This window comes from Pinus tabuliformis, chromosome Q (assembly GCF_031772625.1).
Source record: "Pinus tabuliformis cultivar Carrire ecotype Pingquan chromosome Q, CPIR1, whole genome shotgun sequence".
In the NCBI taxonomy this organism is placed as follows: Eukaryota; Viridiplantae; Streptophyta; class Pinopsida; order Pinales; family Pinaceae; genus Pinus; species Pinus tabuliformis.
The window spans coordinates 1,348,273,923-1,348,346,011 of NC_142296.1; the positions used below are offsets into that span (position 1 = coordinate 1,348,273,923).

Here is a 72,089-nt window from a genome sequence, read left to right on the forward strand (position 1 = left end):
TGGTCTGTATTGCAGCTGGAACCAGATGGAGAATTCTAGTTGGAGCCTCATTATATATTGCAGAAAAAGGTACTCATGCTCCAGAATAGAGCAATATAGCAAGTTAAAGTGAAATAGAAGCACTTTGGGCCTGATGAAGCTACATGGGAGATGGAAGATCAGATGCGGTCGTGTATCCTTCCTTGTTTTCTGGTTGAGGCAAAGCAACTTGACATCGTGGTTTTGTATTTGCTTTATGGTGGTTTGGTATATGCTTTAAGATGGTATTTTCTTTATGGTGGTTTAGTATTTGCTTGTGATGGCTTTGTATATGTTTCATGGTGGTTTAATATTTGTTTTATGTTGGTTTAATATATGCTTTATGGTGATCGATATATGCTTTATGGTGATCGATATATGCTTTATGATGGTTGATATATGCTATATGATGTTTTGATATATATGCTTAGATATGATGTTAGTATATGTTTGATATATGATTTGGCATATGTTTTGGTATATATATTTTTATGATGTTGTTATATGTACACCCGTGTATGTATGTAAATAACGTAACGAGCTGTGTTATAAAGCTCCACTATGCGGTATGTTTTCATGTTATCATGATGTTATGTCTTGAGTAGATCTTTCATTGTAAATACTACATCGGGTTGCAATATAAAGCTCCATAAGCAGTGTGTATTCTTTCAACAGGTTGCTGAGGTATATGTGTGATTGAACACCGAGGATAGTATCCCCGAAGAGGGAGGGTTCTGTAACAACCCTGGTGAAAATTCCATGTAATAAAGTTAAAAACAATAACCACAGATGAATGGGGCACTTATTCCAAGTAGAATGTTGGGCAAGACATCCTAGGGGGTGTTCATTTGGTTGTTTATGGCTAAGGAAATTGGCAATGTATAAGGTATTAAAAGGCATTTTGGCACATTTATTTATGAAAATAATGGAAATTAGGAGAAAAAAGGAGGTTAAAGGTCACATGTTTCATGTGAGGAGGAAAATGAAGGAAAATAATGGAAAATGAAGAAAATAGAGGCCTCATTCATAAAAAGGCTTATGAGGATTAGTTGGTAACCTTTTGTTAGTTCAGTGTTGGAGCTCTCTCTCATTATTCTCTCTCTCATACTCTTGGACACTTAGAGTTTTCTTGGAGCACTCTTGGAGGGTGTGGGATACTTGGATTCTTTGAGAAAGAAGGCAATGGAAAGAGAAAGAAAGCGCAAGAAGGCATCGAAATAAACAAATACATCAGGTTTTCTTGCAGGTACCGAGTTGCATGTATGGTTTCTTCTCTAGTTTTGGCATGCATGGCATATGCATGTGGTTTGTTGGTTTTGATATGTTATTAGGCATGGAGGATGACTGAGATTGACAGTGGATTGCCTAGCCTTGACATTTCTTGGATAACCATGGTGGTTGTGGGTTTATTTCCTTGTTCTGTGTTTGATTGGTTCTCATGTTTCCTTAGATTGGGTTGAGTTACTAGTCCCATTGCCTTGGTTGGGAAAATGGTTTGGAGCCCTGTAACAATTTGGGTTGAGTTACTAAGTCCTGTAGCCTGGTTCGAACAAACACTCTAGAGACCTTGGTGGGCTGAGTTACTAGTCTCGTAGCCTGGGTTGGACAAACACTCTGGAGCCTTTGATGGGCTAAGTTACTATTCTTGTAGCCTTGGTTGGACAAACATTCTGGAGCCTAGTAAAAGTTGTGGGTTGAGTTACTAGTCCCATAGCCACGTTGGAAAAATGCTTTGAAGCCATGTATGGCTGTGATAGAGACCAATCTGATGATGGTTTTGGTGATGTTCGAACATGAGGTGGAATCACTGTTTGATGGGTCGATTTGGATGGCCTTTGGAATTTTTGAATGATTTTTGATTGATGTGTTCTATGAGATCCCACATTCATGCTTGGAATATGGCATGTGAGTGAATGGTTGAAGAGAGATTTGGCTCAGTCATTCTACGGTCGAGTGGAATGTGGTAGTCCCATCTCCAATTGGTTCATTGAATTCATTAATGAGAAATCCATTCCCTTGATTTTCATGTGTAAAGGTACTGATGTATTTATGGATTTGATGGTTGATATGTTTATTGTATTTCTGTTCCTATTATGCTGGTTATATGCACATTTTATGACAACATCTATGTATGGCTCTCAACATGTTTTTACTTGTATGTGAATGGATAATGTGTCTATGACCTAATAGATGATAATGAAAAAAATGGTATGAGGGAACAATGGTTCATAGCAATTCTCAGATAAGTATGAGATCCTTACACTTAACTATGTTATTTACACCTATAGATTACATGTCGATGATATATTTGATGAAATGCCTATAATGGCTAATTGGGATCCAGTCAAGGTCTTGAACAAGTATTTTCTTTAGTACTTTCATTTCCATGTTAATTTACTAATTTGAAGAGATGGATCAGTTCTGGGCAGTGTCGTGGGATTTGGGCTTGAAAAAGTGGCTCAAATCTCGGAGTTGCTGACACAACACTAACAATTTTGGTCCACAGCCACTGACACAACACTAACAATTTTGGTCTATGTCACTGGCAGGTAGGCCTATGAGAGTGACTTTAGGTTTTTGGTCCCTCCCTTGCCCATAGCATGAGAGAAACTATGGCCCAAGATACCTAAAGCAATAATGGGACCCAGGGACAGGCTGTCTGAGTGGTTGACTTGTCCTCTGAGGGTTCTGTTGATAATGTTGGATGTTTGTATGGTGTGTTTCTGTTGGTTCCACTTGAAGTTGAATCATATCATAGTGGCCTCTCGTCGCATGTTTACCTGAGCTGGCTGGTGGCTTGGATAGATGTGGGAGGTGGATGTTACATCTAGCTACGGGAAAAACCTCTTTTCTTGAGAGGAAAACCCACAATAATTCTTCTTTTCTTATAGAATATTTAAAAGATGAATTCCAAGACTTAAGACCCAAAACAAAGACCCCTCCAAGGTCAAGTAAACCTCTCCTTTGATGAACCTTCTCTTGTTTAAAATCCAACCCAAGTCAAACTTTCTTCACAATTGCTACAACTTCTCCTTCGACCTCAATTTCAGACCTGCAACTTATGACTGCAATTTTCGACCTAATTTTAGAAACACGTGCGAAGAAACCCTAGATGACATGTGGTTGGAATATGGTAAAATATGTCTTCTTTATCCTTCGTTTGGGGATCTCCTTACTCCTTAGAAATTCAACCTTCAAATTGATTCTTCTTGACACTTGATTTCGACTCCTTTTATGACTGTAATTTTTGCAACAAAAGATTCCATAGACCCTTCACACATGTGGGATAATGGAGCCTAAAACATATCCCAAAACTTCAATTTCACTTCTCCTTTTTTTCTCCTCTTTTCGTTAGCTATTATGCTTCTTTTCTTGGTGATTGAACTAGTTTCTTGCTTGATCAAATCTATGCCCCATGTTGTAATTCTCAGAGGCAGTTCCTGGCTGTGTGGGAAGTAGTGCCCAAGACATCTTCAAATTGATGAAATGTTTTTAAAATTAGTGTACGGAAGGACAAGCCATGAGGGCTTGCAACGAAAACTTCTAATTTTGAAACTCTAGATTTCCAAAACAAAATGGCCAAAGAAACTCTGAGAGCTGCAGGACCTTGAACTAAAGGAGTGATTTGAAGAAAATAAATATGATAGATTTCATACCTAGGAAATTAAGAATATGCATAGAACTACTATAGAAACAATATTGAAAGGTTAAGAATATGTGGATGAATTTACATCATGCTAGAGTTCCATTTAAGGCTTCATTAAATTAGGTTTGCAGGTACTATCTGTCGAGAAAACAACATTAGTAAATATGTTAAATAAAAGAGGCTAGCAACTTCATTACACTGATAGAGGAAAAACATTAAATGAATGAATGGAGACAAGAGAAAGTAAACATGATTGCAACTACCCAAAGGTGGAATCAAAACTGTTGTGTATTCTATAATTTCAGAGAGAATTTCTAATTACAATGCTAGCCATGAGTATCAGACTCCCAACCTCTAAACCCTCTAAAAATATTTCCCCTATATTTTTATTCTCATTCCTAAGACCCAACTGACTAATTGTTTAATTAGTTATAAAAAATAACTTTTGGAACAATTGTTAAAATTCTCTCTCTTGAAAAAGTTCTAAAATAATAGAAGGACAATAATAAATTTTTAATAATATACATTATATAAATAATATTTCTATTATTATTATTATTATTATTATTATTATTTTACAATACTCATGCAACATGCGACTTGGGGCCTTTGATTTGGCTCTTGTAAGATTAAAAATTTAATTGCAAATAGAAGAGAGTGGGACCAAAGCTTAAGCGCTGCTGGAAACAATGATGGATATGGATGATATGTGGGCCCAACTATTGTCATGCATATGTTATTTTTCAAAACTGGAAACTACTTGTGGGAGCACCTCTTGGTGGTTTCTGGAATAGAGGAAGCTGTCATCGGAACAAACTCCGATCATAGATCTATTGGATGATGGTTTTGAAAAAATGCTCTCCAACATCATAAAAGTCATTAAATTCCATTGGGGCACGTGCCGTCAGTCACCATCAGATTTAGGCTTGAGCATTTTGGACCGTTGATGGTGTAAATACTTGCGGAGATATATCTTCTTCTTTTGTTGTCTGACGCTCCATTATGAAAACTAATTTGGAAATATTCGCATTTCCTTCTTCGCGCAACAATTATATCCATATATAGCTTGGAGCATAAACAATGGAGTCACAACAACGAATGTTAATGGTAGCACATATGACATTTATCTACAAACTTGGTCCTTTCCCTCTTCATATTGCTCTATGCCATCCATGAAGTACTCCATCAATTTTCACCAGAGAGTAATTTTAGATATTGAGGGATTTCTCTTCTCAAACCCATTGCATACTAGACATTCATGGTGGAATCAATGTGATTGGTCTTGTTGTAGGTGCATATGCAGTGCATGAACTCCGTGTAGTAGGTGAATCCCATAGTGTGGGCTCTAAAGAGAGTGATCATTTCTGCCCAAGTTAGGTCTTTAGAGCCAAAGAGAGTTGTAAGAATGTCTACATTCATGGAGGGCAGTGAAAATTTCCCTGCTACTCTCCATGCCTTGGAGATCTGCCCATCTTTCCACCCCTTCTTAACGGGATAGTAAGGCCCACCTATAAGTGATATAAGATCTCTAGTTTCCATGGATAGTATATCCACGTAGGGAACAATGCTCAAACATTTGGCTTCAATAACAGTGTTTTCTCGAGCAATGGAATCAAAACCATCGCCAACCAATGACAAATTTATTTCTATATATTTTTCTACCTTGTTATCTGGGTGGAGCTGATGAGCACTGAAGCATCGCAACCCTAAAAAAAAACAAATGTGAAAGAATATGCACAATGTTCCTGTAGCAGTGGTGGGATAGGCGACTTGTTTTCGTATCATTTCCGCTCGAATGATGTTCTCCACTCATGGACATTTTTTTTGGTAGTTGATCTAATTCAAAATACTATATTGATGTGCTAAGATCCTCCTTAGATTAGAAACAAAATGCTTTTATTGTGCTTAAGGATTCATGAATTTTTGCAAGTGAAATGATGAGTTTTTATGTTAATTTTATGAGAAATTTGACATTAATAAGAGACTGAACAACAACATAAACATGTATAGAAAAACATCAAAAACAAATTACAACATGAAAATGATAAAGAAGTTCACCCCTCCTAGGCTACGTCTCCTCGGTCCAGTTTCCAATGGCTTGGGGTAACATATATATGGGACTTTGCACTGTGCGATCTGCGATTGCGATTATCGTGTCGCAACCTGGTACGTTGGAGGCTGATTTCTGTAATACTTCCCTTCTGTGATGTGTGATTGCGATTATCGCATCACACTCTGACTTGTTCTAGGGCCGATTCTTTAACACCGACCCGCTTGCGATATGCATTTTGTGAAATGCGGGGCCAATGGTGGCTTGCCACTTGGTTCTTCCCCATTCGCTGAAGAGTCCTGCTACATCATCTTCTCCTGCCATCTGTCCATGCCAAACCTGAACTTTGACTTGCTCTAACTTCTTCATATGATCTTGGATTTGAGTGCCATTCACACCGTTGTAATCAGGATGACGAGCAATTCAGTCTGAAGCTAAGTTTAATGAGATTCTGCCACTTTGAGTTTTGAGCATAATTTTGAGCACCTGATCACTCCTCTCCACTAGAAGCCTTTTAGACCCCCAAAGGTCACTTTAAATCGTCCAGAAGGTGAGGGTATAGTTCCCTCACCTTTTCAACCTCTATCCGTTTGGATTTTAAAGGATTTGTACCCTTGAGCCCCACTCGAAGATAATCGATACTTCCCCTTTTTGATGTCCTTGTTATTTTGTCACGTATAGTGTCTTACTCAAGCTCATCAAGGAATTTTGGAGAAAAGTCTCCAATAGATGGAATTTGAATATTCTCTCCTTGATATTCAATCAAAGGAGGCTCATACAACCTTAAATTCTCAACATTAACAACAACATAAATTTTCATATATGAAGGCAAATCCAACCTGAAGGCATTGTTACCAATCTTTTCTAAAAGTCTGAATGGACCATATCTAATTTTTTTTAGCTTTTTACCTTCTTCTTGGAGCCTCTCTTTGTTAATGTGAAGCCAAAATTCATCACCAACTTGGAACTTGTGATCTTGACGATGCTTGTTGTGCCTTGCTTTGTACTTGCCTTCGCTTTTCTCAAGCTATTCTTGAACTTTTTGGTGTACTAATTGGATTTGTTCAATGAACTTTCTTGCTTTGTCTATGCCGCTATGACCTTCAATAGCAACATCTTTGCCAAAAATAAAATCCAAAGGAGATTTAGGCAAGTATTCCAAGCATGCCTAAAATGGAGAAGTTTGAGTTTAAGAGTGATTGGCTCAGTTGTAAGCATGATGAATATAGTGTAAGATGTTCATCCCACAACTTAGGATGCTTGCTGCAATACCCATGAAGAAGATGTATTACTGTTATGTTCACCACTTATGTTTGACCATCTGTTTGTGGATGAAAATCTGTACTCTTTTTCAATTTGTTTTTCATGAATCCCCACAAGCTTAACCAAAAATTACGAACAAAGAGAGAATCTCGATCACTAACAATGGATGTGGGCAATCCAAACATTCTAAAAGAATATCTGAGAAATTTGTTCAATTGTAAATTTCTTTTTATGTGGCATCAAAATACACGTTTTGCTGAACCTATCCACAACTACATACAAATAATCATGACCTCTTTTTGACAATGGAATACCTCCTACAAAATCCATATAAACACTCTCCCATGGTCATGAGGGAACCAGAAGTGGTGTGTACAATCCTAGCTTCCTATTGCTAGGCTTACTGATTGCACATAATGAAAATCCTTTAATAAAATGACACACACTTTCAAGCATATGAGGCTAATAACAATACCTCTGTAGACGTGCCACTATCTTACTTACACCAAAATGACCAACAATAAGAGAAGTATGTGCCTCTCTTACGATGTTAAGTATTTCTCCCTATGGAATACAAAGCTTGCTAAGATGGTACAACAAGTTATCATGCAAATGATAATCCAATTCCTCTACTTGGTTACCTTGACTCAAGCTTGCATAAACATTTTGAAAGTCATTATCTAATGCATATTTCTCAATATAACTTTCATGTAAAACATAATTATGATTGAGTAAAGTAGCTGCACTAAAAATAGGCCTAGAAAGAATATCAACAACTTTATTGTAGATGCCTCTCTTATACCTGATTACCAAGTGGAATTGTTGAAGAAAACCTATCCATCGGAAGTGCCTTGATTGCTACAATGTTGATTGTGATTGCAAGTATTGCAATGGTTGATGATCAGTGTGAATGACTGTTTCCTTACCCATCAAGTAGTGTTTCCATTTTTTCACACTTTGCACCAATGCATACAATTCCTTGTCATATGTAGGATAGTTAATCACTGCACCATTAAAAGTTTCCGAATGGAAACCAATAGGCTTACCATGTTGCATGAGGACTGCACCCATGGCATAGTTGCTAGCATCAGTTTGAATCTCAAATGACTATCTCAAGTATGGATGTGCAAGTACTGACATTGTACTGATATTTTCCTTCAATGCATCAAAGGCCTTTTGTTTTTTGCCTCCCCACTAAAAAACCTTTTCACACTTGTCAACGCATGCAAAGGAGCGACTATAAGAGAAAAATTAACAATGAATTTCCTCCAATATTGGGTTGCTCCCAAAAAAATTCTTACCTCAGTAACTGTCTTGGGCCTTGGCCAATTCACAATGACATCAACCTTGGAGGGATCTATTTTCAACTCACCTCCTCCAACAATATGACCCAAGTAAACTAAAGAAGTTTTTCCAAACTCGCACTTTGACATATTAAGATACAATTGTTCTTTTTCAAGACATCAAGTACTTTTATGACATGCATGACATGTTCATCACGACAAACTCATCAAGAAATGGCCTCAACACATCATTCATCACACGCATGAATGTAGCAGGAGCATTACATAAACCAAATGACATAACTAGCCATTCAAACAAACCTTGTTTTGTTTTGAATGTTGTCTTCCAAATGTCTCCTTCAACTATTCTAATTTGATGGTAGCCACTTCTTAAGTCCAGCTTAGTAAAATAATTTGCATCTTTCAATTGATCAAGTAAATCATCTATTCTAGGCAGTGGGTAATGATTCTTTACCGTAATTTTGTTCAATGCACAAAATTCCACACACATGCACCATGTTCCATCCTTCTTTGGCACCAAGACAATAGGTGAACCACATGACAAGGAAGATGGTCTGATGATCCCTTTATTCAACAACTATTGGATTTTCTTCTTAATTTATGTGCTTTCCATCACTGACATCCTGTACATGCCAATGTTAGGAACATCAAAATATTGTTGCAACTATATCTCATGTTGGATTCGTCCCTTGGGAGGTTATCCCTTTGGTTCCTGAAACATATCATCATATTGGTTAACTATGCTAACCAATTCAGATTTCAAATTTGAATCAAAACCTTTAAAAGCTTCATTATCAACATCATTCTTGGGTTTGATCATTAGAAGCACAAAATTCTTGCTCGAATTCACTATTCTTTTCATCTGCCCTGCATTAACAAGTGAAAGATTTATTTTCCTTCTATGAGCTCTCACAATATATTCTACTCCATCTTTGAATAAGTGATATTTGTTTTCATGTCTATTGGAAGATAGCTTTTCTGTCATAAAGGTATGGGCTGCCCAGAACTATGCCACAAATATATAATGACACAAGATCAAGCTCCACTTCATCTATGAAATTTGCAGTAATGACGAATTCCAGTTTACACTTTCTAGTAACCTGTAATTGCGCATTGTCACACACCCATCCAAGTGGATATGGTTTATGATGTGGAACAGTTTCCAAGTTTAAACTTTTGACAATGTTTTTAGAGATAACATTGTCTTGAGAGCCACTATCAAAAAGCATATCAATCTTGTTGTGTTTTGAGATCACCCTTATGTGAAAAAGTTATATTCTCCTCTTTTCATTTGGATTTTCATTTTGTGAGTTTGAGGAACTAGTGCTAGCAATGGATTCTTTTCCTTTTAACTCCATGGATGTTATTTTAGTTTCATCACCCGAATCGGATCCCAAATCCTATTGAGTGGTTGCAGTTGTCTTTTTTTTCCCTTGTTGTTGTTTCTCTTTAGTCTCATTTCAGATGAATCTTCCAACCATGAGCTTGATCATGACCCTCTCTGGAACAATGTTTGCATGCAACTTTCTCTCCTTCTTTTTTGATAGACACATTTTCCTTTGCCTTCCCTTTGAAAGCCTTTTCCTTTCCTTTACTCTTAAATGGGTTTTTACTACCTTATTTTGGGGTGTTTTTCCCTCTTGCCTCAAGATGAGTAGCTTGCACACACACATCATCTAGATTATTGGGATTAAACATTACAATAGTATGCCTAAGGTAACTGTGTAAACCCCCTATGTATTTCAGCAATGTGTCCTGTGATTTCAAATCTACACCTAACATCAAAGACCTTTTTATGAATTCTTGGGTGTAAGCTTGCACATTTTGACCTTTAAGCTATCTAAAGTTCTGCAAATTCATGATGGCTTTTTCCATATAAGCTAGAGGGTAGAATTTTCTTTTGATTGCAACAATGAAATAATTCCAAGAAATTGAGATATTACTGTGTTTTTTAATCTCCTCTTGGGTCTTTGGTTCCCACCATACCAGTGCTGCACCCTCCATTCTCAAGGAAGCTAACTGAATCTTTATGTCATCCTCTTGAAGGTTTTGAATCCTGCAATAGACCTCCAACTAATGAATCCAATTATCAAGCTTCTCTGCATTCACTTCACCATTATACATGAACAACTCAAATTTAACATCAAGTTTTAAAAAAGGTGATTTACCAGTTCCTTTTGAAGTATGATGATGAGTATGAGTAAGGGTTGTGTTAGTGGAAGAGGGTGAAGATGATTGTGAAGAAGAATATGAAGAATATGGTGGAGAGGGTGGAGGTTTGTCTCCATTTCCATTACCTCCTCTTGAAGAGCCTTCTCCTTTGGGAGGTTTGGAACTTTCCCCTTTCAACCTAGTATTCCTCTCTTCATAGAGGACCTTTACCATCTCTGTCATATCAAAGAAAGCCTTTTTGAAGGTCTTCTCATCTTCTGTCATGTTTGTAGGTTCTCCTTCATGAGACATGATCTATGGAGTCTCAACTGCAACTCGAGGCTGAACTGGTGTTGGAGATTGTGTCAACATTTTTCTCCTTCCCCTTGACCCAACTTCAGGGCTTCCAACCAGCTTCCCTTATCCTCTTTTGAGTTTTAACATTTCAAGCATGACATAAACTTGCAAACAATTAAATCCTTCTTTTAAAAATAAAATTTAGTGCTCTGATACCAAAATGATTTGATTTAGAATATTAGATTTCTCTGCTAATATCCTCCTCAGATTAGAAACAAAATGCTTTCATTGTGCTTAAGGATTCATGAATTTTTGCAAGTGAAATGATGAGCTTTTATGTTAATTTTATGAGAAATTTAACATAAAAGAGACTGAACAAAAACATAAACATGTACAGAACAACATCAAAAACACACTACAACAGGAACATGATAAAGAGTTCACCCCTCCTGGGCTACTTCTCCTGGGTCCAGCTTCCAACGACTTGGGCCTCTCTATTATCCTCAAAAGTGTAAAAATATTTGTTTACAATGCTCAAATGCTTCTGAAACCTACTCCAATGAGTTCTAAATATCCAAAAAGGGCTATCTAGCCTCTTTTTGCATCCAATTTGGTTAAAAATTGAAGAAGTTATGACCTCTCCTAGTTTTCCAAATATTCGCTCCACAAATTGCACCATTTCCGGCATGATCCTACAATTTCGCTCCAAAAAGCACTATATGGGCAAAAATTTCACCGTGCGACGACCATAAACTATCGTCGCCAACAGGTCCATCACAATTGGTAGGAACTGGCAGGTATTATGGCTTGTGAATGCAACATGGGCAATATGTGATTGCGATAAAATTCAAATTCGAAGGAACTACCAACTGAAACCCATAATCTTATCGCATCCAGGATCCATCACAGATCGCAATCAGCAGAGTCAAGGGGTAACCTATATATGGGACTCTGCATTGTGTGATCTGTGATTGCAATTATCACATCGCAACCCAGTATGCTGGGGGCCGATTCTTTAACACCGAACCGCCTACGATATACGATTTGTGAAATGCGGGGCCAATGGAGGCCTGCCACTTGGCACTTCCCCATTCGCTGAAGAGTCCTGCCATGTCATCTTCTCCCGCCATTTGTCCAAGTCTAACCTAAACTTTGACTTGCTCTAACTTCTTCGTATGAGCTCAGATTCGAGTCTCGTTCACACTGTTGGAATTAGGATGACGAACACTTTGATCTAAAGCTAAGTTTATCGAGATTCTGCCACTTTGATTTTTAAGCCTAATTTTGAGCACCTGATCAGTAGTAGTCCATCGATAGATGCTCACACCCAATTCTCAAGGATTCGTATAATAAGAACAAAACAACCACTACAACTCATTCATAGTTCACACTTGAGATGCTGATCTTTACAATCTTCGCTCCTCCTCCATCCAATGGAAAAATTCAATGCAAGGATTGATGGGAGGTCATTTTTTATTGTCGAGGAGTGGGAATAGGGAAAAGTATGGGGATATCGAGATTGGTGGGATAGATAGGGTCTCTGTGATCTCGCAATAGAGTATGTTGTGATATCATGAATATAATCCCCGTTATTTTCACCGTGAACATGATCAATTTCGACATCAATGGATTGAGACCATGGACCCTTAATTTTGGTGACTAGAGAAGGTGAGCCTTATGCACCCTACCTTGCTTCTTAGTCGAAATTTAAATTTTGACTGAAAAAATATTGGGCTACAACATCTGGCTCCACCTGGGGACAATGCTTTGATTTCAAAGTGCTAAGAACCGTAGACTAGTGGCCCCTAGTTGGGCATGGATTCAAACCAAAACTTCTTCCTAAAAATTGAAATCTCTTGATAGATTTATTTCCTAAATTGTTACTCTTTAATGAAAAACTATAAACCAAAATTAAAACTACTGGAATTTGCAAACTGAAAAAAAAAATGCTTAGTTACTGAGCTTATAAATTTACATTTTCCCAGCTGCTCAGGTATACACAAATTTCCAGAGCAACCATGTGAGAAACAATGTAAAAGAAAATATTTATTTTGTGTGGCTCACCAATGAAACCTAGAATAAACTTGTCCTGGGCCATAAAAACTTTTTCATAAAAGAATATCTATAGTTGGAAACTACCAATATGCCAAAATCTGCACTTTTTAAAGACTCAGAAAAGTAAGAATCCATTATGTCTACCACTGGATCTTCAAAGTAGATTTTTTTTTGTATTGGCTTTTGCACAAACTCCACTATTGAGGTCTGAATATCAGAAAATTGATTTTTATTTTCCGCTGACAACTGTTCAGGATGAGTAGAATAATCCAAAGCTTGTTCCCCATATTGCTGGTGCTTTTCATGCAATGTTAATTCTTGAAAAAATTATTTTCCTTCCTGCAACAACACTTGAGAAACTGTACTAGATCCTCCTTTGTTCACAAAATTACTAAAGTCGTGAAGACTATAATGATCTTCTAGTATTTCAAAGTGTTATTCATTTTTTGCAACAAGTTGTTGATTAAAATTCTCAGAATGCTTGAATTCTTGTGTTTCAACAACATGGGCATCCTTTGTCACCTTTTGAAAACCCCTCCTTATCTCTAAACCTGCATTTTCCTGCAAAGCATTTCCATTGTTTTCTTGGCAGACCCTCTTGTCTTCAACAATACTTTTTCTTTCAATATGATAAGAAAGATTTCCACAAGCCCATAAATTATCTTCAATTTCTTGTGCATAAAGAAACATTTGCTCTAGAGTGCAATGCTTCTCTCCTTGAGATGAAAAGCCAAGTCAATAGGATAAGCCATTTTATAGTACACTTGGCAGCAACTTCAAGAGGTCGAATTTCTTTTGGCATGCTGAAATAAACCTCCTATTAAATTCAGTGACTGATTCACTGCTCTCCCTTTGCATAGTATGTAATTCTAAGAGATATTTGTCATATGAATTGTACTCTCCCCAATATCTAAGAAAGGTATATTGAAAAACTTGCCACGGAATAATTGAACTTGTCTCCAAATACTGGAACCATTGCTGAGCTTCCCGCTTTAATGAATGACAAAACAACCTCAAAGCCACATCTTCATAAATAATTTCAAATTTGTCCAAAAAGTACTCAAATTCTAAGACATGTTGTTCAACTATAACATCACTATTATCTCCATAGAAATTTGGCAAAAACTTGAAACTTTTTAAAGGATAATCATGAAGGATTGTGGGTAGCTTTAGGGGTTTAAATATTTCCCTGGTTTTGAGATGAAAAATGGTGAGTTTCTTGTGAGGCAAAGCGATGGCTGCCAAATATGATGAATACTATTCTTTATGTTCAAATTGTGACTGGTTATCTTCAGGAATTGTAATACAAACCTCATTTTTCTCCTCTTATTCATGGGATGAAATCATGCCAAGATCAATGATACATGAAGAATATAGGTTTTATTTTTTCAATAAAGAATGTAATTTTTATGTCTTATAATATTTTGAAAATATAAAGCAGGAAACAATCTTTTTGATGTGTAGGGGAAAGTAGACTACATAGTTGATAATAAAAAATAAGATTTCCTTGAAAAGATCAAACTCTGATACCTGTTTTTTCCACGTTGCTTCCTCATTTTCTTGTCAACAAAAATTTATTATCCAATGAAGCCTTCGCCATTGGAGTTTCCAGGTGAATAATAAGCAATCAATTTTTATATCCAAATCTTGTTCACCATCAAGAAATAGATCTTAATACCCAAGGAAAAGTAACTTTGTGTCTTCGTTCCCTGACAATGACGCCAAAAGATGTTGTAATTCTTGGAGACAGTTCTTGGCTGTGGGGGAAGCAATGCTTGAAACATCTTCAGATTGATGAAATGTTTTTAAAATTAGTGGCCGGAAGGATAGGCCATGAAGGCTTGCAACAAAAAATTCTAACTAAAACTCTTGCTTTTCCAAAACAGAATGGCGAGAGGAACATTGAGAGCTGCAGAATATTGAACTAAAGGAGTGATTTGAAGAAAAGAAAGAAGACAGAGTTCATACTCGGGAAATTAAGAATTTGAATACAAATACTGTAGAAAGAATACTAAAAGGTTAAGAAGATGTGGATGAATTTACAACATGGTGGAGCACCCTTTAAGGCTTCTTTAAATGAGGTTTGTAGGTAATCTATGCTGAGAAAACATCATTAGTAAATTTGCTAAATAAAAGAGGCCAACAACTTCATTACACTCATGCTGATAGAGGAAAAGAATTAAATGAAAGAATGAAAACAAGTGAAAGTAAACATGGCTGCAACTACCCAATGCTGGAATCAAAACTTTTGTGTATTCTATAATTTCAAAGAAAATTTCTAATTACAATGCTAGATAGGGGTACTGGACTCCCAACCTCCAAACCCTCTCAAAATATTTCCCCGATATTTTTATTGTCATTCCTAAGACCCAACTGACTAGCTGTATAATCAATTATAAAAACTAACTTCTAGAACAATTGTAAACTGATCTCTCTTGAAAAAGTTCTAAAATAATAGAAGGACAATAATAAATTTTAAAATATATATATATATATATATATATATATATATATATAGAATTAAACCCTCTTTTTACAGTACTCATGCAACATGTATCTTGGGACCAAAGCTTAAGAATTGCCAGAGACCATGATGAATATGGATGATATGTGGGCCCAACTGTTGTCACACATTTTCCTTTGTCAAAACCAGAAACTACTCGCAAGAGCACCTCTTGGTGGTTTTTGGAATAGAGGAAGGTGTCTCGGAACAAACTCTGACCGTAGATATGTTGGATGATGGTTTTGAAAAACTGCTCTCCGACATCACACAAGTTCTTAAATTCCACTGGGAATGTGTCATCGGTCACCATCATATGTGGGTGTAAGCTTTGTCGACCGTTGATGGTGTAAATACTCGCAGAGGTATATCCTCTTCTTTTGTTAACAGACACTCCATTATGAGGACTAATTTGAAAATATTTACATTTCCTTCACCACGCAACAATTATATCCATAGAAAACTTGGAGCGTAAACAATGGAGTCGCAACAAGGAATTTTAATGGTAGCACATGTGACATTTATAAACAAACTTGGTCCTCTCCCTCTTCATATTTCTCTACGCCATCCATGAAGTGCTCCACCAATTTTCACCGAAGAGTAATTTTAAATATCGAGGGCTTGCTCTTCTAAAACCCATTGCATACTGGACATTCATGGTGTAATTGATGTGAGTGGTATTTGATGGGCCTCGAAAATGCCCATGTTTTCATCATGCAATAACACCATTCATACCTTAAAACCCTAGGTCTTTAACCCGTTCCATACCCTAATTCCATCATTTATCGCCAAATCACATCCTATGCCTCGTGGTTGATTATCATTGGTTTTATTATATTTTCTATGATTAAAGATGATTATTCCATGATTTACTAATGACGGTTTCGCTAAAGCTCATTTTCACAGGGTTCCATCACCAAGTTTCTTCACGAGCCAGTAGAGTACGAAAATGGTCAATTTGGGGCCTTTGACACTTTCAGCATGCTTCCAGAGAAATCAAGAGAGGTTATTGTCAAAAATGATGTTTTAATACCTTTCCATAACCTGGATTGCACCCAGGTCACTCATGTGGGTCTCTAGAAGGAAATTCATAAATTTGCCCAAATCTGCAATAATTTTCAAACTTCCAACTTCTGCCTCTATTTCCGTACATATGAAGGCGAATGAAGAAAATATGGAACATGGGTTTTGGTCCCAGTATAGCCAATTTACTAAATCTAAAACATTTTTCTAAAATTCCTTACGGTTTGGGAGATATGAAGAGTTCTTTGAGGCCAATTTATATAAAATGTCCAGATTTGTACTTAATAGTCAAATTCGGATTTGCCTATTTTTATGCCACAGTTACGGTTTGATAAGTTCTTGTCCTCCATCCCTACATTGATCAACATCAACATCAACCATTAGCTATTTGAAGGCCATATATAGAATTCAAACACAACATGAATTCGTTTGTAATTAATCTACATGTATAAAAGCATAGCAACAAGCATAGGAAAGGGGGCATCACTCAAACCTTGAAGTAATTACTGTGTAATTGTGACTTGTTTTCAATTGAAGATATTGATAATTCTCTTGCTTTGAATTTCGATTGAATGCATTGATGGAGTGCTGATGTTAATACGTTGATTGTGTTCGAAATCTTCTCGTTACTGTAAGTTCGTTAGCCCCAGGTGTGGCCGGGCCCACCCATCTGGGTTTGCTTTGTATTTTGCATGAACAGTGTCACTGTTAGATCAGTTACAGTTAGTTTCCCTTTTCACTACAAGTTAGTTTTGATTGAATTGCTTTGTTTGACTGTTTAAGAGCATGTAGATGCGTTGAATATTTGAGAAACTCCTTTTATTTCCACAGTTTGCAATCAAATTCCTGTGTGATCTTTGTGTGCTTTCCGAACAGAGTTGTGCTCAAAACCTCGCCATCATCTTGATTTACAGTTATCATAAACGTGTTATAGAGTTGTTTGATGAGCGAAACGAATTCGTTTACCTATGGTTAGTGCCGAAATAACTTTAGATCTCTCCAACAATCAAGAATGAATGAGATTCAAATTGATTAGAACAGGACTAGTTTATTCACCAAATCAGCCTCTGTTTCCTCTAAAGACTTGGATCGAATTGATTCTCTGATTGAATCATTATCATTTTGTAGGAAATACAATATAGGGAACCACTTCATTATTTTCTGAACGCTGTAATTGATTTGGTTTTAAACGAATTGGGTTGATAATGTTAGGTAAACTTGACTCGGGATAGAGTCAAAGTTGACCAGGTTAAACAGTGATGGTTTTGGGGCACATGGTATTGTGTACCCATAGTATTTTTCCCGTGGTATTATATGTAATGGAGCTTATAAAAGGCTGGAAGGACTTCATTGTAATGTAAGGCCTGGAGGTGAGCGGTGAAGGCTCACTTGGTCGGATTGGCCAAGGTTTTTTTGGCCAATGCTAATGAGATATCTTATTGGGTTGGGTTTTTCCCCGGATTTGGGGTTTTCTTGGATAAACATGTGTGTTTATGTGATTATGGTTGTTTCTGGTTATTTTTTATATTTGTTCCTCTCAGTAATTCTTTGTAATTAATTTATGTTCTCTGAATAATTTCTTAACAATTCGTATCGGAGCCAGATATTGGCTTCAAAGGGATTCTTTGATGCCAGGGGTTTATAGGACCTGATGAAATCAATGTAGCCTTTTACAGATCTGGGTCTGGAAAATAATGGTACAAGATTTGTATATGAAGAATACTGAAGGCAAGGCCATCGAAATCGATCTGGGCACCACATACAGCTGCGTGGGAGTGTGGCCGCATGATCGGGTGGAGATAATTGCTAACGACCGAGGGATCGAGTATGGTTGTGGCCGCGACGACTTCCCAGGGCGAGAGTGGAAGCGTAGTGGATCCCAATAAAAAACCACCGGCGAAGCGGTCATCCACCAAAGATCAACACACTAAGGTTGATGGTCGAGGGAGGCGGATTTGTATGCTTGCGACCTATGCGGCGAGGGTTTTTCAGCTCACGCGGGAACTGGGGCATAAGTCAGATGGAGAAATGATTGAATGGCTGTTGCAACAGGCACACCCAAACACAACGAAACCTCAATATAGGGTTTGAAGGCACATCATTGAAACCCTGGTATTGTTCGGCCCCCATGGTAGTTCCTCGAGCTTGAGAGACAAGGCACGACCCATTTCGTTTTTCAACAGTGACAGGCAAACCATTTGCTCAGTTTCATCTATTCATGGCATACGAAAGCTATGGGCGCGACTACGAGGAGACTTACGATGACGGTGTGGAGCAGCAGGAATCCACCTACGATCCTCTATTCGTTCCAGACGCTGTGAGGACCTTCGTGGTATTTCTCTACAGACATATCAGAGAGAAAAAAATGTCTACAAAATCCACCAGATGTACGAGGGCAGCTTCCAGAAGCTGAGCGAACGAATGTTCAAGGAATCTCCATGGCCCTCGGTGGAGGCCATTGCTCCATTCGTTGACAACGATCATGTATTCTGTTTGCTTTACAGAGAAATGTGGTTCCGCCATCTTTATGCGAGGTTGTCCCCAAATCTGAAGCAGCGGGTCGAATCCTGGGACAATTATTGTAGTCTGTTTCAGGTCATTGTTCACGGCGTGGTTAACATGCAGTTGCCGAATCAATGGCTCTGGGATATGATCGATGAGTTTATTTATCAGTTCCAGTCGTTTTGTCAGTATCGTGCTAAGCCCAGGAACAAGACTGATCAAGAAGCCTTTGCAAAGCCGCTGAGGGGCATTGTGCAGAGACAGTCTGAGATGATGTCGAGCCCATCGGGTATAGGAATAGGAATGTCTATGTCAATGCCGGCGGCGGCCATGTGGGCGGTAGCACCTGCGTCGCCCGGGATATCGAACCAGGGGGATGAGATGAATAATGCCGAGGTGAAGCAAGAGGCCGAGGCGATGAAGCAGACAAATGTATACAGGCCTGGAATTGATGTTACCAATGCTGAGCTTGTTTCTCAGTTAAATTGGAGAGAGGCGGTGATGCCCTGATGAAAGATGCTTCTATCAAGCGATTTGATAGAAGTTTTTTGAGCAAATCAAATTGAGAGAGGATGGGTCAGAATAGAAACAACAATAATAATTAAACAAAAAAGAAATAAAAAAATTTAATGAAGTCAAAATTATTGCATGTAAATGGGGATACTATTGTAAGACCTGGTAAGGCATGTGTACCCCTGAGTAATCACCTGTAAAGTTTTGGTTAGACCTAGGTGATAGGGGGAATGTCGGGTTAACAATACCCCGGGTAAAAACTCTGAGGGGGTAAGGGCTAGAGTGAGCGGGATTGTCTCACTTAGCAGGTTTGGCTGGAGTTAGTCAAGGAACCCCAAGTCAAGTTTAAGGGGGGAATTGTTAGGTAAACTTGACTCGGGATAAAGTCAAAATTGACCAAGTTAAACAGTGGTGGTTTTGGGGCACATGGTATTGTGCACCCATAGTATTATGCCCGTGGTATTATATGTAATGGAGCTTATAAAAGGTTGGAAGGACTTCATTGTAATGTAAGGCCTGGAGGTGAGTGGTGAAGGCTTACTTGGTTAGATTGGCCAAGGTTTTTTTGGCCAATGCTAATGAGATATCTTATTGGGTTGGGTTTTTCCCTGGATTTGAGGTTTTCCCAGATAAACATGTGTGTTTATGTGATTATGGTTGTTGCTGGTTACTTTTTATATTTGTTCCTCTCATTAATTCTCTATAATTAATTTATGTTCTCTGAATAATTTCTTAACAGATAATCACAACATATATACATTACTTGCACGGATGTTGAATGGTTTACCATCGCTGTTGTCTTGCTTCATTCAAACAAATAGACTCTTGGATTAATGCATTGTGGATTGAAAGCAGAACACCACAGGACGTTTGTGTAATCAGTTGTCAAATACAAACTCTTTAGTTCGATACATGCCTTCCCCTATTCGTGTAATGACCGATTTCACTAGTTTGATTTGGACAAATGCTCTCCCCTGTTCTGTGCAATAATCGATCCATTTTGATTACCTACTTCATAGCTAAACCATCGATTGGATTTTTGGTTTCAAATCGGGTTATTTGTAAGTGAGGATTGGTTTGATTACAGAATGATTTAAGTACAATTTCTTCGGAATTGTTTGATTGGATTGCTAGGTGCTGAATAGGATAAATGCTTGAAGTTTCTTTCATCACTATGATTAACTAGGACCTGCAGGTGGCTTGATTGCGAATACAACAATAAGTTGGTGGGTTATAGAGTGGAATAGAGTGATTGCTCAAGATCAGTACTTAGCTTCAAAATCCTTGTTAGTAGGGTAACAAGCCATTAGGTACAGATTGCTACTAGTATAGATTGCTTGAGGATTGAATTGCTATTACAGGTAGAAGATCTGGTACCAGCATTTGAGGGTTTGATTGAGTAAGTTTTGTGTAATTGGAAGTCTATTTTCATCGCTTGAGATTTATGGTTCAGTAGTCTGTTAAGTTCAGATTTGAATGCTAGGCAGAGTTCGTAAAGATTTCTGAAATCTCTAGGTTAAATTTGATTGTTGAGTCTGCTTGTGCTAAGTAGATGTTTGATTTATTTTAAGTTTGCAAGCATTAGTATATTTTACCCAGCTGATCATCATAAGGAAACGTTAAAACTCTGACCTAGAACTGAATGAAGGAAGCGCAAGACAACTCGTGTTTATGAGACCAGATTGACAATTAAATATTAGGAGGATTAATTATCGATTAAAACTCCCAACATTTTGGTGCTGTTGCCGGGGAAGTTGTCATTTCTTATTCAGGTAACCATTATTATCATAGTTTCAGGATCTTGCAAGATTGTCAAAGGGCGGAGAGAGTATGGTAAGACGTGAGTGAAGAGCCACGCATCCACTTTTGTTGGGGTTGCTCCAAAGTCTGACCGATCACTGCTTGTTCTTGAGTTTCTATTTCCTTTATCTTTATGCATAGAAGTAGAAGCAGTTTGATTTCATTTCCGCATTTCAGGTAATTCACAAAAGTTTGTAAATCTCATAGACTTAGTAAGACACTGTAGAATTTTCTCTACAAATCAGCTAGCTCACTAATATCATGTAGAAATTTCACCTGCAGATCAAACTAATATATGCAATGTACTAAATCATAATACTAGATCTACATCTACCATAAACTTTTACAACCAATTTAGCAGAAGCTTAATCGGACACGAGCAACATCAATAAGAACACATATAACTGATATGCAGAAATCAATCACATATAACACAGAAGATATAACCAAGGGAAAGCCTCAGCCTAAAACCCCACTCTTTGTATTATCATACATGGGATTTATACAAAGCCTTAGATCTCACACAACTAGCTAGTTCTCAGTACAATCCTCACAGATGAAGGTGGAAATACATCAGGATTACACAAAGCCTTAGCTCTCACAGCTAGCCAGCTCTCAGTGCAATCCTCCTGGATGCTCACAAGCAATCAAGGCTTCTCTTAAGTCTTCTCCTCTGCCCTCCAAGCCTCCTATTTCCTTGCACAGTTTTTCCTGGGTGATCCTCCTATTACCAAGTGTAACACTGATCTCTCACACTAATCTCACACCCTATAAAACTGCACAATCCTCAAGGAATCTTAATCCTTCTGCTTGGATTATTTTCCTTTATAGGAAAAATATTCATCCAACTGATAGTATACTGTCCCTTCTCTGATCTCAACTGGGTCTTTGTCTGAACTGAGATGCATGAGTTATCCATGAGTGAATACTCAGTTATCTGAAATACAATAGCTACATTCATGCAAGCATTAACTAATTGAACTCTCATTAATTTATAAAACTGTTAAATTAATCTAACTGGACTTGAATAAGTTAAACTAAGTCAATTGATTACAACTCAATATTACAACTCATCCTCATCTCTTTAACTAATGAATAAATTCATCAATTAATAGATAAACTGTTGCATGTCCTCACATAGACTTCAAGTTTGATTTGCCTTAACTAATTAACTCAAGATGAATTAATTAATTAGTTTTCAAACTGCTGTTAATATCAAATTCGAATTTTACTTCCTATTTTAGTCCAGGGACCGACTAAAAATAAGAATCCATCCTGAACTGCTAAAAATAGAATGTTATTTTTAGCACTTCCATTTTTCATTCCCTATTGCTCAATCCAGCACTGGTACCCAAACTGCTATTTTTAGCATTTCTTGTTGCCATTTTCAACAGACACATCGACAGGAACCATAGCTAAGCCTCACAAGTAGCATAGGCCTTAGAATAGTCTGAAACACTCTGTGAGATATTTAATTTCTGAATTGTTTTTATTTTAATAGATTAAATAGTATTCTAATTCACTCTCAAGTGTGGTGAGTTTTATTTCAGTCAATATAGCTTTTAAATTCATCTTCAAATTCCAACCTTTTAACATTATATCATTTTGGGGTGTTGTAAGAACCCCCATTACTAATACGTGTGTGGAGACAGGGACTATCAATCAACCAGATGGACTTGAAGATGATAAATATGAAGGACCTATCACAAGCCCTAGCAGTTGCTGGGATCTTGACCTCTACCTCTTAGGAAGAGAACTTCTTGACAATAGTCAAGAAATTGTCCATTTCTCCACCACCACAAGAGGATTTGGAAGTCTCTTTTGATTTCCCTGACCAATCATCTAAGGAGACGAATGAATCATGCACTATAATGAATGGAGAACATCCACTGGAACCTGAGATCGAGGAGTTCTTGACATGTCTATTAGTAGATCCGGAATGTAATCAAGAGACTACTCACCCTACAGAGAACAATCAACATGACATGGAAGAAGAGGATGAGCAGCATGGGCATGTTGTGGTAAAAACACAACCCCCACATTATTGATGTGTTCACTTCAAATAATGGGGACCCTTTCTATAAAATTTTGGCTAAACACCTTTTTGGATTTTTATTTTAGTTGATTGCCCTACGCTTTTGTTAATTTTTAGTTTTCTTTGGATTCTTGTTTTGATTGTTTTCTTAGAATCGATTTTTTACAAGCTTCCCATTGACGCTTGTTTCGCCTCATTTGGTCAACTGGTTTGAAAATGGCACTCCTTTGAAGTCTCATCATTTATCTAGCCTGGGTTAAAAATGCATAAAATGTACAATATTGCATTTTGTAAATAAATTAGTTCAATAAGGCATTCATTTTAAATATTAACCTGTAGCGAGTTTTTACTAACATTTTTCATTTTTAGTTATGCGGCCAAATCATTAATTATCGAGATTTAAGAAATTTACTCCAATTTCCAAATCAAATCCTAATCTCAAAAATCTAAACATTCAAGTGGCTGCAGTTTATTTTTCATTTATTTTCCAAGTGGCTGTAGTTTAGAAACTTATGTTCATAAAAATAAAACAAAAATAAAAATTTAAGTTTAAAATTAAATTTTAAATTAATTAAATTAATTAATATATTATATAATTAATTTAATTAAATTAAAATTTAAAACAAAAAAAATATATAATAAAAATTGTTCCGATCGCATCGGAAGTTTTGGTTCGCAACATATTTTAAAAACCCCATAAGCCACCCCCGATGCGATATCGGGTCGCAAGTTTTATTCGCAACATATTTTATAGACCCCCGATATCCCGTCCATCCTCCGATTCGCCGATGCGATGGAGCATGACGCATTAACTCAAGTCGCATTAAAACTTTGGTATTTGATTTCAAGTTTTCGAATCACTCATACGTATGAGTGAAGTGAGGAAAGGTAAGTAATATAAGGTAGGTATATTAGTTTAAAGATATAATATAATATATTAAATTAATTTTTTAATATTTTAAATTAGTTAATATGTATTAATTAATTAATGAATTTTAATTTAATCAGATTAATTAATTTATGATATTTAATTAATTTGATTGATTTAGATTTAAATATCATTTAGAATTAGTTTTTAATTAGATTAAATTTGTTTATAAATAGTTAATTAGATATTAGTTAGTTAGATTAATGATTAACAATTAAATTAGAAACTAATTTAGGATTAGATTTTTAATTCAAATTCTGATTTTAGCTCAGCAACAAAATTTTCAGATTCATGCCAGATTTGACTCATCAACTTTGGAAGCTCATAGAATGAGTTTTACTTGGCCAAATGAGGCCCAGGACGGCTCATTGGAAAGAGAAAATCAAGGAGAACATTTTGGAGGAGGTTTCACCAACAGATTTAATCATTTATTGAGTCAAAAATCAGACAGAAGATCAGGCTCCGAATTTTGAAAACAAAATCAATTTTCTGAGTTATTTTCTTCATTTTCATTTGTCCAAAGCCTCTTCTAAATGCAGATCCATTGGTCAATGATATTATTTGCCAATCAAACCATCCCAGGCATCAAGAGAAAGTTTATATTTTATTTTCAATTATTTATTTAAATAGAATTCGATTGGATTTGATTTAAATGCCAGCAATGCCATGATTGATTTTATTGTTGCATGTTAATTTATTTTGATTTCTTTTTGCAGGAAAACAGTGGAAGGAATATGGAGAGAAAGTTCTCAATCAATGAGAATGCTCCAGCAATTAAAGATCAGAATTTTAAGCAAGTAGAATTGGATTTAGCAGATTTCTCTTCAACAAACTCTGCTCTCAAGAATTCCTTCACCAATAGTATAAGTAATAGATTGCAAAATGGAATATAGGGCTGCTCTCCTCTGCAATCCTAGACTTATAAAAGCACTATTGTAATAGGAATTTAGAGTTGTAGGAGAGAGGAGAGAAAATCTCAGATCTGGGGATTATTGAGGATTTTTCCTTTGTATCTTGAATTATGTATGAGGGGTAGAGTTTTCACTATTGTGGCTTTAGCTTTGAAGACAGAAGTTCAAGCAATGTAAAGGACTGTTGGAGACCAAGATCAGAGAAATGGATGCAATAAATTGGTATTTTTAATACTACTGTTTCAAATATCAGTTTCATTTTTATGGTAACAGGAATGTCTCGTTTTATTCATGTTTGTGCACTATTGTCAATATGGGTAATTTGTCTCAATCTTGTTATTAGGTATCTCTGTTCTTATGAATTAAAATCTGATTTTTGAGTAACTATTTACTCAGAAATCTGTCTTATAAAACTGATTTATTGAATGGTAATGTGTTGTGAACTATTTCCACATATTATTATTCAATTATCGGATTTACTGATTTGATAATTAATATCATTTTTATGAACTACTTCTTGAATGTTGTTGGTTTATTATTTCAGTTAAGAGTTCTCAATGGGATGTGTTTTGGTAACTATAATATCAGTTAATTGAACTACTTCATTAACTTGATATTCATTATAAACAAGGCATATTTAAATCTCAATACTTTAATTATCTTGCTCTTAGTTAGGTTAGATCTATATCTGCCTAATTAAGATAGGATTTAGATTAGTTTCTTTTGCTTGCATCATAGAATAAGCTTGCATTTAGAGTAAATTCTATATTCTTTTAAGTCCTCTTTTCAAAGAGGCAAAACTTTAGTTGTGGCTTGGCTGAACCCAAATCAGCTTAAGGGTCATTCTCTTGCCTGATCAGCAAGAAGAAGTGATCTGATATCCCTGTCTATTGGTATGTAAAGATACATCATAAACCAATAGCAATAGGGAGAAGGTAACTGGACCTAGTTAAACCAGTTGGAGCCACCACACCAAACGGAAAAGGAGCTGCTCTAAGGTCCGGACCGGGTGGTTATCCCCAATGTTGTTGCAGCGATTTTCGAGGCATCAACATTTTTGGCGCTAGAAGGAGGGGCTGAGATTTTTTGTCTATTGGAGTCTTTTCAATTTTAATATTTTATTTATTGCGATGACTCCTCTTAAGCTTCCAATTTGGAGTTGCATCCATGGACGTGCATCCTCCAATACCCCACCCGAAGTAGTAAGACTCTTGTCTCAGGTAAAGTTCAATGGTAAGAGAAATTCTTCTGCTTTTAACCATGTCTTTCAATTTATTCAAAATGTGTCAAATTACGATTTTCAAGGAATTGATGAAGGCATTTTATGCAGAATTTTTACTCTCACATTTGCGGCAAAAGCCAGAAGCTGGTGTAGAACTCTTCCAGTTGCTTCAATCCACAACTGGGATCAATTTGTTACAATTTTCATTTGTAAATTCGACAGCTATGATTATGAACAGGTATGTGAAGAAATTGAATATTTACGTAGGTTTGAAAATGAGTTTGTTAATGATTTTAATATTCGATTTCACTTGAATTGTTTAAGATTTAAAGACGAAGATAAACCTACAGAAGAAGAATCATTAGATTGGTTTAAATATATTTTTTCTCTTCCAACCATTCCCAATCTATATGAAATTGATTCAAGCTTTGTTCCATCCCCTTCCAATACAAATGAGAGTCCCAATTTAGATGTACAAATAAATGGTGATGAAGTGGTTTCACAAAGCTTGGAAAATATTTCCATTCAAATGCAAGAAGACAACAACAACAATTTTGGAGAAAAAGCCGCCTTGAAATCTGAAAGCTACTTTGAAGTAAATTCGGAAAATCAAATCGCAAATCAGCAAGTACAACAAGCAATCAAAATGCAAACTGCTGTACAAATTTCTGAATTTCTCCATGATGAACAAATGCCAAAATCAGAGGAGCAAAACAGCGTTCTTCAAGAAAGCATACGCACGCAAAGGAATGACCTGCAATCTGAAATTTACAATGAGCATAATGCACAAGAGTTCTCAAACAGAGACAATTTTAAATGCATTATTTCAGGTTCACATTTTTCTCTTTATCCTGATATTTTCAATGATGGTAATATTTTTTCTCTTGGTATTAATGATATTTCAGAAATTAAAGAGGATGATTTAAATGAATTACCATTAAATTTTTATCAAGATAAAGAAACAATAATTGATCATTCTTTTGCCACTAATGAACATGAGATTTTTGTTCCTCCTTGTTTTGGTATATTGGATGAAATCGAAGGGAATTCCAGGCAATCTTGTGAAGTCATTTATGATAATTACTCTGACATTGAGGATGTTGATTTCTATACATCTCAAGAGAATCCTCATGAGAAAATTCAAATAACATCTGAAAATGAGGAACACTTCAATTTAGGAATTAACCCAACTAATCCTCATTTTAGAGCAGCAAATTATCTTCATGATTTCACCATTCAAGAAAACATTCCAATTTATGATTCATATGAGGATCAAACTCCCATTCCTATTCATAATCATAATTCATTTTCTATTTCACAAGTTGGAATTCAAAATTATTCAAATTCCATAATTTTGGCCATTCCTTGTGAAAATGAAATCATTTCAAAACAATCCCAATTGTGTTGTAACATTAGTTGTAAAAATAGTGATTTCATTTTATTTTTATTTCCCCACTTATTTTGTATAAAATCAGATTTAATTTTTCAAATTTTCCACACTTTTCGCTGGCATATTGAATACCTTACTATCAAACACTCAATTGATGCATTTCCCAATTGGGAAATTCAAGTTTCATATTATAATCATCAGCATCGAAAGATATTAATATTCCAATTTATATCAATGCTAATGTTTCATCAAAAGCTTCTATCTTTTCAAAGGCAATGTCAACAAGAGAATGTATTTTTGCAATCTGGCCAGCAATTCAATTCAATTAACAAATTGCCATTTTATTTGAAAGGCTTCCATCCATTTTTCATTGACTCATTTGAAAATTGTTTGGAAATTTTTCCTTCAAGGAAAATTGTCAATGATTTAACATTTGTACATAACACTAACAAATTTTTTCAGGTCAAAGAATCCAAAAGCTCATCTTCACAATCTCGCCTGTTATCTCTTCCTTTGAACATTTCGCAATCCTTAATAGAAATCCATCCAGATTTTTATGATCCAATTGGTGGTCAATTGGAAAGGAAATTTTAGGAGAGAGAGATTTTAATTAAGTTCCTAACGATAACTGTACATTCTGATTTCATATTTATTTTCCTTAGTTTAGTCAAATCTGTATTTTTATTACTAACATTTGAACTGTACATAAACGCTGGAATAAAAATGAGAAAATGGCTACACTGGAAATATGACTATACCTAGTCATTTTCATGTATATGGTTAGAATAGGAGTAGAATTAATTTAGTTAGTTTGTTTTGTATAGATAATTTATTTTTAACAGTTCTGTAGATTAAAAATAAAACAAAGCAATCAGCCATTCTCATACATGTTCAGTAAAAACATTTTTCCCTATCAGAAAATTTTAATTCTTGCTTTCTTTTAAATTTCTTACAGCAATACCTCTACTCTGCCTATTTCGAATAATGTCTTGATTAAATTCAATTAAAGTTGCACTTGGTATCGATTGCCTCAAAGCCACTTTTCTTCATTTCGGGATTTCCTTCTAAGATTTTCTTTTGAAATTTATATGGTAAAGATTTGAGGATAAAAAAGGTTCATGACCCCATTATCCCATGAAATGTATGACTGTCTATGATAAGCTTAATTCTAATTCCATCATTATTAGCCAGTCCAACCTTTCACGGTAATCATATGAAGTTCATATTATCTTCCTCGGAATTTGCTAAAAGCTGACCTTAAGGATGTCCATTTTGCCAAGTGCACACATTCAAATCTGTTTTGATATTTTTCCACAATTAGTGGCTTAATCTCATTCTAATCTTTAGTTTATTATCTGATGCTGTAAAATGCATCATCTTTATTTACTGAAGGCATCATTGAACAGTCACTATAACAATACAGATTTTTCTCAAGATTAATTCGGAATGAGCAGAGGTAATAAATTGTTGTTTCACTTCGAAAGGGAAGCATAGCTTAATATTTATTTCTGATAAATTTTATATTCCTTGGACATGAATAAACAGATTTTATTTAGGCTGATTGCACACTTAGATTTAGAATAAATGATGAGATGATTTTGAACAAAGTCAAAATTTTGATAAATCAAAGGAAGAATTTGAAGATTCGTAAGGTAAAATTCGCAAACAATTTCCTTCCAGGTACGCATTTGCAAGTTCGTTCTCATCTCTTATTAGTTTCTCTTTTCCTTAGTTTATTTTTGATTCATGTTCTATTTTATTTACAGGTTTTCATTTGTTTTAAAAAAACTTGAAGTAAGCAGTAAACCCATTTCAAATTTGCAATAGGCTCAGGGAAATTTTATTTGTGATGCATTAGAATTTAAGCATTTTTTAATTTTGCTTTTATTCACTTAGAAAACCCAATTGAAATTCCAAGGAATATCATAAGACCATTCACATCATAAGATTTCATCGGAAGTAATTCTTAGCATTTCTTTGCTCATCAAAGACCTCCGATGTATTATCTTACTCATATGCCATATCGCATTTCGCATATCGGAGGTTTGCAAGTGAAGTATACTTCCATGATCAGTGAATCGCTGATCTCCGATAAATGACTTTACCGATATTGCGATGACCACATAATTATGGACCCGATATGAAATTCGAATCAAGTTTATAAAAACTATCGCATCCACTCAATCGCAATAATGGTAGGAGCATAACTTTAAAGCGGTCGATGTCTCGGATCCGATATGTTATCAAATTTTCATCATAAAATTATCGGGTCCACTCTTCATCGCATATCGGCATATCAAATATTGTTACACCATGTGCTAAAAATTGCCGATCGCCGACTAGCCACGTCATTCATCGCATATCGGCATCGCAAGAATCATATCGTGTTACATCGGGTACCAAAAGTTTGCCAATCGCCGATATCGCAATCGTCTCATCGCATTTTTATTTATGCTCATATCATATCTCTGAATTTGCGATGTGCGATGTGGGAAGCACAGTGTAAATATGCCCCGACCCCCGATATAATATTTCCTTAATGATTCAATCGCTCTATCTCATAGCACAACTTCTCATCGCATATTTTCATATCGACGATTCGCCGTTGCAACCTTTGATGCGAGAACTTCAAATGCATGCCTCTAAGCCATTAACATTCAATCGATATGTGGCATAGCAACAAAATTGAATTCTTGCAAATTAAACTTAAAGCATGGTGAAGAAACATGTTGTGTGGATCATCCGATGAGGCGATGTGTTAAAGCGAGCTTGGGTAACCACTATGGGAAAAAGGCAATTGATGATAAATTTGCAGTATACAAAAATCATTTCAATTTCTCAAACATTTTAGTTTTAAATATATAATTCCATAATTAAAAAATGGAATTCAAGACCTTTATTTTCATATTTAAAAGTTTATTATCTTGGATTTGGTCTTGATTCTGGACAATTTATCTAATCATGGAGTTTATATGAAACTTATAATATTTTGAGGAATAGTCATTACTGCAAATTCTCATTCTCATCTCTGATGCATTTATTTTAATTTCAATTTCCTTGAACACTAAGCATTCCATTTTTACATTTTTTTTTTTTTTTTTTGATGTGGTTCACGGGGCACCGGAGGTGGGCCGCTACGTCCACAGTGAGAAGCGGGGCAGCTCCACCTAAAGGGAACTGCCGGTCGGCCATATCAGGCCTAACCCCAAGGGCGTCGAGGAGATTTGACCCCATGACCTCCCAAATCGGGAGAATACTATCAACGGGAACTCGACCATTTGAGCTATCCCTCGGGGCTTCCATTTTTACATTTTACTGCTTGCTTTAGTTTAAATAAAATAAACAATGATTTTGGGTTATAAGATTTTGGTTAGTGGGATTTCTTCATGTTTTTAATGATAATTAAAATAAGGAGTCAGCTAGTTTGGGGAAATTGATACCTTTCAGGTAAGATCAAAAGCAATTATCCAATGGTAAGATTCATGTGCCCATTTTCATTAATTTCCATTTCATCATTCTAGTTTCATTTTTGTTCTTAAATTATGCTGATATAAAACTCTGTTTTGCAGCTTTCCAGTTAAAGCTTTCAATCCTCTGCCAGATCATATTTTCGAAGTCCATACTCTTCTCCTGGCTTAATTTCATGAAGCAGCGATGATCTTCCATGAAACAGCTACACCAGGAAGTTTCTGAACCTTTAGTTTGTTTCTTTAGCATTCCTTTCATTGGAAAACAATTAAGATGATGCTTTGAAACAAGAAAATTAATATCAGACAGAAAGTTTTCATGGTGGCTGAATTTTATCGTCACTGCTATCCAAAAAGCCTAAAACACTTACAACTCTGCAAGGTATGTTTCTAGATCTCAACATAAGAAGGAATGATTACATGCTTATTTTCTTTTTCTTCATATTGTTGGAGACATTGGTATAAACATTCTTGTTTGAGTTTATCATGCGAAACTTGGATTTTCCTTCCCATTTTTAGAGATTTCTTTGTTTTTATTTTTTATTGCTGATTTCTTTTCTCACTTTAGTATAAGAATTCTTTTCCTTTAGATTTCAGCTTTGATTTTGGTGACTTTGCCATTATTTATGGAAGGCCTATTTGTTACCTAACAATGCTCAGGATACGTGGAGAAAAATTGTTAATAGTCACCTATTAGCTTTTTCTTAAATCTCTTAATGAAGTCTGATTTTCTTATTATAGAGGTAGACATACTTAAGGAAGAGATTACCAATCAAGAGAAGTAGGCAAAGTATCATAAAATCTGAAAAATTTCCTTTTCATCAAATTGTAATCATTTTGAGATTTCAAAATTTCATTAGGATCTTTCAAAGTTTTATTATCAGTCAAGAAAAGTTATTTTTAACCAAGTAAAGACACTTTACAGCAAAGCACCTTTAACTCTGAAATTGTCATTCTTAACTCTTAAGGAGTCAATGATTCTCCCTGTCCCAAAGAGTCTTATTTTTCTAGAGGATAATCCTGAAATATATTTAAACTTAGAAGATAAGAGGTCTCATCGTGAGCCTGCTTACCATGATCATAGGGGAAAAATAGGCTGACATTACCAACACTGCTAAACAAACCAGGGTAATGACTTATGATTGCAAACAATTATAAGACAAGGGGTCTCATCACGAGCCAACTTGTTCAGTCCGATTATAGCCAGTGAGTGGCATTGTCAACTATCTGGCCACCAAACCAGGACAATGGCTTTTAAGATTTATAACAAAAATAAAAATAAAAATAAATAAATAAATAAACATATATAAATGGATTTATCTCTAGATCAATAATTCTTAAACAGATGGGATTCTGAATCATTTATGATTAAAAGGTAACCCTGTCGAAACTATAGATGTTTGCTGGCAGCAGCGGCTCTACCTATGACAAAGGAGTATATTTTAAAAGCTAAGCTGTAAAGTGACACTTGCTTTATCTCTACAACTAATTAAGGATTGATATAGAGTTTTGAAATATTTTAATTCATGAGAAATTTTGAGAAAAATTACAATTAGATGATTCCTGTTTTTATTCAGATTAATAAACTTAGTCAAGCATTTCAAGCATAATTTTCTCTTCTTTAATTATTTTTGCTTTAATTTTAGGAAAATCTCATTCATAACAGAGATAACTAGTTCTTCTCCCACGTGTCGCCATTGTTGTGGTAAAAACACAACCCCCCCATTATTGATGTGTTCACTTCAAATAATGGGGACCCTTTCTATAAAATTTTGGCTAAACACCTTTTTGGATTTTTATTTTAGTTGATTGCCCTACGCTTTTGTTAATTTTTAGTTTTCTTTGGATTCTTGTTTTGATTGTTTTCTTAGAATCGATTTTTTACAAGCTTCCCATTGACGCTTGTTTCGCCTCATTTGGTCAACTAGTTTGAAAATGGCACTCCTTTGAAGTCTCATCATTTATCTAGCCTGGGTTAAAAATGCATAAAATGTACAATATTGCATTTTGTAAATAAATTAGTTCAATAAGGCATTCATTTTAAATATTAACCTGTAGCGAGTTTTTACTAACATTTTTCATTTTTAGTTATGCGGCCAAATCATTAATTATCGAGATTTAAGAAATTTACTCCAATTTCCAAATCAAATCCTAATCTCAAAAATCTAAACATTCAAGTGGCTGCAGTTTATTTTTCATTTATTTTCCAAGTGACTGTAGTTTAGAAACTTATGTTCATAAAAATAAAACAAAAACAAAAATTTAAGTTTAAAATTAAATTTAAAATTAATTAAATTAATTAATATATTATATAATTAATTTAATTAAATTAAAATTTAAAACAAAAAAAATATATAATAAAAATTGTTCCGATCGCATCGGAAGTTTTGGTTCGCAACATATTTTAAAAACCCCATAAGCCACCCCGATGCGATATCAGGTCGCAAGTTTTATTCGCAACATATTTTATAGACCCCCGATATCCCGTCCATCCTCCGATTCGCCGATGCGATGGAGCATGACGCATTAACTCAAGTCGCATTAAAACTTTGGTATTTGATTTCAAGTTTTCGAATCACTCATACATATGAGTGAAGTGAGGAAAGGTAAGTAATATAAGGTAGGTATATTAGTTTAAAGATATAATATAATATATTAAATTAATTTTTTAATATTTTAAATTAGTTAATATATATTAATTAATTAATGAATTTTAATTTAATCAGATTAATTAATTTATGATATTTAATTAATTTGATTAATTTAGATTTAAATATCATTTAGAATTAGTTTTTAATTAGATTAAATTTGTTTATAAATAGTTAATTAGATATTAGTTAGTTAGATTAATGATTAACAATTAAATTAGAAACTAATTTAGGATTAGATTTTTAATTCAAATTCTGATTTTAGCCCAGCAACAGAATTTCCAGATTCATGCCAGATTTGACTCATCAACTTTGGAAGCTCATAGAATGAGTTTTACTTGGCCAAATGAGGCCCAGGACGGCTCATTGGAAAGAGAAAATCAAGGAGAACATTTTGGAGGAGGTTTCACCAACAGATTTAATCATTTATTGAGTCAAAAATCAGGCAGAAGATCAGGCTCCGAATTTTGAAAACAAAATCAATTTTCTGAGTTATTTTCTTCATTTTCATTTGTCCAAAGCCTCTTCTAATTGCAGATTCACTCGTCAATGATATTCTTGGCCAATTAAATCATCGCAGACATCAAGAGAAAGTTTATATTTTATTTTCAATTATTTATTTAAATAGAATTCGATTGGATTTGATTTAAATGCCAGCAATGCCATGATTGATTTTATTGTTGCATGTTAATTTATTTTGATTTCTTTTTGCAGGAAAACAGTGGAAGGAATATGGAGAGAAAGTTATCAATCAATGAGAATGCTCCAGCAATTGAAGATCAGAATTTTAAGCAAGTAGAATTGGATTTAGCAGATTTCTCTTCAACAAACTCTGCTCTCAAGAATTCCTTCACCAATAGTATAAGTAATAGATTGCAAAATGGAATATGGGGCTGCTCTCCTCTACAATCCTAGACTTATAAAAGCACTATTGTAATAGGAATTTAGAGTTGTAGGAGAGAGGAGAGAAAATCTCAGATCTGGGGATTATTGAGGATTTTTCCTTTGTATCTTGAATTATGTATGAGGGGCAGAGTTTTCACTACTGTGGCTTTAGCTTTGAAGGCAGAAGTTCAAGCAATGTAAAGGACTGTTGGAGACCAAGATCAGAGAAATGGATGCAATAAATTGGTATTTTTAATACTACTGTTTCAAATATCAGTTTCATTTTTATGGTAACAGGAATGTCTCCTTTTATTCATGTTTGTGCACTATTGTCAATATGGGTAATTTGTCTCAATCTTGTTATTAGGTATCTCTGTTCTTATGAATTAAAATCTGATTTTTGAGTAACTATTTACTCAGAAATCTGTCTTATAAAACTGATTTATTGAATGGTAATGTGTTGTGAACTATTTCCACATATTATTATTCAATTATTGGATTTACTGATTTGATAATTAATATCATTTTTATGAACTACTTCTTGAATGTTGTTGGTTTATTATTTCAGTTAAGAGTTCTCAATGGGATGTGTTTTGGTAACTATAATATCAGTTAATTGAACTACTTCATTAACTTGATATTCATTATAAACAAGGCATATTTAAATCTCAATACTTTAATTATCTTGCTCTTAGTTAGGTTAGATCTATATCTGCCTAATTAAGATAGGATTTAGATTAGTTTCTTTTGCTTGCATCATAGAATAAGCTTGCATTTAGAGTAAATTCTATATTCTTTTAAGTCCTCTTCTCAAAGAGGCAAAACTTTAGTTGTGGCTTGGCTGAACCCAAATCAACTTAAGGGTCATTCTCTTGCCTGATCAGCAAGAAGAAGTGATCTGATATCCCTGTCTATTGGTATGTAAAGATACATCATAAACCAATAGCAATAGGGAGAAGGTAACTGGACCTAGTTAAACCAGTCGGAGCCACCACACCAAACGGAAAAGGAGCTGCTCTAAGGTCCGGACCGGGTGGTTATCCCCAATGTTGTTGCAGCGATTTTCGAGGCATCAACAGGACCAAATCAAGAAATGGACCAAGAATACCATGATTACATCAAACATTGGTTCCGAACAACAACTCAAGCGAGGCAGTATTCTCCTCTTCTAAAACTCTTGTTTTCATATCAAGTACATTTGTTGGTTTTTCATGCTCATGTACACTTCCAAGTTTATATGTTAAATCTAAGCATGAATATCTATTTGTACCTGCTCCGCACATGGCTTCATTGGAAGTACTCCTTCACTTGAAGGAGTTTATCTCCCTTTCTTCAGCAGAATAGGAAAGTTTGTATTGTAAATAAATAAATGAAAATAGTAAAGAGAAAATAAGTCCTTTTGTGAAAACCAGCTTGTCTGGCACAACTGGGTAGGGACTTTGCTTGAAAACCAGGTAACTGGCGGGCAAAGTTCCCAATAATGTTTGTAAATTTGTATGAGTTATTCAAATCATGTATATTTCAAATCATTATGTCTTATACTTGTGTTGGTTGATGTGGGATCCCTTAAGGCCCACCTGCCAACAAGATTTGTCCCATTGACATCAACAAATTATTTGGGACCAAGGCTAGGGTTAGATCAGGTACTTAGGAGCCTGCATGCCTTAATGGCAGGTATCCTTGTCATCTACCAAGGGAATACATCAATGTTTCTTGGTGGATGAATTCTGCAGTCCATTCAACTTCGACAAATCTATTCGTGGCTAGTAGGATGTACCTAGTGCCTTGATTCCCATTGACATCGAAGGTGGGATATCTCGCATTGGTTAACGACTTCCTCAATGGTCGATAATCCAATGATTCTTGCTTATGTTCGACATCGACACCATTTATTCACATAAGCAGGATTTCACACGGTGTGTAGCAGTTGAAGACTACACGGTTTTGTGATCTTAGTACAGATTTGCAGCAGTGTGGACATTTGTAGAAGCATTTTCTTTTCCTGTAATAATCATCTTGTTTCAATAAACGTTTCCATATAACAGCTTGATCATCATTTGCAGCAGTCATCTTCCTTCTTTGTTTGGAGACATACAACTCCTCAAGCATGCGGAGAGAACGGTACCTTCATTTTTCAGCCTCCTTTACTATCTCTAGTTTAGCCTTCTTTAGCAGGTCCATATACACATTAGCAGTAGTCATGCCAACTCCAACCCTTAGCCGTGTTCCGGTTCATCTTCCACTTCATCTTGCAGCACCAGACACATCAATGATAAAGGTAAAACTTGAGGTAATTTTGGCTTTTGATTCTCTAATTCATTAGAAATTTAAACAAACTTAATGATTCACCACTTCTCATTCCATGCATTTCATCTTTCATAAACCATCATCCTTTTATTATCTTTCCATTCACTCTGCATATACTCTGATTTCAAGACCATGTTAAAAGAAAAAACCTTATGGTGCATTGATAAAGCAACCTATATGATGTCTTCTCCTTCCATGATGAAAAACATTACGATAAAGTCATTATTGCTATAAAATGATAAAGGAAACCACCTATAGACATTGATCTTACGAATATAGAGTATTAATCGCCCATTCACCATCTCCATCACTCATCTCTCCTTCACTCATCCCTTTCTTATCCTCAATTTGTATTGCTCAGTAAATTACTGTGACCTATTAAGTATGAAGAGTGTTGCACCACAAGAACCAACACCTCCAAGCATTTAAGTAAGTGTTACTCCACAAGAACCAGCACCTTCAAATATCCAAGTAATGTTGTCCCACAAGAACCTATATATGAGAAAAGTATTTGTTTGCATGAGGACATGAAAAATCTCAGGCATGGGGGATGATGGGCCTCGAAAATTCCCATGTTTTCATCATGCAATAACACCATTCATACCCTAAAACCCTAGGTCTTTAACTCGTTCCATACCCTAATTCCATCATTTATCGCCAAATCACATCCTATGCCTTGTGGTTGATTATCATTGGTTTTATTAGATTTTCTATGATTAAAGATGATTATGCCATGATTTACTAATGATGGTTTCTATAGAGCTCATTTTCATAGGGTTCCATCTCCAAGTTTCTTCACGAGCCAGTAGAGTACAAAAATGGTCAATTTGGGGCCTTTGACACTTTCGGCATGCTTCCAGAGAAACCGAGAGAGGTTATTGTCAAAAATTATGTTTTAATACCTTTCCATAACCTGGATTGTACCCAGGTCACTCATGTGGGTCTCTAGAAGGAAATTCATAAATTTTCCCAAATCTGCAATAATTTTCAAATTTCAAACTTCCGCCTTGATTTTTGTTCAGATGAAGGCAAATGAAGAAAATCGGGCACATGGGTTTTGGTCCCAGTATAGCCAAGTTAGTAAACCTAAAATAGTTTTCTAAAATTCCTTATGGTTTGTGATATATATGGAGTTCTATGAGGCCAATTTATATAAGATGTCAAGATTTGTACTTAACAGTGAAATTTGGATTTGCCTATTTTTATGCCACAGTTACGGTTTGATAAGTTCTTGTCCTCCATGTTGGGTTGTGTTATATTCTTTCCACGAATATCCCACATAGTTAACCAGGGGTTAGAGGGGGGGAGGTCACAGGGGGTTTGAGGGGCACCTGTAACCCCACTTTATGGGGTCCAGGGTAGCGCCCCGAAAATTTTTGGTTTTGGAACCTATGTTAGGTTGGGCGGACCCACCTATGGTTTTGTGCATGATTTTCGCACATGTTTTTTTTGGATGCGATGGTTTTCGGTCCATGGTATTGGACGCGATGGTTTTTAGTCCATGGTATTGGATGCTTCGGCATGTATAAATATGTATTGTAACATTGAAAGGAACATAATGAAAAATCAAGCTGGTAGTCCCGGTTCTGGGATCAAGGGGAAAATCTCTGTGTATATGTGTTTTATGTGTTATGCTCTCGCATTGTTTATTTTCTGTGTTTTAGAATTCGTATGCAGGTAATTTCTGTATGGGGTTGAAACCTACATTTGGTGTCAGAGTTATTTTGGCTTCAAGGGGATGCCTTTGTTGTTGAGGGGTTTCACTCGGGCCTGTGGTAGACCCTGTTCAGTGGGAGATCTACGAGATCGATTCTAGTGGTGAAAGAAGATGGCGAGTGGTGGAAAGATAGAGATCGAGAAATTTAATGGTCAGAGTTTTGAGTTGTGGAAACTCAAGATGGAGGATCTGTTGGTGGATAAAGATCAGTGGATCGCGGTAGATCCAGGTACTAAACCAACGGGAGTGTCTGATGAAGAATGGAAGAAGTTGTGTCGGAAGGCAAAGAGCACAATATGATTGTGTGTCTCAGATTCAGTATTGTTGAATGTATCAGGGGAAGCTACGGCAAAGGTTTTGTGGGACAAGTTAGGGACTTTGTACCAATCTAAGTCTCTGGTGAATAAACTATTCCTACGGAAAAAGTTGTATAACCTGAGGATGAAAGATGGAGACTCAGTGACAGAGCATCTGAATGCATTTAATACTGTGGTAAGTCAGTTAGCATCTGTTGATATTAAAATTTCAGATGAAGATAAGTGCATCAGTTTGTTTTGTTCTCTACCAGATTTGTGGGATAGTCTAGTTATTGCAATAGGTAGCAATGGAATTGCCTTGCAGTTTGATGAAATAGTCTCAGCCTTGCTGACGGAGGAGATGAGACGGAAAAATATGGAGAGACAGAATGGTGATGCCTTGTCTGTATGAGGACAGTCCCAGAACAGAAACAAAAATAAGTCATCGAGTGGGAGATTTAAATCTCCAGGAAAACCTGTAAAGGTGGTGTGCTGGAAATGCGGAAAGGAAGGCCACTTAAAAAGGGACTGTAAATCTAAAGCTATTGACAAAGGAAAGGGATCTGATGAGGCTCCTTCTGCAGAGGCGAAAACCACCTCATATGAAGGTGGGGATGTGTACTTGGCTTCTTCAAGTACACATGTAGATCACGAGGCGTGGTTGATTGACTCAGGTGCATCCTTTCACTTCACACCCCATAGAGAGTGGTTCTGCGAGTATGAGAAATATGATGGTGGTGATGTATTCTTGGGGGATGATAGGAAGGCTAAAATCATTAGTCGCAGAAAGGTAAAGTTGAAGTTGCAAGGTGGAAGAGTTAGAACACTTCCGGGTGTTCTTCATATTCTTGCATTGGCTAGAAATCTAATTTCTGTAAGCAAGCTGGATGATGCAGGTGTAAAAACAGTGTTTGAGAAGGATACCTGCAAGATGGTTTGGGGAGCACCGGTATTGATGCGGGGAGTTTGGATTGGAACTCTATACAAGCTGCAAGGTATCACGATTGTTGATGGGTGCAACAGTTCTGTGGTTCTTGAAAGTGGAGCAGAAAATCTAGTGATCTCTCAAGAGAAGACCATGATGTGGCATCAAAGGCTTGGACATATTGAAGAGAAAGGCCTTCGAATATTTCATGGTAAAGGTATGGTAGAAAATTGTGTATATGAGTAATAGATCTCTCCATTTTGATTTCTGTGAAAATTGTGTATATGAGAAGCAGAATCGGGTGAGTTTCCTCTCTGGTGGTAAGAGGGCGAAACAGATATTAGAGCTTGTGCACAGTGATGTGTTTGGAACTGTGAAGGTTCCATCACCGGGTAAGTCTGTGTACTATGTATCATTTATTGATGAATTCTCAAGGAATACATGGATATATTTCCTTAAGAAGAAATCTGAAGTCTTTGATAGGTTTAAAGAATTTAAGGCTCTCATGGAAAATAAGATAGAGAAGAAGATAAAGGTGTTGAGGACAGATAATGGTGGAGAGTTTTGCAACAAGGAATTTGAAGAATTCTGTAAGAAGTGTGGTATAGCACAGAAGAAGACTATTCCATATACACCTCAACAAAATGGAGTTACAGAAAGAATGAACAAGATGTTGATGGAAAGGGCAAGAAGCATGCTCAGTGGTGCCAGGTTAGGACAGGAATTCTGGGCAGAGGCGGTGGATACTGCATGTTACCTGGTCAACAGGTCACCTTCATCAGCGTTGGAGGATAAGACTCCACATGAGGTATGGACTGGTAAGAAACCCTCTCTTGCACATCTAAGGGTATTTGGATGTGATGCATATGTACATGTTCCAAAGGAAAACAAACCAAGTTGGATAGTAAATCTGAAAAGTGCATCTTTATTGGGTATAAGGATGGTTTAAAGGGTTATAAACTTTGGAACCTAGTAACAAGGAAGGTTGTGTACAGTCGAGATGTGGTGTTTAGAGAGATGAAAGATGTTATTAAACATGAAGTCCAACCAAAAGACCCTGAGAAGATATAGTTTGAGCTAAAGGAGGAAGAATAAGACTCTACAGCAGAGGAGGAATTAGAAGATGAAAAGCCACAAACTCCGGCTGTGAGAAGATCAGTTCAAGAAAGAAGGCAGCCAGAGAGATATAGTCCATATGATTTCTGTTCAAATTTTGCTTTGTCTGTTACTGATGATGATCCCAGAACTGTGAAGGAAGCAGTGGATTCAGAGGATGGAAAACTCTGGAAAGAGGCCATGGTTGATGAAATGGCATCTTTGCACAAAAATGAGGCTTGGGATCTGATGGAGTTTCCGGCTGGGAGGAAACCCATTGGTAGAAAATACGTGTTTAAAAAGAAGACAAATGCAGAAGGAAAAGTGGAGAAATACAAAGCTCGGTTGGTAGCAAAAGGTTATTCCCAGGTGCCGGGAATTGATTTTGGTGATATTTTTTCTCCTGTTGCCAATGTAACTTCTATTAGATTACTTTTATCTGTTGCTGCTGCTTTTGATTTTGAGGTAGAACAGATGGATGTGAAGACAACATTTATTCACGGGTATTTGGAAGAGGAGATCTACATGAAGCAACCTGAAGGCTTTGCGGTGAAGGGTAAGAAAGAACTAGTATGCAAGTTAAAGAAGTCTCTGTATGGGTTAAAACAATCACCAAGGATGTGGTATCTGAAATTTGATACATTTATACGGGGACTTGGCTTCACTAGAAGCAAAGCAGATCACTGTGTGTATTTTAAATTAATTAGTGACCGTGTTATTTATCTGGTCTTGTATGTGGATGATATGTTGCTGGTTGGAAATGACAAAGAAATTATCTAGGATTTGAAGACCCGATTTTCCTCCAAATTCGACATGAAAGATCTTGGTGCTGCAAACTATATTTTGGGCATGGAAATTAAAAGAGATCGGGAAAAGAGGAAGCTTTGGTTAAACCAGAGGAAGTATGTCGAGACAATATTGCAAAGGTTTAGTATGCAGGATAGTAAACCAGTGAAGGTTCCTATTCTTGTAGGTGTGAGGTTATCTGCTAAACAGTGTCCCAAGACACAAGAAGAGGAAGAGGACATGCCCCGTGATCCATATGCAAGTGCAGTCGGCAGCCTGATGTATGCAATGGTCTATACTAGACTAGACATTGCACATGCAGTGGGAGTATTGAGCAGGTTTATGTCAAAACCAGGGCAGGAGCATTGGACAACAGTGAAGCGGGTTTTCAGGTATTTGCGTGGCACTAGTGATTATGGTTTGTGCTACCAAGGAAGACTAGGATTGGATAGAGTGTTGGATATTCGTGGCTTTATTGATGCAAACTGGGCTGGAGATCTGGATCAGACAAGATCTACAAGTGGGTATGTGTTTAACCTATTTGGAGGTGCAGTCAGTTGGATGAGTAAGAAATAATCTGTAGTGGCACTATCAACTACAGAGGTAGAATACATGGCAGCAAATCATGCAAGCAACGAAGCAGTTTGGTTGCAGAGATCGTGTTCAAGTATGGAGTTAGTATAGGAAGCTATAAGGATAAACTATGACAGCCAAAGTGCAATTTTCTTGGCAAAGAACCCTGCATACCATTCAAATACAAAGCACATTGATGTTCAGTATCACTTTGTGAGGGATATGATAGAAGACAAAAAGATGTTGCTGGTAAAGGTGGACACTTTGAAGAATACTGCAGATGGATTGACAAAATCTGTGAGCTCTGAGAAGTTCTCTTGGTGTAGAGAAACAATGGGCGTTGCAGGGCTGGATAAATAACTAAGCTCTCTTATGGCCCCCTGTGGAAAGAAAACAACAAGTGGGAGAATGTTGGGTTGTGTTATATTCTTTCCATGACTAGCCCACGTAGTTAACCAGGGGTTAGAGGGGGGGAGGTCATATGGGGTTTGAGGGGCACCCGTAACCCCACTTTATGGGGTCCGGGGCAGCGCCCCAGAAAATTTTGGTTTTGGAACCTATGTTAGGTTGGGCGGACCCACCTATGGTTTTGTGCATGATTTTCGCACATGTTTTTTTTGGACGCAATGGTTTTCGGTCCATGGTATTGGACACGATGGTTTTTGGTCCATGGTATTGGATGCTTCGGCATGTATAAATATGTATTGTAACATTGAAAGGAACATAATGAAAAATCAAGCTGGTAGTCCCGGTTTTGAGATCCAAGGGAAAATCTCTGTGTATATGTGTTTTATGTGTTATGCTCTTGCATTGTTTATTTTCTGTGTTTTAGAATTCGTATGCAAGTAATTTCTGTACGAGGTTGAAACCTACACTCCATCCCTGCATTGATCAACATCAACATCAGCCATTAGATATTTGAAGGCCATCTAGAGAATTCAAACACGGCATGAATTTGTTTGTTATTAATCTACAACATGTATAAAAGCATAGCAGCAAGCATAGGAAAGGGGGCAGTGCTCAAACCTTGAAGTAATTACTGTGTAATTGTGACTAGTTTTCAATTGAAGATATTGATAATGCTCTTGCTCTGAATTTCGATTGAATGCGTTGATGGAGTGTTGATGTTAATACGTTGATTGTGTTCGAAATCTTCTCGTTACTGTAAGTTAGTTAGCCCCTAGGTGTGGTCGGGCCCACCCATCTGGGTTTTCTTTGTATTTTGCATGAACAATGTCACTGTTAGATCAGTTACAGTTAGTTTCCCTTCTCACTACAAGTTAGTTCTGATTGAATTGCTTTGTTTGACTGTTTAAGAGCATGTAGATGCGTTGAATATTTGGAGGAAGAGGGGAACATTGGCTTGGGACAATCTGGTAAAAACAGAAAGGGACTAGATACAAAATCCTTTCCCTTTGTGGTGCACTGGGTGCTGACCTTAACAACATATTTGCAGAGACCATGGAATAATAATTATACCCATCATTTGATCCTGGACCGTCAAATGGATCTAATGATTCTATCGAGGTCTCACATTTTTGAGACCTTAGAGTAACATTTCTCGACACCACCCTCCCCTAATGAAAATCATGTCACTGAATGTTAAGGGCCTAGGATCTGCCCAAACTAGAAGATCCTTGGAACACGGTATTAGATCAAAAGAACCCTCCATTGTGCTACTCCAGGAAACAATGATGACCAAGGAAATGGCGATAGAGATACTTCTTCGGATGTGTCCCAATTGGCACGACTGTGCTACCAGCTCTCAAGGCAACTCTGGTGGATTAGCTGCAATTTGGGACCCATCCATTTACAACTTACAAGCTTTCAGGTCATGCATGGGCATTATCTTGTTTGGCTACCACAGAGGATCCCCACATAGGATTCAAATTATGAACATTTACGCCCCATACTCCAACCACAAAACATTCTGGGATATGGATGATACATCTGGGCTACTTGACATCAAACCTTTGATCATTGCAGGTGATCTCAATTTCATGATGGAGTCTATGGAATGCTGGGGACAAAAGGTAAAACTAGACCCCTTGGTTGGTCATTTCAAAGATCTATTCTATCACCAAACTCTCTATGTCCAACTTGGAGAAATGAGCATTCCAGGGTTGATGGTATTTCAAAAAGAATAGATAAATTCTTTGTGGACTCCTAGACATGCCACTGGATGAACCAGATACACTCATGATCGTTTTTCTCGGACATCTCTGACCATGATGCCATAATACTTGAATGGTGCAATGAACTGGACCATCTGAATCTACCTTTCAAATTCAACTCAATGTGGATAAATGACCCAAACTTCCAGTCCTTAGTCCATCAATCATGGTGTGCTCATGTCGCTGATGCTACAAACAATCCTATTATGCGGGTTCAGAACAAGCTAATGCAGCTTAAATCTAAAGTCAATTTGGATATACAATCGTCAATCCAACGTGAAAAAGGAGCTTCATTCTATTGAAGTCAAAATTTCTCTCCTCTCAGATCCAATTATTCCATATTATTTCTCTATATAGCAGCAACATGCAATATTGGATTTGGCACTCAAGCGGGACAAAATACTCAAACTTCAGGAAAAGGAGTGGAGATAGAAAAGTAGACTAGCATGGATTAAAGGTGGAGACCACAATACAAGTTGTTTTCACCATGCTGTGTCCAAGCGGAGACAAATAAATTCCATCTGGGCGATGCTAGATGATTCAAGAAATACTCTATCCAATACTGGAGATATAAAAATGGAATCCTTCCTTTATTTCAGACAACAATATTTGGATAGGGAAGCAGACTTCATCACAGAAAAAATGGATCTTGTTGACTTGTTCCCGGTGATGCTCAATGAGGATGACATTGCAATTATGGACACTCCTATTAATGAAGACGAGCTACTACATTCCATCAAGGAGATGGCCAAGGACAAGAGCCCTGGCCCTGATGGCTGGCCCATCAAACTTTTTCAACATTTTTTCGAATTGATGGGCTTTGAGCTGGTCAAAATGGCAGATATTTTCAGAATTCATGGACATATTCCAGGTGCCATCAACTCTACGTTTCTTACCTTAATTCCCAAGAAATAAAACTCTTTACTTTTATGTGAATATCAACCTATTTCTCTCTACAATTATGTATATAAAATGATGTCTAAACTCGTAGCCAATATGATAAAGAAGATTATTTCACCATATATTTCATCGGAGCAATTTGGTTTCATGTCTAACAGGAGAATCCAGGATGTCGTTTCCATTGCTCAAGAGTGTATTCATTCAGTGAAATCCAAGAAGCTAAAATCTTGTCTCATGAAGATTGATCTCAAGCATGCATTCGACTGTGTTGATTGGGAATTTCTCACAATGATTTTATACAAAATTGGATACCTTCATTTTCATGTATAGTGGATCATGGCTTGCATTAAATCCACTTCCATGGCGGTCCTCATCAATGACGAACCTACATATTTCTTTAAAGTTTTCAAGGGACTCAGGCAGGGTTGTGCTCTATCCCCACTACTTTTCATACTGGTCATGGATGCCCTCAGTAGAAGTATCATCACCATGAAGGAATCTGGTCAAATTACTGGCTGTAAAATCTCTAGAAACTGTGAGGTGACCCACCTCATGTTTGTTGATGATGTGTTGTGTGTTGGGGCCACTGAGATCACTGAATGGGAAACATTTCACAAGATATTTGACAAATTTGGGAAGGCATCTGGATTAATCATCAATTCCTCCAAAACTGAATTAATCACTAATGACCAAGGCTCGGATATAATTCTGGCTATAGCTACATTATTTGGGATAAATATTCGCTCCATGACAGATGGCTTCAAATACCTGGGATGCTTTTTGAAACCAAACAAACACCTTTCCCATGACTAGGAGTGGCTTATTATAAAGTTCAAAAAGAAGCTGACTTGCTAGGACCATCGTTGGCTCACCTTGGGAGGTCGAGATTGTTGGCATTATGATTCTGGTTTGGCTCTATGGTATAGGTGTTGTACTTGATGGCAACTCACTCAAGTGGCAAAACTCTTTTTAGGCTCTTAAAATGATGGAAAATAAGAGGTTCGCAGGTGCATTGTTCAAAAGGTGCGGACCTGCAGGTTCGCCGTCCAGGGAGTGCGGACATACCCGCAGGTTCACAGTTCATAAGGTGCGGTCCCCCACTTCACTCACTCCAATGCAGAGAAGCGCGCTCACGTGGGGTATCCTATGTTTGGCCCTTGGTTTTTAGCCCGTCTTTTACGATCCTATGGTTTTGGCCCGTGGTCTAGGATCTAATTTATTGAACCCCGGTTTGGATCCCTTGTATTGGTTTTTGATGATTTTGTCCCATGGTGTGGATAAGGGTTTGACTTTAAAAATGGGAAGGAGATCACTTGGCTAGACACTTGTGAAAATTGAATATCTTAAGATCTGAAATTTTGGGTGTTTGGTTTTACAAAGCTAAGATCTAAATCAAGGAGAAATCTTAAGGTGAATCTATTGATAAGTCGTGAACTCTCGGGCACATGATCAGATCTGTGGATTTGACTGACTGTGGCACATTGGAGGACTGTTAATTTGGCCCTAATTAGAGGTTCGTAGGCGATCCATGGCGTAGGTGCAGGGGTACGCAGTGCAGGAGAAGACGCAGTGCGGGGGAACGCAACGCATCAGAAGGCGCAGTGCGAGGTACGCAGTGCAGAAGAAAGCAAATTGCGGAGATACGCAAAGGCATAGAAGGAACAGTGCAGAGGTACGTGGTCTGACACACAGTGCAGTGCGTATCTGAGTTGAGGTACGCAGTTCAGTAGAAAGGGAAGGTGCGTTGGTACGCAGAACAACAGAAGGATACAATGCGGATCTGCGCAGTTCAGGCACAGAAAGGCTGCGAATATCCGCAGGTTTATATTGGTGAAGTTGCGGACCTGTCTTGAAACATTTATTGGCTGTCTTTTATCTATTTTTGCAGAGTTCTGGGTTTAGATTTCTGGTATTACTTTTCTGTTTACAGCATTCTGAGTAGTTGGGTGATTCATTGGTTGTATAAGGAGATTGGGTGATTTGCATGTACTTGATGATTATTTGATCTTCTTGGATCCAGTCTGAAAATTAATGAAACGTGGTCCTTAAAGAAGTAGAAGAGCAAAGGGGGTTGTAGCTCCCTTCCAGGAGAGACTGGAAAACGAGAGAGAGTTGTAGCTCTCTGCAGGTTGTAGCCTGCGTACTGGTAAATGATTGCACCAGTACAAAATCCTTGTAAAAGAAGTTTCTAATTGAAAGAAGATAGAGACATATTGCAGTAGCTGGTTTTCACCCACATTGGGTTTCCACCTTATATCTGGTGTTCTTTGGTGTGCTTATCTATTTTTCTGGTTCTTGTTCATTATTATATGGTACTGACATACAAATTAATGATCAATATCTGAAGAATAAATTAAAGTATAAATCTGGAAGGCATATTGAAAAGAATTTGATAATACTGATTCACCCCCCCCCCCCCCTCTCAGTATTATTTCCAACAATTGGTATCAGAGCAGGTTCTTCAGAAGAAGCTTGATCGCTTGAAGAAAGATCTTGCATCATGAGCAACTACGAGAGGGAAGCATCAATCAGGCCACCGATTTTTGATGGGACAAACTTCGTTTATTGGAAGGTAAGAGTTACTGCCTATCTTCAATCTCTTGGTATAGAAGTCTGGGATATCATAGATACAGGGTATACTTTTCCTTCAGCAACTCCTACAAATCCGGCTGAGAAGAAGAAATATGAAAGAAATGCAAAGGCGGTCAATACTCTATTAGGATGCCTATCTCAATCAGAATTTGTCAAGGTAATGCAGTTTAAATCTGCAAAAGAGATATGGGACAAGATTGTTCTGAGTTATGAAGGAGATGATAAGGTAAAAAGAGCAAAACTTCAAACCCTCAGGATTCAGTATGAAAATCTCAGGATGTATAATGATGAAAGTGTGGCTAACTATTTTCTTTGTGTAGATGAGATTGTTAATTGTATGAAAATTTTGGGTGAAGAAATAAAAGAGGCTGTTGTGGTTGAAAAAGTTCTAATAACTTTGTCCCCTATGTTTGAATCTAAAGTTTCTGCTATAGAAGAAAAAGAGAATCTACAAAGCCTTAAAATGTCACAGCTGCATGGAATTCTAACTGCTTATGAAATGAGGAAAGGAGGTCCATCAGACAGGAGAGAAGCTGCCTTCAAGGCTTTAGGCAAAGGCGAGTACTACGAGTCAGGACACGTGTCAGAAGAAGAAGAAGAATAAAATTTTGTCAGAAATCTTCAATGGGGTACTGGACGGTTCCGAGGTAAGTTACCTTTCAAATGCTTTGCTTGTGGAAGAGTCGGTCACTATGCTGCCAAATGTCCTCACAAGGATAAGATTGACAAAGGAAAAGAACCTGTTAGATGGAACAAGAAACAGAATGCAACTAAGAAAAGTTACTACACTCATGAAGACAGTGATGGCCTATCTAATAGTGACGAAGGTGAACGAGGTAATGATTATAAACTTTTAATGGCCTTTGAAGGTGATGATTACATGGATGCTATAGATGTGGATGACTTTTATAAAGAGATTTCTAGACTCAAGACATGTTTAGAAGAAAAGAATGTGATCATTGATACTTTGCAATTTCAACTTGATGAAAAAGAAAAATCTCTTGAGAAGTTAGAATGTGAAATTGTTGGCCTTAGAAAAGAAATTGAGAAAACAAAGGTTCTTAATCTTAAGTTTGTTAAAGGATCTGAAACTCTGGATGAGATTATCAATGTACAACGTTCTCCACTAATCAAGACATGTCTAGGTTATAATGGAGAAACATCTCAAGCATCCACCTCAAAGAGTTATCTTGATGCAGCAAGGAGGAATGAGCAAAAGCCCAATGGAGATCATCAGGTAAAGCATGGATGAATTACATCAAGAACAAACAGAGACTACCAGGTAAACCAGGGGCAATCCATCTTAAGGGTGAACAAAAGCCACAACCAGCCACAGGTAAAAACTTCTCAATTTGCTTCAAGAATGGATGACAATAGAAATTACAATCATTTGGCTGGTAGATTTGATAATCGCAGAAGTTTCTTCAATGGCCAATGTTTCTCTTGCCATAAATTTGGTCACAAAGCAGCTCAATGTGTTGCCTATAAGATAATAATGACTAGAGAAGCTCAAAAACAAAGAAGTATGACCGGGATTACGAAAAGGACCTATAACAATTTTTCGGCCCTTGAAAATGAAATTGAATGTTCTATTTGTAATAACTTTGGTCATGAAGATTCTGAATGCAGGAGCAGGTTTCGACAGACAAAGGAATAAGCCTCAAGCACCCGAACATGGAGAATAAAGGAACCACAACCAGAAAGATGTGGGATAGCTTTTTATGCAGAAGGACAGGAAAATCTATGGTACATCGACAATGGATGTTCGAAGCATATGACAGGTGATAAAGAAAAACTTGAATCATATACTGCATTAGAAACGGGTAAGAAAGTTTCTTTTGGAAATGATACCCTTGCAGCCATAAAAGGAAAAGGCACTACTCATTTGAAAGAAAAGGTCAAAGCTGGAAATGTTTTTGTATGTTGATGGCTTGAAGCATAATCTACTGAGTGTCAGTCAGATGTGCGATCAAGGAACCGATGTAATATTTCGATCAAATGGATGTAGCATTCGTGATCTTGATACAGGAAAAACAGTGATCAAAGGCAGAAGAACTCCAAATAATCTATTATTTGAAGAAGGACAACAACAATGTTATTTGAGCAAAGATGATGAACATTGGTTATGGCACCAGAGGTTGGGGCATCTAAGCTTTTCACAAATAAGGAAAGCATGCAAATACCAGGCAGTTCATGGTCTTTCAGATATCAAAATTCCAGACAACACCATATGCAAATCATGTCAATTTGGGAAGCAAACCAGAACTAACTTCCCTGAGAAGGAAGGATCAGCCAGCAGGCCTCTTGAACTAGTCCATACAGATGTATGTGGTCCATTTAGGACAAGGTCACCTCGAGGAGAAGAATACTTTATATTATTCATTGACGACTTCTCCAGGATGGTTTGGTTGGGACTTATGAAACACAAGGACGAAGCATTCGAAAAATTCAAATCTTTCAAAGCCTTGGCTGAAAACGAATCAGATCACAAAATTAAGTGCCTCAGGTCCGACAGAGGTGGGGAGTTTACCTCAAATGAATTTTTTGATTTCTGTGAAGAACATGGAATAAGAAGGGAATTCTCTATAGCTAGGACTCCTCAGCAAAATGGAGTGGTGGAAAGGATGAACAGAACGGTCCAACAAATGGCTCGTGCTATGCTTGATGAGTCTGGGACTCCTGCAACCTTCTAGGGTGAAGCTGCATTTGCTGCGGTTGTTATTCTCAACAAAACAAATGTCCGAGTGAACAACACTCAAACTCCTCATGAGCTCTGGTATGGTGAGACTCCTTCGGTAAAGCATTTCAAAATTTTTGGGAGCAAATGCTATATTAAGAACACTGATGAACAGCTTGGCAAACTTGAACCTAGAGCAGATGAAGGCATTCTCCTTGGTTATTCTCCCCACAACAAAGCATATAAGTGTTACAATAAAAGACTTGGAAGAATTGTTGACAGCATTGATGTAGTGGTTGATGAAAAAGGATACATCCCTAGGCAAGTAAATCATGAAAATATCGAAGAGGATGAAGACTACTCTCCAAATCAGACAAATGATGAAGAAGAACCTCAAGAGGCACCTGAGGAGCAAATAAGGATAGAAGAGAAGACTCCATCCAGGTACGTTCAAAAGAATCATCCAGAATCTCAGATTTTGGGGCAGAAAGAAGTAGGTGTACAAACAAGAAGAACAATTACAGAAGCCTCAAGCTATTTGGCATTGCTCTCCTCCACTGAACCACAAAATGTAAGAGAGGCATGCAAAGATGAATACTGGGTCAAGGCGATGGATGAAGAACTTGAGAAGATAAAAAAGAACAACACTTGGGAGTTGGTTCCTAGACCAAAAGATAAGAATGTCATAGGGACAAAATGGATCTTCAAAAATAAGTTGAATGAAAATGGAGAAGTAATTAGAAACAAGGCCAGACTTGTGTGTAAAGGGTATGCTCAACAAGAAGGAATAGACTTTGAAGAAACTTTTGCTCCCATTGCTAGACTTGAGGCCATCCGAATGTTCCTTGCTCTCTCAAGCTTTCAGAAGTTCAAAGTTTTTCAAATGGACGTGAAATCAGCCTTTCTGAATGGGGACTTAGAAGAAGAAGTGTGCATTGAGCAACCAGATGGTTTCATCCTTGGGAATTATCCAAATCTTGTATGCAGACTAAAGAAGGCTCTCTATGGTCTTAAATAGGCTCCAAGAGCTTGGTACTACCGTTTGGACAAATATCTTCATCAACAAGGTTTTTCAAAGGGATTAGCAAATAGCAATCTTTACATAAAAATTGAAAATGACAAATTACTAATACTTGTTGTGTATGTAGATGATATTATCTTTGGCAGCAATGAAGAAGCTATGAGTCAAAGCTTTGCCTTGGTAATGCAGAAAGAATTCGAAATGTCTTTGCTTGGAGAACTGACATATTTTCTTGGATTGCAAATCCAACAAAATGAAGGTGGGATCTTCTTGTCTCAAACCAAGTATCTCAAGCAGATTTGGAAGAAATATGGCATGGAAGATGCAAAACTAGTATGTACCCCCATGGTCACAGGGTGTAGCCTCAGTGCAAATGATGAATCAGCAGCAGTGCATCAACCAACCTACAAATCTATGATTGGAAGTCTACTTTATTTAATAGGTACCCGACCAGACATCATGCATGCAGTGGGAATAGTTGGAAGATTTCAGGCAAATCCAAAGGAAACTCATCTTCAGGTAGTGAAGATAATTTTCAAATACCTTCAAGGAACTCAAAACTATGGCTTATGGTATCCTAGAGATACAGATCTCACACTTCATGCTTATACAGATGCAGATTGGGCCGGAAGCGTGGATGACAGGAAGAGCACAAGTGGTGGTGCATTCTTTATGGGTTCCAGATTAGTATCTTGGTTCAGCAAGAAATAGAGTTCGATTGCTTTATCTACAGCTGAAGCGAAATATGTGGCTGCTGCATCTTGCTGCACTCAACTCCTTTGGATGATGCAGACCTTGCAGGATTTTCAAATCACTTGTACTCCACCTATCTCCATCTTATGTGATAATACAAGTGCAATCAGCATTTCAAAGAACCCAGTCATGCATTCAAAGACCAAGCACATACCGATCAAGTATCACTTTCTCAGGGAACAAGTGCTTGAACAAAAGGTCAAGTTGGAGTATGTTCCTTCTAAGGAACAAGTTGCTGATATACTCACCAAACCATTGCCCAAGGAGACCTTTGAATACCTTAGGCAAAAGCTGGGGGTTGTTGATGTATCATCTTGTTGTTAATCATCTGTTTCAGAGATTGTTGGTTGTACGCAAGGTTCATATGGGGTATACGCGTACATTTGTTGGCTTATGGATTGGTCGAAGATCGAATGGCACAGGTTCAGGGGGAGCACATATAATGCATTGTTGGCATTATGGTAGCACATGAGGAGATCATGGATGCTGCTGCAATATGTCTCTTTCTCTTATGGTTTATGGTGGATTATGGTTTGTAGATCTAGTTTATCGTCAGGGGGAGCATGATTAAAGATTTAAGCATGGTCTCAGGGGGAGCATAACCCTTTGCCCTTGATGTCAAAGGGGGAGAATGATGATGAGGATCTTGAGGTTGCCATCAAGTCCAAAGGGGGAGATTGTTGGCATTATGATTCTGGTTTGGCTCTATGGTACAGGTGTTGTACTTGCTGGCAACTCACTCAAGTGGCAAAACTCTTTTTAGGCTCTTAAAATGATGGAAAATAAGAGGTTCGCAGGTGCATCGTTCAAAAGGTGCGGACCCGCAGGTTCACCATCCAGGGAGTGTGGACATACCCGCAGGTTCACAATTCATAAGGTGCGGTCCCCCAGTTCACTCACTCCAATGCAGAGAAGTGCGCTCACGTGGGGTATCCTATGTTTGGCCCTTGGTTTTTAGCCCGTCTTTTACGATCATATGGTTTTGGCCCGTGGTATAGGATCTAATTTATTGAACCTCGGTTTGGATCCCTTGTATTGGTTTTTGATGGTTTTGTCCCTTGGTGTGGATAAGGGTTTGACTATAAAAAGGGGAAGGAGATCACTTGGCTAGACACTTGTGAAAATTGAATATCTTAAGATCTGAAATTTTGGGTGTTTGGTTTTACAAATCTAAGATCTAAATCAAGGAGAAATCTTAAGGTGAATCTATTGATAAGTCGTCAACTCTCGGGCGCATGATCAGATCCGTGGATCTGACTGACTGTGGCACATTGGAGGACTGTTAATTTGGCCCTAATCAGAGGTTCGCAGGCGATCCACGGCGTAGGTGCGGGGATACATAGTGCAGGAGAAGACGCAGTGCGGGGGTACGCAGCGCATCAGAAGGCGCAGTGCGAGGTATGCAGTGCAGAAGAAAGCAAATTGCGGAGATACGCAGAGGCACAGAAGGAACAGTGCGGAGGTACGCGGTCTGACACATAGTGCAGTGTGTATCTGAGTTGAGGTACGCAGTTCAGCAGAAAGGGAAGTTGTGTTGGTACGCAGAGCAGCAGAAGGATACAGTGCGGATCTGCGCAGTTCAGGAGCAGAAAGGCTGTGGATATCCGCAGGTTTATATTGGTGAAGTTGTGGACCTGTCTTGAAACATTTATTGGCTGTCTTTTATCTATTGTTGCAGAGTTCTGGGTTTAGATTTCTGGTATTACTTTTCTGTTTACAGCATTCTGAGTAGTTGGGTGATTCATTGGTTGTATAAGGAGATTGGGTTATTTGCATGTACTTGATGATTATTTGATCTTCTTGGATCCAATCTGAAAATTAATGAAACATGGTCCTTAAAGAAGTAGAAGAGCAAAGGGGGTTGTAGCTCCCTTCCAGGAGAGACTGGAAAACGAGAGAGAGTTGTAGCTCTCTGCAGGTTGTAGCCTGCGTACTAGTAAAGGACTGCACCAGTACAAAATCCTTGTAAAAGAAGTTTCTAATTGAAAGAAGATAGAGACATATTGCAGCAGGTGGTTTTCACCCACATTGGGTTTCCACCTTATATCTAGTGTTCTTTGGTGTGCTTATCTATTTTTCTGGTTCTTGTTCATTATTATATGGTACTGACATACAAATTAATGATCAATATCTGAAGAATAAATTAAAGTATAAATCTGGAAGTCATATTGAAAAGAATTTGATAATACTGATTCACCCCCCCTCTCAGTATTATTTCCAACAGGGATACCCTGATCAAAGTTGTACTATAGAGCATCCCGGTATTTTGGATGCATCTCTTTCATATTCCCCAGTCCATCATCCACCAAATTGACAATATCATTTCCAAGTTCTTATTGTCAGGCACAAAGGAAAAAAATATACACCTAGTCAGTTTAAGTACAATATTGAAACCTATCAACTTTGGTGGCTGGGGACTCCTTGATTCATGCAGCTTCAATATTTCTCTACTTGCCTCATCCCTCTGGAGGATATTTTATGCTAGGGGCTTGTGGCAGAAAATCATGTTCAATAAATACATTTCACAGGCGGGTATGGAGGATTGGGTGGTTATTGGGGTGCCCCCTACACCTGGTGCATCTATTATTTGGCATAGTCTTCATCGGGAAATTCCATGGCTATGAAACAATTTGTGGTGGTTGGTAGGGGATGGTAGTAAAATACTTGTCAACCTAGATGTCATCAAAGGTATGAATGGCTGCCATATACTTACAACCCCCTTGATACATTTTCTGAACACACAGGGGATCTCTACGCTGGCCAATCTTTGGGACAGGGTCTATCTCCCAAATGCTGCTCCTGCTTGGCCACATGTTGGGCAGATTGGCCTACCAAATCACCTAGCCAGGGAATGGGAAGAATACTGTTGCTCTCTCCACATGGATGGAATTCATCCCACTCTGCGCTCTTATCGACTTGTGTGGGGTGGACATGTTGCGTCCGACTACATTGTTGTCAATGAAGTTTATGCTCATATCACTTCTTGTTCTCAACCTCTATCATTTGTTGCTACTACTGTGACATGGTGGAAGTGGAATGCCCCACTTAAGATAAAGTGCTTCTCATGGTTGGCTCTACATAACCGTATTCTTACTTGGGACCGACTGATTAAGAAGGGTTTCATGGGCCCCGGTAGATGCCCCATGTGTGGGTTGGATTCAGAGGACTGCACACATCTATTTATAAAATGCTCTTTTGCTGTAGCTGTTTGGATGGAGGTCTCCATACTCCTTGGTGTCCCTTTTCCATGTGACTCTAACTCGATTATGGATTGTTTCTCTACTTGGTCTCTACATGCTAAGGCATACTAAACTGTCCCTCTATATGTGTTATGGGGCATCTGGCACGCTCGAAACAAGCTTATTTTCGAAGACAAACAACCTCTTGTCCAACTTGTGGCCTTGAACATTGTTGAATACTACCAAGAAGTCGGTCCCTATTTCCACTTGGAACTTGGAAGGACTATCTCATTGGTTGACCTAGAAAACATCTTCCCCATCTTCCATTTCGATGGGGCCGCCTCTAGTGGCATTTGCAACTGTGGGGTTTACCTTTCTCTTGATCCCACAACTCGTTACCATTTTCATTGGCATGGTGGTGATGGCGACAACTGCAGAGTGAAATTGATTGCATTATGGGGTGCACTGCAAGTTTCCTCATGGCTGGACATGGACAACCTTCTGATCGTGGGTGACTCACTGACAGTGATCAATTGGATTCAGGGAAATACTCGTTGGAGGTCCCCTTGCTGTGCAACTGGATGGAGAAATCCCGTGATCTCTTGGCATCCTTCTCCGCTGTCTCCTTTCAGCATGTTTACCAGGAACAAAACTCTATGGCCAATGCTCTTTCTAAATGAGGTCTTCCTCTTCCCCCCGACTTCATGGTCTTTGAGTTGGAGGTTGATGGCTGGGGGTGGTCACAGGATTATTTTATGATCTAATTTTGGGGTTTTTCCTGAATGATTCTGGTTTGCGTTTTTGCCCCATTGATGTCTTAAATTATGTGGACTGTTCCCCTTGATGGGACCAGTTTTTACCATTGTCTAGTTTCTTAGACCATATTTCTTTTATTGTCGTTGTGTATCCTTCGTTGGTCTTGTTTTGTGTTTTCTGGAAGTGAACATTGTTTTTCACTACTCTGGCCACACCCAGATTTTGGTGAACACTTGATATCTATATTTTGAATTGTTACAAGGGATAAAGTACCATGCCATTGTAAAACTTTCACACTTTAATGAATGAAGGTTCCATTTTTTCTTTTTGAAAAAAAGTTCCATGCAGGAAATAATGCTCAGACATTTGGCTTCAATAGAAGTCTTTGCTCGAGAAATGGCATCGAAACTGTCTCCAAGCAATGAAAGATTTATTTTTGCGTCTTTCTCCACCTTGTTATCCGGGGTGGAGCTGATGAGCACTGAAGCATCGCAACCCTTAGAAAAAAAAATCATGAAGGAAGATGCACAATGTTCCTGTAGCAATGGTGGGATTGGCAACATGCTTTTGTATCATTTCAGCTTGAACAATGTTCTCCATTTGTGGACATGTTTTTTGATAGTAGTCCACCGATAGCTACTCACACCCAATTCTCAAGGCTTCGCACAATAAGAACAAAACCACCACTGCAATGCTTGCACATTTCACACTTGATCTGCTCATATTTATGATCTCCGCTCCTCCTCCAGCTAGTGGGAAAATTTAATGCAAGGATCAATGGGAGGTCATTTTTAATTCTCGAGGAGGGTGGAAGAGGGAAATGTATGGGGCTATCAAGACTGGTAGGACAGAGAGGGTCTTTGTGATCTCGTGATAAAGTACGTTGTGATCCCATGAATGTAATCCTCGTCATTTCACCGTGACCAAAATTTCCAGTGTCCTTGGATTGGGACCATGTACCCTTAATCTCGATGTCCAGAGAAGGCTATCCTTATGCACCCTTCCTCGCTTCTTATTCAAAATTTAAATTTTGACTAAGGAAATGTTGGGCTACAACATTCCAATGAGGTCGATGGCACACTTATAGATACCCTTCATATGGCTCAAATAACCTTAATGAGGCCGACTTAGAGTCTTGTAGGCTGACTTGTTATTTTCTAGTTTGACTTGATCTTGGGGGGTCTTTATGACACAAATTGACTTACATAAATTCCCTTTGACTTGATATATGATGCAGAGCTTTCACTAAGAACAGAGATGAGATGTTCTAGCTTCGTTTCTGAATCAACAAGTAGTTTATGTCAATGACCCCTTGAGATATTTCTTAATCCACCTTCTGTAGACCTCTACACATTATTATTCTACTTGCAACAACATCTTCTCCCATTCACCATAATAGGCACCCAGTTCATCCCATATTGACTATAGATCTTGCAACAAGGAGCCATAGTTTTCATTAGAGAACATGGGCCTCAACAAATTCTTTGTCACCATGAATGAAATGAAAAATTAACTTTTAGAAACTGGGAAAACTATACCTAATTGGTCAATGTTTACATAAAAGCATGGAAAACCTATCTGGGATCCAATCCATGATGGTAGAATTGATGGTAGATGTAATATGTGTTGTATTTCTCCACAATTGAATTGTATTAGAGTATACTTAGATTGGAAATAACTTGTAGAGTTAGATCACAACCTTCACAATCAGATTGACCTTAAAATGTTGTGGGTGTTGAGTGTTGGCACATGATGCGCTAAATATCCGTGATCAGATTAATCTAAAACTAATGGTCGTGTGGATATGCTAAATCTATTCAAAATACGAGACTGATTATATATGATCTTCAAGTACATTTGAGTGACGGTTGTTTCTCCTATTTGTTGATTGTAGAAACTTTTAAGAACTTGAGTTTTATTGAAGAAGAGCATGGATTTTATTGTTTAAAGACTTATGTACCAACAAATAAGAGTGCAACTTTAGTTGTTTAAATATCTGAATTGAATTGGACATTGGTTGCTATATGTGATATGCTAGGTACGATTGTAACCCACAATTACTATCAATGTGTCATCGACAATCTACGTGGGTATCAGACTTTATAATTCTCTAGGGAGTCATAATCTAACATGTTGTGTAAATATATAGATTTAGATTGTGAAATTTGTGTGGATGATATAAAATCAATCTCTAGATATGTTTTCAATGTTGGCATGGGTGTAGTGACATTGAATAACAAGAAGCAACGTACAATAACTCTTTCATCAATGGAAGTAGAATATCAAGGAGCAATGAAAGAAGCGTGCAAGGAAATTTGGTTTATGAGAATGCTTTCAGACATGAAGATGCAACAAATAGAGCCAACACCACTACTTTTTGGCAACTAAAAGGTTTTCAAACTAGCCAAGAATCCAGTCTTCCACATGTACCAAGCATGTTGAGATACATTGCCCCTTCATCAAATAGCTTGTAGAGGATGGAACTATTGAGTTAAATGCTATCCATTAGAGGACCAAACTGTAGACATTTTTACTAAGTCTTTCCATCTAGTAAAATATGTAAAAGTCCATAATAAGCTTGGTGTAGTTAGTCAATTAACCATTAAGGGAGGGTGTTAAAGTAAATATTAGATTACAATGGTCAACTACATATTAGATATGGGCATTGATAAATTGACTTCAACTTTAGGGTAGTTCAACCTTTATTTCACTCTAGTGTGTTTCTTTGTCTATCCATCATTCATAAAATGGATTCACTTGACTAGATTGTGACACTTTTGTTGATCATTGGTAGTTGACAAATCACAATGATAACATTTGAGGGAACTAATAATGCAAGCCATATAACTTAACAAGGATTTGGGTCATTTTTTTTAATCTCTGTATACTATTGATGGAACGATTTATAGCACCCTGACACCAAATTTATTTTCCATAAGACTTCTTCATGAGACCACAACTATGGGGTCATCAATCTCGTAGGTTTCATAGGGTGTAATTTAAGACAATTCCCAATGGTCCAGTATAGTGCCTTGATGTTAATACATAAGCCCCATATGACTCTCATTAAACCATGATCATCAAGTCTTGGGGGTTTTCTCAGGGTTCAACTTTAACACATTTCTGAATTCCAATCTCCAAGGTGGGGCTTGATCAAAGAACTTAACAGATTCGAAAGTTAAAGACAAAGCATGTAAATTATTGACCTACGATATTTCTGGATTTCAGGATTTGAACACTAAAGGGATTTTCAAAACTTGTTAAGAGTCAAGATCTAAATGTTGAGGGGAATGAGAACCATTACGACTTTTGGCTACAACCATTGTTAAAAAAATTTCAGAATTTGGCAAGTCTTTTCAGGACAGGAAAATGTTAGGGCTTTGTCTCAAGGTATACAATACTTATAATCCATGATGAGATATGATTGGAGAGCCCTAAAGGCGAGAACAATGAAAATTAACGTAAAAGGTGTGTAAAAGCCTCAGTTTTTCGCCGAGTAAAAAAAAGGTAGTATTGACGTCTGAGAGATAGAAAATCACATATGGGAAAAATAGATCCATTAGGTTTCGAAAAACAGAGAACCTGTGTTTGAATTCCTTATATATAATTGATATTAATTATACAATACATCAGACTTGATAGGGGAATTGAGATTCATCACACCGATTAAAAAAAAAAAAAACTTAGAAGTCACAAAAAACCACAAAACAAAACTCAACTCATGAATTTGGACAAGAGGCAAAATATTTGATATGCAATTATAATTCTCTGTAATAGTTGTAGAGTTGATTAGTTCTCCCAATCTCCTCTCTTTCACACATACACTTACTCTCTACTCCAAAATAAAATTGACCCCTTTGTGATATTTAGGGGCTTTATACAAATTAGAAATCAATACACTTAGTTTACCATTAAACTCTTTAAGAACCTAATTTATTAATCTAATAAATGTACTAGTGGAATTGGTAAACCCAAATGACATAAATAACCATTCATACAATTGATCATTATTTTTAAATGTGGTCTTCCATTCATCTCTCTCTCTTATCCTAATTTGATGGCAACCACTCTTCAAATCCAACTTTGAAAAATATTTGGCATGAACTAAACAATCGATGAGATCATCCATCCATGGCAATAAGAATCAATACTTGATGGTGATTTTTTTGATATTTCTAGAGTCTCCACACATTCTGTAGCTTCCATCCTTCTTCAGACTCAATACTATAGGTAGAACACATTGACTTAAACTCTCTCACTAGTCCTTTACCCAACAATTCTTGCACTTGATTTAGAACTTATTCATTCTCTTTTGGAGTCATCTGATAGGAATTTTTGTTTAGTAGATTTTCTCCAGGAAATAGGTCAATATGATGATTGACACTTCTAATAGGAGCTAATTTAATTGGTAAATCATCGACAACGATATCAACAAATTATTTTAACATATCATTGATTTCTTTAAGAAAAAACATCCATATTTGTGTTAGATAAGCTCTTGGTTTTCCTATCAAAGAAAAATTTACCACAACATTATTAACTTCTCACAACAACTCCTTTCCTCTAATCAAGAACACTTTGGGAATGATCTCCTCTTCTACTTCGTCCTTTAGAGGTAATAGTGTATGCTTCTGACCATCCTTATCAAGAGTATAAATGTTCCATCTACCATAATTGATAGATTTCCTGTCATACTTCCATGGTCTCCCTAATAGAAAATGACATACGTTCATTGGAATTACGTTACACAATACTATATATTCTAACCACCAATTTGAAAATCCACAATACAATGTTTATTTGCCAAAATTTGATGTCCTTTCTGCAATAAAGATACCTTGTAAGGCTTCCAATGCTATCCTGATCTGATTATACCCACTAAATCCATCTAGAAAATAAAAGAACTTCTTCCTAGCTAATGAATCTAGTACTTGGTAATTAAATGGTAGTGGGAAATGATCTTTTAATGTGGCTTTGTTCAATTCCCTGTAGTCTACACATATTCTTCACTTCCATTTTTATTTGCCACTACAACTAAGGGGGAAACCCACTAACTGTCAGAAATAGGATAGATGAATCCAACTTGTAACAATTTCTGCAATTCTTCTTTCACTATTTCTTTCATCATGGGATTCATTCTTCTTTGAGGCTTCCTTACTGGTTTGATATGATCATCAGTGTAGATGTGGTGGATACATGTTTTTGGATGAATCCCCTGCATGTCTGTGTAATCCCAGGCAAAAGATTTTGAGTATTTCTGTAACAATGCTATTACCTCTTGTTCTTGTGATGATTGTAAGTTATTACCAATATTCAAATTCTTTCCAGGATAAATCTCAATGATTTTGCTTTTTGAATTGGTAATTGAGTTAACAGGAAAAATATTTGCAAATGAATTTTGCAGTGATTGAATTGTGCAATTTTCCTGAAAACAATGATTCAAAAGATTACTTGCAGCTTCATATTGTGTTATTCTAAGCTTCTTTGAAATATCTAGTTCTGAGATGAAAAGGTCTAATAGATCCTCATTCTCTTCTTCTTCTCTAAAATCAAAGACTTGATTAATACTAAGAACATATTTAGTTTCCTGTTGTTCTTGTCCATCAATCCATGATAATAAAGAAGGTGATTGTGCTGGAGGATAGAGTGTGATATGTTTCCTTTCATCCCCATGTGCAATAATCATTCTTCCCGATCTACATCCAATGAAGGCATCTGCAGTGGCTAACCATGGTCTGCCTAAAATTAGAGGATGGCCTCCTAAATTTGTTTTTGTCTGCAAAATGAGGAAGTCTATAGGATACTCCCATGAATCCAGAGAGACAATGATATCTTCTAGTATTCCTTCTGGTACAACTTTAGATCTGTCTGCAAGCTCTAAAATTGTAGTAGTAGGTCTAATGTTGTTTAAGTTCAAATGTTTCATAGTCTCTATAGTCATAACATTTATAGCTGCTCCCAAATCTATTAAAGTATTTGGAACTGAAAAATTATTAATTGAAATAGTAACCATAGGGATACCAGGGTCAATATATTTTTCAACTGTTGTTTTTGTAGACATGAGACTAGCTAGTTTGCCAATGACCTGGATTGTAGTAGGATCTCTTTTCTTTTTTTTCCAATTTTCTTGATGCATAACCCCTTTATTGTTTTTTCATAAATTGGAATATATTTTATTGCTTGCAACAAAGGAATTTTGACATAAGCATTTTTCAGTTCATCCAAAATATCAAATTCAGGAAGAGACATTTGAATTCTTTACTCCACTAACCTCTCTGGATAGGGTGGTGTTTGAGTCATTATAGATTTCCATTTCTGATTTTGATTTTCTGAACGAGATGTTTTAGCTTGTTCTCCTTGTTTTGTTGGTTCTTCTATGATTGGTGGAGAATTTTTATGTAATACTTTCATAGACCTTTAAATGGATATCATTTATGGGAAGAATAGAGTATGTTGGAAAGTATGTTGCTTCTTCCACATTTTATGCTGGTTTGTCCATTTTGTTACTCGGATTTGCTACTGGCTGAGATGGTATTTGAGTTGTTCTAGGTGGGGGTTGGTTAGAAGGCAACTGAAGCTGCTGAGGTTGAGTTAGTAATGGCACAAGATTTTGTTGTGGAAATGGCATGCGTTGTGGATGTTGTTGGAACTATTGGTATTTAAATGGAAATGATTGTTGATATGGCTGTTGGTATTTTTATTGGTATGGTTGTTGGTATTGCTATTGGTATTATTGAGGACACATTTGTTAGGTGGTTGGTTTCCATAACTATATCCTCTCCAACCTTGTGCAGGTTGGTTTTGATATTGTTGTGGAGGCCAAGCTTGCCACGGCATTGGAGTGTTCCATGAATTTTGAGGAGGATACTGATAGTTTTGTTAAGGGAATTGCTGAGGAATCCTTGGCTGCCAAGGTCTTATTGGTGCCATATAGTAAAGAGCATCTGCCCGTTGTACTTCTTTCATTGGATTCATTTGCAATTCTTTCAACTTTGGACAGTTTTATGTTGAATGGTTTTTGGTGCAACGGCCACATACCTAAATACTATCCAAAGGGAATTATCTTAATAGATTTTTCTTCCTACACTTAGGACAAAAGGTTGCTAAGATTTGATCTTGTTCTTCTTTCTTTTTGTTAGATTTCAAAACATCAACTTGTGTCCCTAAAGTGCTTAGAAGACCAGTTTTAAATTTTTCCAGCAAACTACCTATTTCCCCTCTTGTTACTCCTCCTGCCGCTGACTTTGAAGCTATTGAACTAATATCTCTCATTCCCATCTTTGATCTTCCTCTAGAATATTTTTGACATAGTTCTCCAATTTCATCAAATGGAAAGTTTGAAATGTATTCTTTGCCCATTACATTAAGAATGTCAAGATATTAATCTCTTATACCTTAAGAAATATTGTACGAATGTATAAGGATTCAAAGAATGTTGTTTAGATTTTTGAAGATTGTAGAGAAATCTTTCCAAATACTCTTCTAAAATTTCATCTTCTTGTTGTGTCATTCTAAAAATATCCTCTTTCTAGTCTCTAGGCCTGCATAGTCATGATACTTTTTAAGAAATATTTTCTTCATGTCATCCCAAGAAGTAATTGTATGTTCTCCTAAACCCATAAACCATTTTAATATTGCTTCTTTCAAAGTAGTAGGAAAGAGACGAAGCTTGTGCGTGTCATTTGTGTATCCATAAGTTCTACATAAGATATCAAATTCGAACATAAATGAATCAGAATCTTCTGTGACATTCGATAAAAGTTGGGCAACACAAAAGGTGGAATGTTTTTCATTTTCACTTCTTCTCCTAATATTGCTCTTGTATCTAACATTGGAAAGCCAAAAGTAGCTTCCTGATCATTATTATTTTCTTGCTCGTTATCATGTAGTCTTTTGTATCATACTCCCTTTTTCTCTCTTCTTCTCTTTTTCTTTCTATTTCTCTCCTTGCCTCTTCCTCCCTTTGTCTTTGCCATTCTTTCTGTTGTCTTTCATATTGAAGTCTTTGTTCTGGAGTGAGGATAGTAGATTCTTGCCCTTCTTCTGTCATAGTTTCAACTATTTCTATAGCAATTTGAGATTCAACTTCTTGTTTGTTTTCAAAAATAGGTTGATCTATTTGTTCAAGAATGGGTTGATTTAATTGTTTAACAGTTTTCCTTGTTTCCTTTTGTTTTTTACAGTTGGTGTTTCTTTTGGGGTTTGTTTTCTTTTAATCTCCAAGGCTAACGAGTTTTGTCACTCAACTAAAGTCAATCTTTGTCCTGATCTTTGTTTCTCTTCTAATTCCTCTAGATTTGGTTTACCAGCAACTAGTGTAGTTAGTCTTGATGGTCTCGCCTCTATGGATGGTTGAATTTTTGGGGGGTTTTTCTTAATGAATCTACATTTCTGGTCTCTATCTCTAGGTATAAAGAAACATAACTAAAAGAAAACTAAATTTTTGTTGTGTTTGTTGTGTTTTTGTTTTTTTTTTTTATATTTTTTATCCTCTAATTGACTATGTTGATGAATGCTTCCCCGACAACGGTGCCAAAAATTTTGGGTCAATTTATTGAGTAAATTAACACAAGTATTTTAAATATGAATCCGGGTTTTTAGAACTTAGAAGCATGTCCAAAATATACGGATATCAACTATAATCATCTTTAGAAGACAAGTTATGGAAACTGAAAGAAATAAGGGAAAATTTTAAGGATGGAAATTTATTTTAGATTTTAGAAACCTTGGCGAATCTCAATAGTGCATAATATGCAATTTGTAAAATATTTGGCAAATTTTTTGTAAAGGTATTCAAATTTCTAATGATTTTATATAGTCTTTATATTTTTTTTGGCGATTTTTAAGGTAAAACAATTTTATTCTATAAATTTGGAAGAATAATTTTTAGAAAAAATAGAAATTAACAGATCTTTTTTTGTAAAAAGCATGGAATATTAGTCCACTTGAGAATATTAGCCCCTAAAATTTTCCATGAAGGAAATGCAATTATAACCTAAATTAGAAGTGCATATTAAAAATATAAAGTTTAACTAAGTAATTTCTAATTCAATATGTAATAAGGAAGAGAAGTGGCTCCTAACTTAGAAGAACCAGATTGACTTTCTTCTACAACACTACTTCATGAACAGATATCAAAACCACTAATGAACAATATCAAGATGCATAAAAGAATAATAGAAGAGGCTCCTAAATAAGGAGCTCATTTCTGTTCTTCATTATAAAGTCATTCATCATTAATGCCATTGTTAGAAAACTGGAAATTCAAAAAATTACTTGAAAGCAAGAAAGATGAATTCTAGTTTCTAATCTCTGATTAGATAGAAGGAGTGTTTAACTTAAACACTGGTTTGTCCCTTCATATGCAGATTAGAAGTAAACCAAGATTCATAAGCAAACATAACAAATCCTCATTCATCTAATTAAATGAACAAATCTGAAGCAAAATTAGTTTATGCAAATTAAGCTAAATTAACCATGAAGTGTACTTAGCTTGGCGTGGGGGCCCTCCACCCTTGCCTTGCACACTTGAAGAGATTATTGGCTACTACAAACTCAGTCAATCATCCACAACATTGAACATAAAAAATAAGATAGAACTGGTTCCTCAAATTAACTCACAATATTCAGAAGTCTTAATATGTAATTATACAAATTATACATATTCATGCCTTCAATGTTTTTGGCTTAAATAGAGAAATATGAAACAAACTTAACTAAAATGTATCTAACAACTATGTCTATCCTTATCCTATCTATCCAGGTCGAGCTCATCCATCCAATCACTCAAAATCTGGAAAATCCCATAAAATCCTAAATTTGTCCTATTTTCTAGGGATTTCTTGAATGACTGGTCTTGTTTGACCAACTTTGACCGGGCCAGTTTAAGCTTGGTTTGACCAAACCAATAGGTACACGTCCATTCTTAGTTCCCAAGCTTTCTAGAAATGTGCTCAGTTTGTGCCCAAATGTCCTACACGTATGACATTAATGAAGCTATTACGAGAATTTTTGGTTCTGTCCAAAAATGCACTTAAAATCCAATTTTTGTAAAAACACTTAAAAATTGGAAAACTTAATTTATATACTTGAATATGCATAAATTGGTCAAAATAGGGTGTATATGGATGGTAAATGGATGGATAACATGGAAATTAAGTGTATTTAATTAAGCAAAATTGGATAAAAAACGAGGGCCAACATCTCCCCCTTGCTGATGTACAAGAATGTCCTCATGCTTGCTTCTTTTTCTTGGACATTTTGAGCTTTGATGTAGACACTGTACCTGATCCAGATGCCTCCTACTGTGCTACTTGCAGTAGACAGTCAATTCCTTTGTACTGCTCTTCCTTGTAGATTGTAGCCATGAATTTTTGTTTTTCATACTTGTTCTTCCATGAGTCTTTGTCTTTAAGCCACCTGAAAGCTTGCCTACAAAGAATATTATTCTTTTTTTTTAGTTTTCCAACTTCTTCATTCAACTTTTAATTTTCCTTGATCAATTTTTAATTGTTTTTGTTGTATCTCTTGTTTTCTTCCTTCAAATGCCTCTCTAGAATTCTGCTTATTTCCAATTGATTTGTTAACTCTTTTATTTTGCTAAGGTGCAACTCTTTCTCTTCTTCTTTTGTGTCTTTGGAAAATGAAGTGGCTTCAACATTATCAAAGTATGAATCTTTCTCCAATGTCTTTTCATAGGCTTCTTTTTGCAATCTCTCAATGATTTCATCAACTTGTTTTTCTGTGGAAGGTGTTTCAACAATTTGTACCTCAGGGTCTTCCTCTTTACTACTTGTTTCTATTGGAATCTTTCCTCTATGCTTCCTGGGAATGGATAGGGAAGATGCTTCTTTCTCAACCATGATAGTATTTTGTTGCTTTTTGGACCTTGTCCTTGGATAAAAAGTTGAGTTCATTATGCTCCTTGTTTCATGAACTGGTTTAAACTTCTCCTTTATGATTTGTTCTTCAAAATGGTGTTGAACTAAAAACTCTTTCCACTCTACACCCTTGGCTTTCATTTGATACTATACAAGAATTTTGATGAGTCCCTGGTGGTAGATTTGTGCTTCCTTGGGTTTAGTTTCATTCCTCACATTCTCTATCATTTTAATCAAATTTCTAGAAAATAAATATGGCAAATTGATTTTCACTTCTCCTTTGATATGTTGGAGCAATCTGACATGATAAAGATGCACCACATTGTGCCCTCTGTCACATGTGAAAAGATTCTGAATAATTAACACCAAATCTACCCATGTCTTATTAAATCATTCCCTCGAAATGCCCTTGGTTCTATCAAATGATCCCTTCCCATTTTTCTCCAAAAATAAAGTCCATCCCTTTTCTTTAAAGTGCAAGCCATTATGATACTATTTCCCTGACAGTGGTAGATCTAAGGCTTGAGAAATGGATTCTGGACTTAATGGGATAACTAGGTTCCCCACCATGGTTTGATCTTGTGCATAATTGTTTATGAACTCCCTCGTGATGCTTTCATTGTGTCCATTAAAATTTTGGAGGAAGCCTATTAGACCAGCTTGATAAAAATTTTCTATGGTCTCTTTTTTCCAATGCTCAATCTGGAAATCTTTTGGTTCTACCCTGGTAGCCATATGCTCTGAAAACCAATTTATGTAACCTTGCACTGTCAACATTCTCATTTTGAAAATAAAAATTTATGCACACATATAGATCTTTGTTTACTTATTCATGCATTATGATGATATAGCTTACCTCTTCTCTGATGCTCTTCACAAAAAAAAAAATGAAATCAATCTAACGAGCCCACTGCTTCCAAAAACTGATAAAAACACAAAATTTTGATATAGAAAGATCATAAAAACATTTGTAAAAATGTTTTTATCACTTTATTTCTCATTTTCTATTCTCTGTTTTATCAAAATTTTGTTAAAAAATCTCCTTTGTTTTGGTGTAGAATTCTCTGCTTCTAAATTTACTATGTAAAAATTTGAAAAAAATCATGCCACAATGTCCTTCTACTCTTCGAATTCATACATAATTCTTCCTCCACAAAGACAAATTCATTGTGTATTCAAACTGAAATGATTTAGGCTCACTGTTTGCAAAAATAATCAACAAATGGCTCATCGTATTTTTTAAAATTCACTCACTGTGCAACACTCTATTTTCTCAAACAAAATATGACAATTCTGTGGCTAAATGTGGAAGAATTTGATTTCGTTTACCTGCTTTGGATCAATCCCGAGATTTTCTTTGGGTTTAGTCTCATATCCCTGCATTTTCACAACATTACTGCTGTTAATATTCCTCTTCAATTATCTCAAAATCCTCATGTGCTAATAGGTGGCGGAGTTAAGCTAACAGTAGCAGAGACACACATTTATAACTTGTAGTTTAACTCAGGCTTAATACAAAATCCTGAGTTTCATTTATTTTGAATATCCACTCACCAATGAGAAAAATCTGGAGTTTGTTCTTACCTGTTTGCTTCCACGAGATCTCGGAAATTTGTTGGTGTGTTTGATTGACACGACGGGCAAATATCTTGGCTCAAATCTCAGTCAACATCCTTGCGCCCTCTTCTTATTTCTCAACTTCTCTTTTGCTATTTCTTATGCTTGCTTCTCTCAGCTTAAGTTTCTCATCTCAGCTTTTCGTTTTCTTACTCAATTTCATTCTTCATAGGGTGTTCGAACGCGTGCCTATGGTTTGCACAATGTTCACTTCCTTTCTTTGAGCCTGCAATGGTTGTGATGGTGAAAGAAGAATGCAATCACAAGGGTCTATTAGTTTAAAAATGGCGGAGGCTTCAGTATTTGCATAGGGTTTGTTTTATGTCATAGCACTGTGTTTCTTTTGAATTTGTGTTGACCATTTTTCATGCCAACTTCTGACTCGGATGCCTCCGTGGCTTGATTTCCCTGACCTACACTACGTCCTTGCTCCACAGTGTCTGCATACGTACCATCACCATAACTCACGTTTTCTGCTTCACTCATATCTGCCTTCATTCCTTTGCATTCCCATACCTTAATCAAAATGCATCATAATTTTGTTTTTTTCATTGCATCATTTCAACTTAGGTTATGTCCTTTATCATTTTACATTGTGCGCTCCATACCTTAGCCATATGTATATTGCGTTTTCAACTTTTAATTTAATTTTAAAATGACCCTAGAATGGTCATGTTTAAAATTAAATTTCTATCTTGACACTAACCTTTGTTGTTTTTGTAGGTCAACAAGAATTTGAATATTGAGCCTTTAATTTTTGATCCATATGCTTAAGAAAATAATTAGGATTAATGTGATTTTCTTTTTTTTTTTTTAAATGATTGGAGTGATGGTATATGTAATGATGGTTAAATGTAGGAAAGGGTAATGAATAGGTGATGATAATGAAGGTAGTGGTAGGATATAGGTAAAATGTAATGGAATGCATATCAAACACTAAATTAGTCTTAACAACTTCTAGAAAAATTTTAAGAAATCAAAATTTTAAGAGCAAATTTTTCACTTACTGTACTTGCACTCCCATAAAATATTTGATGTCAATGATGTCCTCTGGTCAAATGATGGTTGACAATGTCTTTGATGGATCTTCCAGGATATATTGAAATGTAAAGACTTATTTCTGCTTCATGTTTTCACATCTGACATTGATTTAGGATCTTTGGATGCTGATGTTATTCAGGTCCCTTCTGCAGTTTGTAATTGATGTTTTAGGTACCTTATGACATGTACTTTTCAAAAGTATTTTACATTGCTTTTGTCATATAATAGAAGTCCTTTCTGCATAATGATATCTCAGGTCCATTCTGCACAATATTTTCAATGATGTATCAGGTCCCTTTTGACATGTAATTTAGGTTCCTTCTGACATGTAATTCAGGTTCCTTCTGCAATTTAGCTACTCAAACTATTTTCATAGTTTTATTACAAACTTCCCACTTGCTTATGTTAATACTTGTCCTCAAGTCTTGTATTTCTTGGAGGATTATTTCTGCAAAATCAAAGACAAGTAAGAGAAAAATAAGGTAAAGAATTTATATAAGCCAAACTAGTTGGTTTTCTTATTTGAATTCGAGTTTTCTTTGTGTCAGTTTCTTTGTTCCATTATTTCTAGATCAGTGTCTGTTGAAATTCTTTTCATAAAATCCTCTTTATTTATAGGCTTATTATAGACTTTAAGCCTATGTCCATTAACTACAAATGAAATAGATGCTTCATCAATTGTTTTTATTTTGACAACTCCATTGTCAAAGATCTCTTCTATCTCATACAGCCCCAGCCAATGAGTTGTAAAATTTTCTTTGAAATCCTTAAACTTGGAGTCAAACAATAATGCCTAGTCTCCTTTATTGAATGTTTTATTTTTAATAAATCAATTGTGCCATTTTATTCTCTGCTGCTGCACAAGAGATGTGCTCTCTATTGCTTGCTATCTTATTTCATCCAATTGATTTAATTCCACGACTCGTTGTTGTTGTGCTTCAAATAATTCCATTTCCAACTTTGCTGCTAGTTTGAATGTATGTATTTGAAATTCTATGGGCAATAGGACTTCTTTTCCATACACCAACTGATATGGATTAAACTCAGTTTTTTTCTTCCATGTTATCCTATATGCCCATATTGCATCTCTCAATTTCTCTGACCAGTCCTTTCTATTCATTTGTACAATTTTCGTCATGATATTCTCTAGGACTTTGTTTGTTGACTCCACTTATCCGTTTGCTTGAGGATGGTACGAAGTTGATTTTCTATGTTTGATCTTGTACTTCTCTATAAGATCTCGAACAAGTTTGGAGGTGAATTATGTGCCTTGGTTAGTTACAATCTGTCTCAGAACTCCAAATCTGACAAAGATTTCCTCAAAGAGGAATGTGACTACTATGTCTTCTGTTGCTCTTTCTACTGCCTTTGCCTCAACCCACTTAGTAACATAATCGGTACATACTAGGATGTACTTCTTTCCATTTGAAGGTGGGTTTATGGGTCCCACAAAGTCTAGAGCCCATTGCTCAAATGGCTCTATGAGTACTTGTGGCTTTAATGGCATCTCATATGATATTATTGGCCTTCCTATTCTTTGGCAGTTGTCACATCTTTTGACATAAGCTTTGGAATCCTTGAAGATTGTTGGCTAGTAGTAGCCAAGCTTCAACACCTTGTAGGTTATCCGCTTATCTAAAAAATGACCACCACATGGCTCGTCATGACATGCTTTCAAAATATCTAAGATTTCATCTTCTCTAACGCATTTTCTTATTATTAGATTAGAACTAGTATAAAAGAGATTGCCATTGACCCAACTATATCTAGCACTTTCTCTAATTATTTTTCTTTTCTTTTTATTTGTGCAGTGGGATGGTAATAGTCTAAAAGATAAATAGCTAGCTACATCTGCAAACCATGGGGTTTTGACATTTATTGCAAATATATATTAATCTAGAAAATGATTTGAAATAGGATTTGGATCACCAGGTGAATGAAGCCTTGAAAGAAAGTCAGCTACTTGATTATCTTTACCTGGTCAATCTTGAATTGTAATGTTAAATTCTTGCATTAACAACAACCATCTAGTAATTCTTCCATTTGTAATTGCTTTATTCATTAAATATCGAATACCTGAATGGTCTGTGTGAATGAAAACTTGATAGCCTGTTATGTAATGCCTGAATTTATTAACTGCATGTACTACAACTAGCATTTCTTTTTTTGTAACTATGTAGTTCAATTCTGTC

At 36.6% G+C, this 72,089-nt stretch overlaps 1 pseudogene; it reads right to left on the reverse strand.

The window, feature by feature from the left end:
* Nucleotides 1-4,849: 4,849 nt before the first annotated feature.
* On the reverse strand, nt 4,850-57,082 carry LOC149224884 (peroxidase 6 pseudogene; annotated as a pseudogene).
* Between the last annotated feature and the right edge of the window lie 15,007 nt (nt 57,083-72,089).